A 72,089-nucleotide genomic window follows, 5' to 3' on the forward strand; every position below is an offset into this window, starting at 1 on the left:
CAAAGGTCATGTCCATTCTCAGCTGATGAAGCTTAATGAAATTTAACCAATCACTTTTTCTCAGACCAATCCCATGATGCTGTTGAAAAAAATATGGAGAAGAGAGTAGTGTGCATGTTGCCTTGAGTTCAGGAGGCAAAGCAGTACATGTAAATAAAAGGGGGGGGGATATTTTTCATTTTATATCTATGATCATTGTTTTATTCTGTTTGCTTCACTTTATAAATAACTTTTGATTTTGTACACTTTTTATTATTTTCTTTATGTTGGACAAATGTTGCTTTCAGTTTCTTTCCAAATTAATTTGGGCCAGGTTACAAGAAATAGCATCATGTTGAAGGCACTTTCAATTATTCCCATAGCAGTAGAATTCAGGAATTTGTTTAGATTTAAATTACATTTTGATAGGAGAAAATTCCTTGCCCTCAAAAGGAGAAATAGAACTAGTAAAGTCACAACAAAATCACTATATTACAATACCACATTTGGGCCTTTATCATTTAGACTTGGTGCCTTTTCACTTCCAAATCCAAGTATAGTTCTATTTATAAATTACAGTTTAATGATCTTTTGGACACCCTCAAAACTAAATTAGAAATGTAATACCCAAAATAAGCCATTTCTTTCTTAGAATAGCTAAAATAGGACAAATACAGTAGAAACCATTAGCTCCGTGTAGCTTCAGGGATACTTTTCCTCAGCAACACAGACTTTTCATTTATCTTTATTTTGGTTTGTCTAGCTTTACACTACTAACATGACCACCAGTAAATAATCTCTTCAAAGAACAAGGGGCATTCTGAATTAACACACCCAATGCTTTAGGTCAAACTGTACAGGCCCATGGACAGAGATAAGAACTTAAGAGATAAAACAAATCAGGCTAACGATAAGATTCCTTCTCAACAGAGTCCTTGATTTGGGACTCATTTATCTTCTGGTCAGATTTGTGATCAGTTGGCTGGTCTGTCTGTCACGGCATGTCAATGAAAAACATAACATCCCAAAGATAAATCCAGGGCTACACCAGGCACGGTGTCTCCAGAGCAGTGTGATCAAATACAGTCAGACACCTGATTTAATCTCTCCCCTGATAATGTCTTTAAGGTTAAAAGACTTTTCTTTACTTGTGTTTGTTTACCTGCACTAGTCACATTCAATCTTCTATCTCCTTACCCCCACACGCATGGACACAGCTTGAAGCTCAGGGGCAAACTGTGACTGACAGCTGCATTCTCCATTACAATTACCAATTTTTGAATGTTGCCTCTGGGGGGGTCCATCACTTATGAAAATAAATGGAGCTCCAACAGGATTATGCCAGATCCCCTACTGTGTGGTTAAGCCCCAGGAGCCCACCTCATGTGGACTTTCCTTAATAGAAAGATGGGAATAGATAAGTCTCAGTTTCAAAAGAGAACAACGGCAGAGATGAGATCTCCCTGAACTCTGTGGTAAACAAAGAAAAAAAAAACATCCACCTTGATTGCATTTATTTCTCATCTATTTCAGCGATTATCATCTCACAAAGGGGAGAGTTGAACTGGATAGACATGATAACCTAGAGAGAAGCTGAAAGCAAAAGATGCTGCTTTTATTTGCTAGGCCCTAGAGTTGCTTCTTCGCTATCCTTTCCTTTGTGTGATGAAAACTAGAGAAGTTTCTTTTTTTTTTTCATCTCAGAAAATGACTCCCAGTGGAAACAACAAAAGATACATCAAGTTCAAAGGTGTTTCCATGCATTTGAATTGATGGCAGAGTATAGTAAGGCTGATAACTACACCATGGGTGGCCTGGTCTAGACTTCATTTCCTGTGAATGAATGCCTAATTGCAATATTGACCTTTAGCTTTAGTTACCAGAAGTTTAGTTACAAAGAAGCAGTAAGTAAAGCCACTAATATAGCCACTCTGGGCCTATTTGGAAACTGCACAGAGAGAATCATATGGACTTGTATTTTCTCTATTTGATCCCCATTTCTCATAGAGATTGAATATTGGCAGCCTGCTAGCATATTTTAAGAAAGGCGGGAAAAGCAGACAGCATTAAAATTAAACAATGACTTTAAAGATGTCGTCTGAACAACACATCAGATTCTCCTTGTACTATCTACTGTCCTTATGGGGTGCAACATTTTGATCATGAATCCATAATCTCCTGAAGGATAAATAAACAGCAAATATTACAGTTATGATGAAGAGAGAGCATTTTTCTTCTCTTTCCTTTAAAATGATCTGACTAAGATTTCACCTTATGTCATAGGTATGTTTAGTTGCATGAAAGGGAGATATTGACAACAAGCAAAACATTTTATTTCTGTTTAGCTATGCTTTCATTTGGAAGTTAAAATAGAATTTTTCAGTTGGTAAATTAAATTAAAGAAGTTAAAATGGTTGAAGTTCTGATGGTAAACTTCACCCATTTTACACTGTTTTTAAATCTCAAAATATCGCTGCCTGTAATCCTTATAATCAAGAGCAACTAAAATGATCAAAGGCCTGGGGACTAAAACATATGAAGAACTGGTGCAGGATCTGGGTTTCGCTAGTCTAAAGAAAAGAAGAATTAGGAGTGACATGATACTGGTATTCCAGTTTTTGAGGGGCTGCCACAAAGAAGAAGGAGTCAAATTATTCTCCAAAGCACCAGAAGGCAGGGAAAAAAACAATAGTTAAAAACTAATCAGAGAGAGAAGCAACCTGAAATTGAGGAGAAACTTCCTAACAGTGAGGACAATTAACCACTGGAATAGCTTGCTTTCAGAAATCGTGATCACTAGAGGTTTTTAAGAAGAGACTAGACAACCATATATCTGAAATGTTATAGGTTCTCCTGCTTGAGCAGAGGGCTGGACTAGAAGATTGCCAAGGTCTATTCTATTCTATTCTATTCTATTCTATATTGATATTGATATTGATTGTTTCCTGATTGCTTATTGTATCTTATGACTATCGATAAATGTTGTACCTTATAATTCTTGATGAACGTACCTTTTCTTTTATGTACACTGAAAGCGTATGCACCAAGACAAATTCCTTGTGTATCCAATCACACTTGGCCAATAAAGAATTCTATTCTATTCTATTCTATTCTATTCTATTCTATTCTATTCTATTCTATTCTATTCTATTCTATTCTATTCTTTAGAAAAACAATTCTCTGTGTAATTTCAAGAGTCCAGAGTGGGTATCTCAAGGAATTTCTCAATTGAGAATCATGTCTGTGTCTTTTGCTTTTGAAGAAAGCTTCCTAAAACTTTGGATTTCACTAAAAAAAAAAACACTGACGTGTCACTTTAATATCATAGGGCCCATGACAGTCTAAGTACTTTAAATAGTAATTTAGGATTTCAAGCAACGGGTTTTAATAGGATATGCTATAGAAATGTGTGAGACTGTGCTTAGACTTCCAGATCTCTAAGCCTATGTTTATGCTCTGATTATGGTTTTCAACATGGCATTAGCTGAATAAAGGGAAATTATGGGCTGTAAAAACTCAGATAGAAAATGGTTCTATTTCATACTAATGAGGCAATTTTAAAAAGCCTAGTAATTTCCTTTCAGTCTCTCTTTTACAAATGATCCAGTTGAAATCCTTATAATAAATAGAACGCAAGTGAATAATTAAGGAGGTGTGAAATGTGAAAATCCAGTCAGCTTAATATGTCCCATACAGCAAGTTACAAGGTATTAGCTGCATGAGTGAGACCTAGCTGGGCTGAGATTCCCAGCCTTTCTTCACTTCCTAAAGCAGAGGTATCCAACCTTGGCAATTTAATTTTTGTGGACTTCAACAGACTTCAATGACTGGCTGGGGAATTCTGGGGTTGAAGTCCACAAATTTTAAAAGTTGCCAAGGTTGGACATCTCTGCTTTAGGGGATGAAGTAATGCTGGGAATCTCAGACCAGTTTCTATGAATCTGAAACATAACTTCAACATATAGTTGGTTCCAAGCACAGGTGAATACATCTTGTACAATTTGTGGATCCCTCTGGACCCTTAGTTCTTGCATGAAAAGCAAATGGAAAATGGAAAATAGAGTCAATCTAATCTGATACGGACCAGGTTACAAATCACGAGACTGTGAGTTCTAATCCTATTTTAGGCATGAAAGCCGGCTGACTTTGAGTGAATTACTCTATCTCAGTCCAACTTAATTCACAGAGTTATTATGGGGAAGATAGGAGGATCTGAAAAAGGCCTATGAAGAGAATGTCTGAATGTTTCCTTCATATCGGAATTAACTGACACATATAGGAAGCTGAAGACATTGCAGGTCAATAGAGCCAAGGCTGGACAATAAAAGACAAGACCCTCACATATGATCCTTATTCTCCTCCAAATGAAGTATGAGAGCCTTACACTTTATCCATATATTTTACCAGTGCTTTTTAATTCCTTTAAAAAATGCTATTTCTTTTTCATCAGATTGAGTGAGAATGGCACATGTACACTGGTGCAGACAAACACCGCAGCAAAAGAGAAAGAAAAATAATAATATTATTTATTTTTAATAATATTATTAAAAATAATAATATTTCCAAAAATGCTACTCCATTTTGGTTCAGACAAGACCCCAAACTCTGTTAAAACAAAACAAAAAAATGTTCTTGTTTCTAATTCTATTATGGAGCCAGTTGTATCTGCTGAAGATCACAGCTTTTTAGCGAAGGTTGTAGAGAGTGTGGTTGCATGGCAGCTTCCCCGGCACCTGGAGGAAGCTGTCTATCTAGACCCGTTCCAGTCCGGCTTCCGGCCCGGTTATAGCACGGAGACGGCTTTGGTCATGCAGGATGACCTCTGAGGGCCAGGGACAGGGCTGTTCCTCTGCCTTGGTCCTATTAGATCTTTCAGCGGCTTTTGATACCATCGACTATGGTATCCTGCTGCGCCGGTTGGAGGGATTGGGAGTGGAGGCACCGCTTATCGGTGGTTCTCCTCCTATCTCTCTGACCGGTCGCAGTCGGTGTTGACAGGGGGCAGAGGTCGCCTCGAGGGCCTCACTTGTGGGTACCCCAGGGTCGATTCTCTCGCCTACCCTGTTCAACATCTACATGAAGCCGCTGGGTGAGGTCATCAGTGGGTTCGGGGTGAGTTATCATCTGTACGCTGATGACACTCAGCTGTACTTTTCCACCCCGGACCACCCCAACGAAGCGGTCGAAGTGCTGTCCCCGTGCCTGGAAGCCGACGGGTCTGGATGGGGAGAAACAGACTCAAGCTCAATCCTCCAAGACGGAGTGGCTGTGGATTCCGGCACTGGTACAGTCAGCTCCATCCGCACCTGACTGTTGGGGGCGAGTTAGTGGCCCCAAAGGAGGTGGTTCGCAACTTGGGCGTCCTCCTGGATGGCCGGCTGTCCTTGAGGAACATCTGGCAGCCGCCACCAGGAGGGCTTTTTACCAAGTTCGCTTGGTTCGCCAGTTGCGCCCTTCCTTGACCGGGATGCCTTATGCACGGTCACCACGCCTGGTTACGCCTCGCTGGATTATTGCAATGCTCTCTACATGGGCTGCCCTTGAGGTGCACCCGGAGGCTGCAGTTAGTCCAGAATGCAGCTGCGCGAGTGGTAATGGGAGCCGCCGAGGCTCCCACGTAACACCTCTGCTCCGTAGTTTGCACTGGCTTCCTGTGGTCTTCGGTGCGCTCAAGATCCTGGTTACCACCTTTAAAGCGCCCATGGCTTAGGACCCGGTACTTACGAGACCGCCTGCTGTTACCGTATGCCTCCCATCGACCAGACGCCTCACAGAGAGGGCCTTCTCAGGGTGCCGCCCGCCAAACAATGTCGGCTGGCGGCTCCCAGGGTAGGGCCTTCTGTGGGAGCACCGACGCTCTGGAACGAACTCCCCCCTGGCTTACGTCAAGTTCCTGATCTTCGGACCTTCCGTCGTGAGCTAAAAACATACTTATTTATTCAAGCAGGACTGGCATAAATAGTGATTTTAAATTGGGGTTTTAGAGATTTTAAACATTTGTAAATTTTTTAATTTTTAAATTATCGGCCATTTATTAATAGTTTCTTTTAATTTCTTTTAATTGTATATACTCTGTATTTTATTTCGGCTGTACACCGCCCTGAGTCCTTCGGGAGAAGGGCGGTATAAAAATCTAATAAAACTAAACTAAACTAAACTAAACAACAATACTACCACACTGCCATTCTTACTCCACAACAGTTCATCCTAGCCACAGCTAAGCTGGGAACCGCCCGGCCGCCCTGTTTCGGGTGACCCGCTCCCTCCTTCATCAGGAGGTGCGGGATGACCCTTTGCAGGGACGTGCCGAGGAATTTAGTGGTTATCTATATGATAAAATCGCTCAGCTCCGGGATGGTCTGGACCGAAATTGGGATGATCCAAGCGAGAGAGAGGAGGCACGTGTTGTTGAGTCTGTTTAGGATGAGTTTGACCCTGTGGCTCCCGAGGATGTGGACAGGTTGTTGGGGAGGCTCCACGCCACCACATGTTTACTGGACCCGTGTCCTTCCTGGCTGGTACTGGCCACTCAGGAGGTGACACGAGGCTGGCTCCAGGGGATTATCAACGCTTCTTTGTTGGAAGGGGTTTTCCCTGCCGCCTTGAAAGAGGCGGTGGTGAGACTCCTCCTCAAGAAGCTCTCCCTGGACCCAGCTATTTTGGGTAATTATCGTCCGGTCTCCAACCTTCACTTTGTTGTGAAGGTTGTAGAGAGTGCTGTGGCGTGGCAGCTACCCCAATACCTGGATGAAGCTATCTATCTAGACCCGTTCCAGTCCGGCTTCCGACCCGGATACAGCACGGAGACAGCTTTGGTCGCGTTGGTGGATGATCTCTGGAGGGCCAGGGACAGGGGTTATTCCTCTGCCCTGATCCTATTAGACCTCTCAGCGGCTTTTGATACCATCGACCATGGTATCTTGCTGCGCCGGTTGGGGGGATTGGGAGTGGGAGGCACCGTGTATCGGTGGTTCTCCTCCTATCTCTCTGACTGGTCGCAGACGGTGTTGACAGGGAGGTAGGCCGTGAGGTGCCTCACTTGTGGGGTGCCGCAGGGGTCGATCCTCTCGCCCCTTCTGTTCAACATCTATATGAAGCCGTTGGGTGAGATCATCAGTGGCTTTGGGGTGAGATACCAGCTGTACGCTGATGATACTTTTCCACCCCGGGCCACCCCAATGAAGCTGTTGAAGTGCTGTCCCGGTGTTTGGAAGCCGTACGGGTCTGGATGGGGAGAAACAGGCTCAAGCTTAATCCCTCCAAGACGGAGTGGCTGTGGATGCCGGCATCCCGATTCAGTCAGCTGCAGCCACAGCTGACTGTTGGAGGCGAGTTATTGGCCCCAAAGGATAGGGTGCGCAACTTAGGTGTCCTCCTGGATGAGCGGCTGTCGTTTGAAGATCATTTGACGGCCGTCTCCAGGGGGGCCTTCCACCAGGTCCGCCTGGTTCGCAGTTGCGCCTTCCTTGATCGGGATGCCTTGTGCACAGTCACTCATGCACTCGTTACCTCTCGCTGGATTATTGTAATGCTCTCACATGGGGCTCCTTGAGGTGCACGAGGCTTCAGCTAGTCCAGAATGCAGCTGCGCGGGTGATAGAGGGAGGATCTCGTACCTCCCACGTAACACCCCTCCTGCGCAGACTGCACTGGCTACCTGTGGCCTTTCGGGTCCACTTTAAGGTACCTTTAAAGCGCTCCATGGCTTAGGGCCTGGGTACTTACAGGACCGCCTACTGTTACCTCATGCCTCCCACCGACCCGTACGCTCTCACAGAGAGGGACTTCTCAGGGTGCCGTCCGCCAAGCAATGTATGCTGGTGGCCCCCAGGGGAAGATCCTTCTCTGTGGGGGCTCCCACCCTCTGGAACGAACTTCCCCCGGGTTTACGCCAAATACCTGACCTTTGGACCTTCTGCCGCGAATTGAAAACACATCTATTTATTCACGCGGGGCTGGCTTAAATTTTATTGGTTTTAAATTTCTATTATTAATTTTAAGGTTTTTTTTAGTTTTATATATTTTAAAGTTTTTAGGCCAACTATATAATAAGTTTTTTAATCTGTATTTTAATTGTATATTGTACCGTTGTTTTACCTTGACTGTACACCGCCCTGAGTCCTTCAGGAGAAGGGCGGTATAAAAATCGAATAAATAATAATAATAATAATAACATGAAACTCTCTTTCCCCCTGCATTGGTAGTACAACTCTTGAATGGAAGACAGAAAAAGAAGAAAGGAGTAGATCCATCATTGAAACAGGGAGAAGGATTGGGTGAAACTATTTCTTCCTAGTTCTGGGAAAGGGGGACAAAAAGGTAAAAGGATGGTGGGGAGCATCATATTCAAGAGCATCATGTTCCACTTTCTCCAAGCTGTCTAGTCCTTCATAGATTGCCACATCATGGATGCTTTTAATCATTCTTTCTACTTCTATGTGAGAACTGCATGGGGTTCACCTATGTTCAGCGTACAGGCTTTTGTAGATGTTTTGAAAACATCGGACCTATCTTTATATTTGCTTATGCTTCGGTCAGAAGTTGATTTGCAATGATTATACACACAAGGACATTTACATGTTTTAAATATCTAACTACAATAGATTTTGAATACAACTTTAGCAGATCCCATTTTCTTCTGATGCTTGTAAACACACTTACTTATGAATAAGTCTCATTAAACTTAATGGGATACCCTGTTTTCCCCAAAATAAGACATCCCCTGATAATAAGCCCAATCGGGCTTTTGAGCCCATGGCAATAAGGGAAACATGGTATATTCTGAGTAACTCACCTTTGGAATGCTCACTGAAATGTACAAAACTTTTTTGTACCTCTGGGCCTCTGGTGGCTCAGCAGACTAAGTCTGTCTGTTATTAACACAGCTGCTTGCAATTACTGCAGGTTCAAGTCCCACCAGGCCCAAGGTTTCCATCCTTTATAAGGTAGGTAAAATGAGGACCCAGATTGTTGGGGGCAATAAAGTTGACTTTGTATATAATATACAAATGGATGAAGACGATTGCTTAACACAGTGTAAGCCGCCCTGAGTCTTCGGAGAAGAGCGGGATATAAATTCAAATTAAAAACAAAAAACACCAGTGGGGCTTATTCTACTTTCAGGTTCAGGGGAAATGTAGTTTGCTATGTCCCAAAGATTCTTTTTCAAAAAGTAACTGGACTGTCTTTGTTTTTCCTTGAAGACATTTTGCTTCTCATCTAAGAAGCTTCTTCAGAACTTTGCCTTTTGAAAAAGCACCTTTGGGACAACCATGACCTGGACGACTGAGGATCTCCATAGAGTGGTTTCCCATGGTTTAAGAGTGGGAGAATAATAATAAATTTATTCTGCTCATGGGTTTCCTAAAATATTTGTTGGTGACTGTGGGAAGCAGAATGATGGATACCCAGATCATCCAGCAAGGTTGTTCTTTTATTTTTCCGGGATTCTTTTTTTTTAAAGCAACCAACATGAACTACGGAGTTGAATTCCGAGTTTATATATTAAATCACCACTTCTGCATTGAAATAATGGCAATGATCGTTCCATTGGATTGCCACAGTTGTGAAATTAATTTGTGTCATTTTAGGTTGCATTGGACCAGATCCCTGCTGTAGGTGGCAGCTTTCATCTGAGGGTCTCTGTGTTGAATTAAAACTGCCATTACCAACAGCAGCAACACCAACAAGGCTAACAGCCCTGCTGGGTGAATAATGGAACGTGCAGTGAAACAAGTTTAGAGGTTGCTAACTTGGTCAGTCCCTGAAAATCAGGCAAGATTGAATGGCGGGTACGGGGGGGGGGACTGAAGAAAGGCTGCAGCAGAATCCTATTTGGAGTCATTGCAGTTCAGCAGGAATATGTTATAGTATATGAAACATTTGCAAACCTCTCACCCTCACACCCAAAAAGCACATCTATGACATATTCATGCTTTAGTGCTTCTTTAGTGAAGTTTTATTTCCATTGCCTCCAAAGCGGAATATCTGTCCTGTTTAGGGATCTTTGCTGTACTCTATTAGCTCATTGCTATCCATCATTTCTTAATTTCCAGGTTTAATTTTAATGGGGGGGGCTCTCTCACTTATAACACTTCTTCTAGCACTTCAGTAAGCTAAAAGAATGTCTTCAGATTCACTTCTCACCCATAATTGGAGTGTGGAAAGCAGGGGTAATTGTAAATTGACTGAAATGTTTCCTTGGAAGACTATAATTTGAAAATTATGTCAGCTTAATAAATGAAATACTTTACCTTGACTGCAGGATAATTTCAAAACAATGTTCACATTGACTATCTTTGCTCATGAAAGTGATTTCAATGGTATTGGCCTGAATACCAGAATAAGTTAATGTGATAAATAAAAAACTGCTGGTTCCCAGGCCATCCTCCATTCAGAAAAAGGACTGAAGTTGATACATGCACAGGCTTTCCAAAGAAGGATCTTAAACATTTTTTTTAAAAAAAATTGAATATTTAAATGATAAAACCTGAAAAGGATACTGTTTCCAGTATTTGGGTCTCAGAGAAAGCAGTATCTACCCATAATCTTGGCAGCGGTCGAGAATTTTCAGAAGTTGGGCCACATTTGGGTTGATCTGCCATTACCAAGCTGGAATCAAAACTGTAATCTCCTTCAGCATGATGCCATCACTCAGAGCAGGGGTGTCCAAACTTGGCAACTTTAAGACTTGTGGACTTCAACTCCCAGAATTCCTCAGCCAGCTTTGCTTTGCTGGCTGAGGAATTCTGGGAGTTGAAGTCCACAAGTCTTAAAGTTGCCAAGTTTGGACACCCCTGACTTAGAGAAAAGACGATATGGACTTGGCACAAAGAACACACAGGAATGGGATACTGTCATCAGTGCAAGTTACCAAGTCAAATCCCAAGCCAAATGTTCTTGGCTGTGTTTTTTCTCTATTTAAGAAAAAATGAAGAAAGTATTTGAAAGTGGTAGAAACCTGATGCAGTCCAGACAGCCTCCTGCAGAACGGCTCTGGGGAATTCAAATTCATCTCAAGCAAATGTGAAATTTAATTCCTATTTTAAATTTCATGTTTCTGGCGTGCTGGGGGAGAAGAGACCTGAGGTGTCTTCATCCTGTCAGACCAAGTAGAATGAGCAGATATCCCTCAGGCAGAGGAAGTCCCATAAATATCCTGGCCCTGTACCATTCAAAGATTTAAAGGTAACCAACATCTTGAATTACATGTGGGAGATAGAAGACAGTGTCTTACAACAGTGAAACGGGGCAAATCAGTGGTAGGTTGTTACCTGTTCACCCCAGATCAGGCAAACCTGTAGTAGCAGCAGCGGGAGGCTCCACCCACCAGGATGCCCACAAGCACACATGCACACACGAGCGAATCGGTAGTGAAATCTACTACTGGGGCAAACCATGGGACGTCCAAGATTATATGTTCAGTTGTATTCTGGATTGGCTGGACTTTGAGGACAGCCCTGTGTACAGCATGTTGCATTATCCAATTGGGAAATGACCAGGGCATAGTGATCATGAGTCCAGGAAAGGGAGAAATTGGCACATAACCTGAATTTATGCAAAGGCCCTCCCTAGCCATTGCTATTACAGCTTCCATGTATCCAGGAGGAGGCCAAAATTGCACAGCAGCTCAGCTTGAGGAAGTGAAAATCTGGCAAAAGTCAAAGGTAATATCTCACCTGAACCAAGGAACCAAGTCATTCTGTCTTGCTAGGGGTGAGTTGAAGCTGATTCCTTCCCAACCAAATAAACGGGGGGAAAATCTCATTCACCTTCTCTTCCTGCTTCTATCATTTTCTTCTTAGTATAAGACAAAATAGACTGTATTTTTGTCACTGGGGACTGTTGTATTAAAAGTCCCCATTAACGTATCGAATGCATACATTGATGTGAAATCAATATTTCCCAAAGTTGGGAAGCCTCCAGTGGAAAGTTCCATTCCAAAAACATCAGATGGAAAAGAATAGAAAGGAGTTCATTTATTTTAATTTTTCCAACTGTCAATATGTAATTATCAACCAGGGAAGAGAACAAGATGTGTAAGCATGTAGTTTTGTTCTGAATATCTGTTTGAGATGACTGTGATTCATTCTTTAAATGCCCTTAAAAGATGCTATTGTTTTAATAGCACATTAATAGCAGTACTTCCCAAATCACTACCAGTTCTTTTAGTGCCAAGGCAAGAATAAACAATTATTTAGAAATGTAATGTGTCTGCCTGTATAATTGCATAATAAGCCAGCAATTATAGAATGATCAACTTTTGGTGGTAATGACAGATTGAAAGTTCCAAGATTTGGGACATGTAATAAGTGTGCTACAGGGAACTACCAGTTAATAATAAAAGACAAGCAGGGTTAGCAAATTTACAAATCTTATTAATGTTAAGCAGTGGGAGTTGAGGATCCTCAGAATGTCTCAAGACCAACCCAGGTGCCTTGGAAATCTTCAAACCACAAATGACTTGCAGTTAAAACTCCAAACATTGCAATTTCCCCAACCTATTACTCTCTGATGAGTATGATTATTTGTTTATATAAGCATGATTATTTGTTCAAATGATTTGTTCATTCAATTGCTTAATCAAGAATGCAGGTAGCTGGGCAAACTAACGTTTCTTTTTTTCTTGATCATGCTGTCATAGAAAGCTTCCTTCCTTCCTTCCTTCCTTCCTTCCTTCCTTCCTTCCTTCCTTCCTTCCTTCCTTCCTTCCTTCCTTCCTTCCTTCCTTCCTTCCTTCCTTCCTTCCCAATGGACTCCACTTTCTATCTCCCAAACCCTTGCTAAAATAATGAATTTTCCAGCACAGTAGGGCCTGTCACTGGCCTTAGGATTTTTCTGTTTTTGGCAATGACTGTGTTGGCATTGCTCCATCAGCCTCTGAGACCTGCTGTTGATTGATCCCTGTAATCCAATCCATTTTCAACAAGGCGCTTCAGTTCCAATAAAAACACGGGGCTTTGCTGATTGCTGGTTTCAGTTGCAGCTGCTGAAGCCACAAATCCAAAGAGAAAAAGTTTAACTCGATTTAATAGAGGGAAAACTCTACTCTTTCAAGGAAATACACTTGTGATTTTATTAACTTCATGTCAAATGGAAGCGGTATATGGTCCAGTTCCTAGACATCGTGGGCTATTTAACTCTACAATCAGTGGGGCGGGGTGATAACCAGCAAAATGGTTAGAACCAGTGGTGGGATTCAGCCAGTTCGCACCACTTCGGGAGAACCGGTTGTTAACTTTCTGAGCAGTTTGGCAAACTAGTTGTTGGAAGAAATCACTAGGGAAGAGAACCGGTTGTTAAATTACTTGAATCCCACCATTGGTTAGAACCAAGAATCTACCATTGCATGGCTTCTTTCTCTTTCCACTGATAATACTGTATATCTGAGATCAGTGAAACAGGAAAAATAATATGGGTTATAGAATGGACGGGCAACCTGCTGTCTGCAGGCTATAAGTTCTTTTTTTGAGTTCCTGTTCTGCACCTCCCAGAATTATATTGCTCAATTATGTCGCCAACCACCAAATCTTAGAGGCATAAGAGCAATATTCTCCCTGCCCTCCCCAATCAACACGGTTCTTTAGCGTCAAGGCAAGAATAAACGAAAGTAGTAATTTAATGTGTCTGCCTGTATAATTGTGTAATAAACCAGCAATTAGGAAATTATCAACTTTTGGGGGCAGTGAGATTAAATAAGGATATATAATCCTTCTCACACCTATGGGTGGTATCTGTCTTCCTTAATCTCAGGTCTTCTACCAGACACCTGGCAGTTTGGAGGTTCTATATAGTATCTGAGTTGTTCTTCTGGACAAAGAGCTCTGATGTTATTTCTGGGATCTGTTGGAGCCAATTTCCCAGCTTAGCAGTCACAACCTGAGTGTCCCTACCACCACTTTGGTCTTTATTTTCCACATTCTATCCAGTTCTTCCTTCAAATCCTGGTATTTCTCTTCTTCTTCTTCTTTCTGATGTTGTTATCACTTGGCACTACTACACCTTCCATCTCTATTGTCTTCTTGTCCTTATCCCTTATCACAATGTCATATGGTAGAATTATTGAGTGATGTCACTATGGTTTCTGGCCATAAAAAATAAAAATAATAATCCAATAATATGTTTCTAATAATGTTTTTGTACTTGCTTCACAAGCATGGTCTCTTTTCTTACCCATTATTACTTTGCCAGGTAAGTGAATGTAAATGCAACTTTAAACCAAAATATAGAAATAGAAATAGAATAATAGAATAGAATTTTATTAGCCAAGTATGATTGGACACACAAGTAATTTGTTTTGGTGCATATGCTCTCTGTGTACATAAAAGAAAAAAAAAACCTTCATCAAAGGTACAACATTTACAACACAAATGATGGTCATAGGTTGCAATTTAACCCTTAATGATAGCAACAAAAAGTTACAGTCATACAGTCATAAGTGGAAAGAGATTGGTGATGGAAATAATGAGAAGATTAATAGTAGTGTAGATTTAGTAAATAGTTTGACATTGTTGAGGGAATTATTTGTTTAGCAGAGTGATGGCCTTCGGGAAAAAACTGTTCTTGTGTCTAGTTGTTCTGGTGTTCAATGCTCTATAGCATCATTTTGATGGTAGGAGTAACAGAGTTGGAAGGGACCTTGGAGGTCTTCTAGTCCAACCCGCTGCCCAGGCAGGAAACCTTACACCATTTCAGTCAAATGGTTATCCAACATCTTCTTTAAAACGTCCAGTGTTGGAGCATTCACAGCTTCTGAAGGCAAGTTGTTCCACTGATTAATTGTTCTAGCTGTCAGAAAATTTCTCCTTAGTTCTAAGTTGCTTGTCTCCTTGATTAGTTTCCACCCATTGCTTCTTGTCCTACCCTCAGGTGCTTTGGAGAATAGCTTGACTCCCTCTTCTTTGTGGCAGCCTCTGAGATACTGGAACACTGCTATCATGTCTCCTCTAGTCCTTCTTTTCATTAAACTAGACATACACAGTTCCTGCAACCATTCTTCATGTGTCTCCTAATTATCTTTGTTGCTCTTCTCTGCACTCTTTCTAGAGTCTTCACATCTTTTTTACATCATGGTGACCAAAAAATATAGGATTTGGTCATGTATTATCTGATCCCACAGATATTTTTTTATTTGTGTTTATTTTTTTAACCATGAAGGTGCAAAAGCCTTCCAACTATGTCATATTTTATCTATTTGTTGGTGCCATACTCCAACAAAACACACTCAAGTGTCTGAACCTAGCATGTCAGATGATTTGTCAGACCAGCACTTAGATATAGAATGAAAGCTGAAATATATGAAGGTGTTCAGGATTACCAGAGGAAGCACCACAAACAAGAAAATGGTCAGCTAAAAGAAATTTGAGTCTGAGGCAGAAAGATAATTTGAGAAAGCATCTAAGACTTGACCCTCCCTAATTCTCTTGTAGATAAAAAGAATGGAGGTGCACTCAGACTTGTGAAATTTATTATAATAATATTAATATTCATAATTTTGGTTTTCTAGTCTGATCTACCTTGAAGGACTGACACATTCTCTCTTGTAGGCAGATTCCTAGCTGATATTGTATTGATATATGTACTGATATATAAAGTACTTGGACTTACTGAGACTAGTTGAGTAATTTAAAATTAAGTACATTGGTCTAAAGCAAGGACTGATGCAACTCTATTTAGAGTATTATCTACAGATAAATCAAATCCTTTCTTTTGTCTTGCTTGGATTGAGTTTTGCTTTATTGGCTCTCATGCAGCAAATTAATAAATCCAAACAGCAATACAGAATAGATACTGTCTTGTCTGAATTTAATGAAAAGGAGATTTAGAGAAGACATTCCCCACTCCTCCTCCACTCATCTGAAGAAATATACATTCATTGATGTTCTCCTTTCTTGACAGTAAAAACAAATTTGATTAAAACCTAGGAATCTACATTATCATTTGGGCAGAGCAACTAGATGGTTTAATAAACAGAGCTAGATATGTGTCTAGTACGAGAATAGAATAGAATTTTTTATTGGCCAAGTGTGATTGGACACACAAGGAATTTGTCTTGGTGCATAGGCTCTCAGTGTACATAAAAGAAAAGATACGTTCATCAAGAATCATAAGGTACAACACTTAATGGTAGTCATAGGGTACAAAGAAGCAATCAGGAAACAATATTAATATAAATCGTAAGGATACAAGCAACAAAGTTACAGTCATACAGTCATAAGTGGAAGGAGATGGGTGATAGGAACAATGAGAAGATTAATAGTAGTGCAGATTTAGTAAAATAGTTTGACAGTGTTGAGGGAATTATTTGTTTAGCAGAGTGATGGCGTTTGGGAAAAAACTGTTCTTGTGTCTAGGTGTTCTGGTGTGCAGTGCTCTGTAGCATTGTTTTGAAGATAGGAGTTGAAACAGTTTTTGACTCATGCAGTATACAGGTCCTCAATGGAAAGCAAGTTGGTAGCAATTGTTTTTTCTGCAGTTCTAATTATCCTCTGAAGTCTGTGTCTGTCTTGTTGGATTGCAGAATGATGAGTATAGTTGTAGTCTAGTATGAGTTGTTCTACAATTACTTCAATCAAAAAATAATTATACTTTTTATTGTCTATGAATCACATACTGAAACACAATTTTCTAGTATTATATTGCTTTTCTTGACCTCTATGCAGCTTTCAATATCATCAACCACTGACTCAGGGAGATGGGGAAGGGGGGCACAGTTTTGTACTGGTTCACCTCCATGCTCCAGGGTCAGTCCCAGTTGGGATTGATAGGAAGTGAGAGGTCCACCCTATGATCCCTCTTCTGTGGGGTGCTACAGGGTTCAGGGCTCCCTTCTCTCTCTTTTAACTTCTATATGAAACCATTGGATAGGTAGTGGCAGTGGTGAAATGCACTTACCTTCGCTACTGGTTCGGGAATGTGAGCACGTGCTGTTTATAGCCCTCCAACCTCTCTTTTCCTCCTACTCCCAGAGTTACTCAGTTTAGGAATAAACAAAGAAGATTAGATATTAATGAGGATTAAAGAAGGAAATAGTTATTTAATTAGGGTTAGAGCTAGAAAATTGAGTAAATGTGAAGAGCTATCTTATCTAAGCAGCCTCTCTTCCAGGTGTTAATTGAAAGATGCAAGTAAGTCACAGGATATGGACCTTTTTTGAAACTATTCCAGATTTCTCTGAATCCTTCATTATGTGAAGAATTCTATGCTGGTATCATAGAAGTGTAAATAACTACCATACAGCTGTTGGAGGAGTGTGGTCTTAGATTCCTTTGTGGAAGGGTGATGCCCAGCCATACAAACCAGGACTCTTACACATTTTAATGTGCAATAGCATTACAATTCTTTCATTTGGGAGACAAAGCCTGGGAAGCTGTGGGTTAACGACTTGATACCCTAAGCCATGAGAACTAGCCACTTCCAACACAGGCAAATACTTGTCTCACTGATTATGGGACTTAAGGGAGCTTAACATTTTCTGATTGTGCCCAAAGATGAAAGCTAAAGTTTTATAAGACTTTCTGCCATCTGTAATTGGCTTGTTCCCAAGGCATAACTCAGCCGTAAAGTATGCAAATAATTTATAATTCAAAGAGAACATTACTCATTTCTGCTCTGGTAGTAGGTATCAGGAAAGCCATAACTGGAATCTCCTCACAGCAAAAAGCTTATCCGATTCATCTTCACAAGTCTTTGGCTTCCAATGAAGCTCAAAATGGCTAGCATCTACTTTAAATTCAGAACGGCTTCTTGGATGAACTGTTCTTTTCTTGAGGACCATGAATGTGTCTTCTTCCCCCCCCTGTAAATGTGATATATATCTGCAAGCATGTGTGGAACCTGATCAGTTTCACCTTTTGTATTTCATCTTGGAACAGTTCAGGCAGCTGGAGCTGACCAGCACTGCATTTTTTGCCTTGTAACTCAATTTATGTACTCCTTGCCAACAGTGAGATAATTGAGGAAATTATGCTGTTTATAAACAATTGTATACTTACTCATTTAAAAAATGTTTTATTCTTGGTTGCTTTACTGGAAACTGTTTTTCCCTTTGGGGTTTCTACTTTCACTCAGATGAGGCCCAGAAGCTGTGAGAGTTGAAGGCAATTGCCCCCCCCACACTTTTTTTTAGCAAAAATACAACAACATATGCTAAACTTTTTTGCTTTCCTTTTTTTGAAATCTGTTCATGCTTTGCCAGTAATGTTTTGCACAGTAATGCACTATGTAATAACTTAGTTCAAACATTCTGTCGCAGGCATCTAATGACCACATCTATAATTTGCATTGTGAATGAAGCTGGGATGAAGATGAGCAGGTAAGAGTGTTAGCTGGACATAATCCAACCAATTTGAGCATGGCTCAAGAGCGTGACAATAAAATCCATCAGTGACTTCAATTGAAAGCTCTTATTCCTGGAGATTTTGTTTGAAATTCTCTTTGTAGGTATATGATTGTGCACTTCCTATGGAAGATGAAATAAAGGTGCTGTGTTAACTATTATGTGACGCCATCAAATATTTCTTTTCACATTTTATAAAGCAAAGAGAACATTTGGCACCATTCATATTCAGGTATTTACATCCACATATTTAAGAATTGCTGCTTTTGCAAAGACTAATAGGCCAGTACATTGTGGATTGAAACCTCAGCCTTTAGGGGTGCACAGTTTTTTAAAAATGCGTAGATGCTTGCAGACAGGGAAGGATTTACTTCCTCCATTGGAAAAAAAAGGGAGCTGTTTTCAAATGCTTATCTGACTTCAAAATAAGTTAATATCCTAATACACTAATAGATTATTTCCAATAGACTAAACATAAAGAAAAAAATACAGAAACTGCAGAATTCAGCTAGACCCCGCATTTTTGTATATTTAGTTTAACTCTGTTAGAAATATTACATCGGCCCAAACATTAGGAGGCTGGTATACCGATGAAGACACTATTCTCTTTTGCCACAATCAAACCCAGACAAGAAGGTGCATGTTTAAAATGTCCTGATACTGAAATGGCTTTGCTAGTGCTCTTCATTTTAGAAATGCTTATCTGCCTTTGCTCAATTCTCATTTCAGCTGAGTATGTTTACACTTTAATGCATTTTAGCCCTAAGTGTAATTTAGTATAGAAAGATTTGGTTAAATAGAGAATGGATAGCAAGATAACTAGCTAATGATATATGATATATGAGAGAAAGAAAAAAAAAGAGAAAAACTCATGAAGTGAATGCAATGGGTTCTTTTTGATCTGCTGTGCCAAATCTTCTGAGTCAGCTTTTCCTTTCCTTGACTGACAGCATGTATACTCTGTAAGACTGATTCAGTGATCCAGCGGGAAAGGCCTCAGTATGAGAAATGAAATTATGGCTCCAGATTTCCAGCTGAGAAAACAGTTTAGTCAACGCTACCACAGAGACGTTTCTGCTATGCTTGCTATTCTCAGATGCCTCAGAAGAAGGAGGCACAATTCATTTCATGTCCACTGGAAACGAGAGGCAAAACAACTGGATTTCCAAGGTCAATGAAGCACAAAGGACCCACCTACAATGAAGAGCAATGTTTCGTTTAGAATGAAGAGAAAGATAATAAAGTTAATGGGTGGGACATAAACAGTTATTCCTGATGCAATGAGCAACCTAACTAAAACAGTACTATATTTTATGAACATGGGGATTCCATTTGCAACCTTTCAAAAATAAGAAAACTAGAGAATCAGTTAGGTTTAAAAGTCATCTGGGTCAGGGGTTTCCAACCTTGGCAACTTTAAGCCTGGAAGACTTCAACTCCCATAATTCCCCAGCCAGCTTTGTTTAAGTCCTCCAGGCTTAAAGTTGCCAAGGTTGGAGACCTCTGACCTGGGTGACTGTGAGTCAATTGCTCTCTCTCAGCCAACCCACTTCACAAGGTCGTCATTGTTGGAAAAATGGAAGGAAGGCATATTAGGAATGTTTATTGCCTTATTTATTTAAAAATAATAGAGGCATGATATAAGGAAGCAAATAAATAAATGCCAAAAAGTATGCAAAATTTTGAAGCATGACTGAATTTGGTTTTACAATAAACTACTCCAACTATTCAATTTAAAACTAACAAGACTAATATGCAAGGAGAATAATTCCTTCATTTTGTGGCTGTAATCCTGATATGGCCTCCTTAGTTTATTGTAGTGACCACAAATCATACCAACATGGTAGAACATAAAAAAGGACATAGCAAGTTTGACAGTGTACCAACTAGCATCTATGACAACCAGACACAGTTACTTTCAACACAGAGTATCCTTATACATGTTTGATATTTTATTGACATTTGCAGGAAAATGACTTTTCCAACAGGTGTTTAAAATGACTTTCCCTACCTTTGAAATTTCTTGCTAAGATCGTATGAAAAAAATACACATTGTTCAATCTGTGACTACTAATGGAAAACTTAAGGAGTTACCATGTATGCTGACACAGGATATAAAATTAAACAAGTTGTCCAGAGACTGGATAGAGGAGCCAAATTTTCTTTTTATTGAACCAACTCAAAATGTTTCCATGAATGAAGATGCCAGTAGGTGGTCTGGATGACAAGCTGATTTACTGAATAATTAGAGCTACAGAAAATGAATGCCAGTCAAAATAAATACTGGCATCAATTATGAAGTCCACTTCTTAGGACCAGACTTGGGGGAAAAAATGCAAGACTAGCAAGCATTTGTCCCAAGGAAAATTAATTTAAGAATAAATCAGGGTTTGATTTATTACTCAAATTCCTGTGAGTTCAGCTGTGTTCATAGGATATTCTCACTAAATGTCTTTGGAGATTCTCAGTCATTCAGGTCATGGTTGTCCCAAAGGTGCTTTTTCAAGAGGCAACTGGACTTTCTGATTTTTCTTTGAAGTCATTTCGCTTCTCATCCAAGAAGCTTCTTCAACTTTGCCTGGATGGTGGGGAATGAAAGAATTTATACTTGAAAAGTATGCAAATGACCAGCTGTTGGCAAGGAATATAAATCCTTCCATTCCCTACCATCCAGCCAGAGCTGAAAAAGCTTCTTGGATGTGAAGTGAAACGTCTTTAAAGAAAAACCAGAAAGTCCAATTGCCTCTTGAAAAAGCACCTTTGGGACGATATTCTCACTACTGAAAGAGGAAGTCATTTTTTTCCCATTCCCAATCTATCTTGTCATTTGGGCCTGAAAAGATCCATTTTTTTGTTTTCATTTTCATTGCTATTTATTTTGAAAGCTAGGAAAGTCTACCATGGAGTCTGGCAGTCAGCAGTTGCTACTTTGTTTAATTCAGGTTGTTGTGCTATCCAGGTTGCACCATGAGGAGGTGAACTAGCTTCACACACCAAAGAGGTTGCTAAACACCCAGTTATAGGAAGACATATAAATGACTCCACAAAAAAGATTCCAGGCTTTGAACTACCATGTCAGCAAAATAAGATTTTTATTTCACAGGGTGTCTGCTGGGACTCACTATATAAATGGGGCATAGTATCATCCCCTCAGTTTGACATGGGGTTCCACGTCAAACTGTAGATCACATCATGATTGGCTATGAGCTCAGGGTATATACAAGTCCATATCTGATTTTTAAAATATAAATAATGTTGCAACCGGCCTGTGGACCGCAAGTTCGACACCCATGGCCCTAGACATTAATATCTGAACATGGATCATTTTGACATTTATATCTTATTGAGTTGTACTAATCTAGTTGAAATGTTAATTTATATTGCTAGTCCATGTTTATATAATATGTCATACATGAAATAAATAATACATTTTGTGTTCTGTCCTCCTTCGCCTTGTCCAAGTGATGGCTTAATTAGCCAGCATCATCAGCTCTGGCAGCAGAATAGCGAGGGTCTGCCAAATGTCTCTGTTATCTCCCTCGACGCCGATGAGTCACCCAGGAACAAACTTCAGCTCTTAGTTAATCAGTTGATTTGCCTGCTACGAAGAGGCACAGCAGCTCTGGCTGCCTTTATATCCTGTGTGGTGTGGCTCCATGACTCAGCACTTCCTAGGCCTGCCCCACCCCTGCTTCTGTTGTTCCCTCCTCTCCTGCCTACGAAACCTAGGGTCCAACCAAGCCTGATTGCCATCAGATGGGTCTGAAGGCATGGCCTGGGGGGGGGAAGAGTCAGGGAATGGAGGCCTCATTATCTCTTCCACCTGGCCTGCCTCTGGCTCCTGGAGCTGAGCCAGGGAAGCAAGTGCTTCTGAGATAAGTCCTGACGGCCCTTCTCCCTCACTTTCCAAGTCACTTCTGGCAGGAGGCCCAGCTCCAAGTCACTTTCTGGCAGGAGGCCTGGCTCGGGGGGTGCAGACACAACATTTTGTCCATTTTTCATTCTTCTGCTGAACTGCTATGAAAATGCTCTTGAAGAACCAACTCCATTTTGGGTACTCTCTAGATTTCCTGGCCAGTGCAAACTAATGATTGGGAAAGGCTGGCGTAGGGGACTCAGGAAACAAAAAACAAGGGAGCATAAGAAGCTGAAAACAGAATGATCTCCCTGCCTCATTCATTTTGTAGATGGCTCTGCAGGATTTCCATTTCATCTGAAAACAGAAACTGCCTTTCCTCTCATTGGACATGCATTTCGAGTGCAGGCCACTGTTGGGTTTCAAAATTTTTTACTACTGGTTCTGTGGGTGTGGCTTGGTGGATGTGGCATGGCTTGGTGAGTGTAGCTTGGTGTGCGTGGCAGGGGAAAGATACTGCAAAATCCCCATTTCATCCCGATCAGCTGGGACTTGGGAGGCAGAGAATAGATGGGGGCGGGACCAGTCAGAATTTTTACTACCGGTTCTCCGAACTACTCAAAATTTCCGCTACCGGTTCTCCAGAACTGGTCAGAACCTGCTGAATACTACCTCTGGTGTAGGCTCTCATTTGTAAGCAATCATGGGGTTTAGAGAACTAATCGTTATTTAAGGGGACAGTGTGCACATTGAAATAGAAAAAGAAAGTCATTAATAGACAAGATTTTGAAAATAGACTGTTATTTCTTTGGGTTATGTTTCCATCTGAAATGGAAATTTATTCTCCGTTAGTTTTGAAGTTGGAGTCTTCTTGGGGCAGTATTGAACCTACACTTGGCAACTGGTACCTGTTCATGACAAGTAGTTCAAAATGTCTCTGTCGGTACTATAACTTTTCAGAAGAGATGAAGAATACGAGAGAAAAATAACGTTCGTTTTTGTTCCTGAGCTTTCAGGTTTGGAAAGCTGAGAAATACATGTTACATCCAAAGAAAGCTCATTTTACTACTGTAATCCTAATGACTGCGCTGGAAAGGCTCTACACTGAAAATATTTTAGTGATGTCTCCAAGATTGTAAGCCATAGAAATCTTCCCAGGATCTCATTTTTTGGATTTTGTATTCTTGGCCACTTCCTGCCAAGCATGAGAAAAAAAGTGAGTGAAAAATACAATAGCAATTTTGAATTTGGTCCCAAATAAAATCATAAGATGAAGTTTGTTTCAAATGTATCTTTATATCACATTTTCTTAAAAGGAATACAAACGTAAATTTTAGATGACATATCTACCTCCCAGAGATTAGTCCTAAGAAGGTTAAAATCTCACTTGCTTTATAATTACTTTATCCTTGGTCAATCTAAGATGGCCCATTCATCATCTACAGTGCGTTTTAAAAGTACATTATTGGTGGAGGGGAACTTGGTCTTCCCTGCATTAAATACAGTTATGTACTGTAGCTGAAGGGGGTTCTTTGAAATAACCGGCTTAGGTTTGAGTATATGTAATGAGAAGTTCAGTATGCAGGAAATCAAATTATGTACTGTTAAGTTCAGGTTTTTGTTTTTGTGCCGTTCGATACAACCTATTAATAAATCTTGGTGTTTATAATCCTACATGTCATTCTTATTTTGAGAAAGCAAGATTCTAGGTTTTTTTGTGGCCGAGGATATTTATTTCAAAAATATGCAGTGTGTCTTAACCATTTTAGTTAGTTGATAACCTTCAATCAGTTTAGAAAATAGCTAATTTGCCTTAAGCTAATTTGGACTTACTCAGTTTATCCCAGAAATTGATGTAAAACAAGTTTGGAAACCCTTGGCCTTATGCGTCTATTTACTTTTGTTGAATACTGTAAAGGAAAACTAATTTTCTAACAGTATTGAAAAAATTGAAGGCAAACTAGTCTATTAGATGTAAGTTCCCACTTGAAAACATTGGATGGTTGCTTTAGGGGCTTGGGTAATAGGGCATATGATAACTTTGCCTCTAGTAATTTCTATTCCTCTAGCGATACCACTGATGGCCAAATTGGCCATAGATTCTTTTTCAGGACTCTTCTCCCCAATAAGTAAGAGTCAGAAGTTCTTTTTATTCAATTTATTAGAATAATCTAGTAAAGAGAGACTTTTCTGTTAAAAAAGAGGCAACCTGGGTCAAAGCCTAGGAATCCCTTTTATACTTAGTATAGCGGAAAGAAACACAAAAGAAAAGTTGATTGGATGGAAGAAATCATTCTGCCTGGTTACATCTAAAAAAAGGATGCTTTGCTAAACATCCCACAATATTAAGCATGACCATTTGAATCAGCATTGTATTAAAAGTAGGGGGGGGGGGGAAAGTTAGCCTGGGAAAAGACGTCACAGTCCCATTGAGTCCGTTGTAAAAAGGTACAATTGTAAGTCATTCAAACAGTTAGTACATACAGCTGAATAATCCTTTGTTACTTCAGCCTGAGAAAGTTCTTATCTTGCATTAAAAAGTTACAGAGATTTGGTTGCTAAGGCAGAAAACCTTTGCATTCCATTCTATATTACATTTACTTTAAAAAGCAAAATAAAGTACAGTAATGCCTATGTTGCTTGGCCCTTACTACCCACATACAAAATATTTTCAATTGGATAAATAATTACAGGAGGAACTCAATATCTGCAGTTCTGCATAACTGATGTTGATTAATAGAGAACAATTTAGTCCATGTGCAACTTATTTTATGCAGGTGCTTGGTTCCAATCTATTTGTGTTTTGTACATGCTCAGAAGTGTGTATTCAACCTCTTCCATTCCCCTAGCGATCTTAGTGTTCTACAGCATTTCTGACCTTACATAACCATTCTCATTCCAAATGTTACTTTCCACACAATGAAAATAAGGAACAAAATTGAGAGGAAGAGGAGAAAATCTGAAATTGCCAAGATATAATATTCTTATTTCTGCTTTTTCCTTGTATTTTCATTTTCGGTTAAAAAAAGAAGAAGAAAGAAAGAATACAGAACTTCAATATTAAGGGTTGGGAAATAAACTTGGAAAAAAGAAAAAAGGACTTTAGAAAAATGACTAGTTGGTAAAAATAAGATACAGAAGCAACACAGAAGATTCTCTCTTTTTCTCAGTGACTCCATCAAAGCTTTTCAAAGGTTCCCACACAGATGAGATAGAAGTAACAGCAAAGAACAAAGTACAGCAAAGCTTAACATAACTCTGCATTTCTTCCCAAAGCACTATGAATGATAAAGCCTATCCTTTGATTAAAAGTAGATCTATAAGTCATATTCCCTTTTCTCCACCCTAGTGTCTTCCATATATGGGAAAGTATAAGCAAAGCAGTGGTTTCTGTTTTCTTTTTTGTAGACACACTGTCTGCCTTTCTACAACAATGCTATGGAATAAATGTATGCAGTTATTTACAGAACTATATAGAAAAATCCAGATGTTCTGATCACTTCAGTGGAAATCTCATTTGGCCCTAGAAAGGCACTGGATGTTTCCAAAACTGTCTGCCGGAGACTGAAGATTCAGCTGGACCTCATGCATATTCTTAGTAGGATATGCCCAATGGAAGGACAGAATTTATAAGTCCTGAGATTCATCTACCTCTCTCACATCCCAGATGAAATGCTGACATGTTGTCGAATCAAAAATACAAAACGATAAACAGGAGTTGATAATATCCTTTATTTCCTGAACTGATCTGATCTGTATTATGATCACAGAAAGGCCACTGGTTGTACTGTAATGTGAGGGGCACAGTGACCAGGAGGTCCTATTTCTCAGTTATGGCCTCAATTTCATATAATAGCCTCCATTAACACCTAGAACTGGCTTCAACTCTAATGTTTCCCGAGTTCTTCTAGCAAGCAATTAGTGATTGTCATAATTATTACTACTATTCTGTTTATTACAATTGTCATGGATCTGAATGGTTTATCCTTTATCAATTGTGTTGTAAATGTTGTACCTTGATGAACGTATCTTTTCTTTTATGTACACTGAGAGCATATGCACCAAGACAAATTCCTTGTGTGTCCAATCACACTTGGCCAATAAAAATTCTATTCTATTCTGTTATGTATTAACAGTTGTACCTTTAAATATTTGAGCGGGAAATCAGCACGTTGCTGATTGGTCGAAGCCTCCAGCAGTACTGTATAAAAGGAGAGGTTTTTCCCCCAGCCTGTTGCTGGGTTCACCCTATATTAAAGAGCTGTTGTCACTACCCTGGTCTCCAGCCTCGTTACTTCCAGAACTTAACATTGGCGACGAGGATGGGATCTCGAGGCTAAGGAGAACCAGAACCGAGCTGAAGCACGCTAGTCCCGAACCCAGCAAACTCAGGGCAGAAACGCGGAAATGGCAAACACGCCACCCGCACTGCATAACCCGGCAAGGAGAAATGGGGAACATATATGACCCGTTTGAAAGCTTTCTAGAAGCCAACGAACTACAGGATCCTGATAACCGCAAGCGGCTTACTTCCTAAGCCATTGCGGCCGGAGGTAATCGAGATTGCGGAAGCCCTGGCAGAGCCAACGCCGATACAATCGGTATCGTGGCCGACTCTGCAGACTTTGCTGAAGAACCATTTCGCACCAACGCCCGCCCAAATACGTGCAGCGGTTTGAATTCGGAGAACGAGACAGATGGAGGGCGAGTCCATCGGTGACTACATGGCCGCTTTAAGAAGAGCGCCCAAGGACTGCGGATACCGAGACTTAGACGAGGTGCTACTCGAGCAACTCATCCGAGGGGTCAAGGACATCCGCACGGCGACGACTGCTAGCCAGGAGCAACCTGACACTAGCCACCGCTCTGGACGAGGCCAGAGCACATGAAATGTCTACTAAAGCAGCAGAGACTCTGCAAAGCCTCTTCAATCCAAGGCGAGCGCAAAGCCAACGCCAGTACACCAGGAGGAGATTCAGTCCGAATCAAGGTGAGGCGAGGATGAGGAAGGGTCTGCCGGACCGAGAAACGCGACACTGAGGACCGTGACGAGTGCGGAAGCTGCGGAGGGCAGCATCAGCGCCAACGCTGCAGGTTTAAAGACGCAACATGCCGGCGGTGTGGGAAGAAAGGACACTTAGCTCAGGTTTGCAGAGCGGCCCAACCTTCCCGCCGAAAATTCAAATCGGCCAAACGCTGAACCGGAAAGGCGGCCCGCGATTGGTTCAAACAAGAAAGGCGCAAGTCTAACCAAACGACTGTCATTATAGGCCGCTACCAACCAAAGTGGAAAAGAAGATTTTCACAAAGCCCAAGATCGAGGGAGTACGGTGCAGGCTTGAAGTAGACACGGGATCAGCGATCACCATCATGTCCTGGGACACCCTGGCGAAGTCGCTGCCGTCCGTCGCGAAGCGCCATCTGCAAGCACAGCGGCTACGAGTGCACGACTACCAGGGGAATCGCATCCCTGTTCGAGGGACCCCCCCCGTCAGAGTCGAGTACGGCCCTCACAAGAAGACCCTGCCCATCACGATCGCCGAAGGAACTCTGCCCAGTCTGTTGGGACTAGACTGGTTTCGTGCCCTGGGCATGGGAGTGACTGGCATCTACAGAAGTGACTGCAATTTGAAAGACATTCTCTTTAACGAGTTCGAAGATGTCTTCAAGGACTGCCTGGGCAAGTACAAGGGGACCCCTATTTCCTTCAACTTAGATCCCCAGGTAGCCCCCATTAGGCTTAAGGGGAGGAGAGTCCCCTTTGCCCTAAAACCAAAAATCGATAAGGAGCTGGACAAGCTCATAAATCAGGGGATTTTGGTGCCAGTCGATCACGCAAAGTGGGAGACGCCAATCGTCACCCCCATCAAACCGGACGGGTCAATTAGAATTTGCGCTGACTACAAGGCGACGCTTAACAAAGCCTTACAGAAAAGCGCGTACCCGGTTCCCGTAGTGCAACATTTATTGCACTCCTTGGGGCAAGGGCAAGTCTTTGCAAAGTTAGACTTGGCCCAAGCCTACCAACAACTGCCAGTAGACGCCCGCACAGCTGAAGCCCAAACGATTGTGACGCACAGGGGGGCATTCAAGTGCACCCGATTGCAATTTGGGGTTAGTGTGGCACCAGGGCTGTTCCAAAACCTGATGGAACGACTACTGCAAGGGCTCCCAGGGGTAGTTCCCTACTTCGATGATGTCCTAATTTCAGGGGAAAACATGGAGGAATTGGGGGAGCGGTTAAGAAAGGTCTTGAGCATTTTCCGGACAGCCGGATTAAAAGTCAAGACAAATAAATGTCAGATAGGGGTCGAATCGGTCGATTTCTTGGGCTACCGGATAGACAAGAAAGGAATTCACCCTACTGAGAGCAAGGTTAAGGCAATTAGGAAGGCTCCAGCGCCCAAAAACAAAGCAGAGCTGCAGGCATTCCTGGGATTGGTTAATTTTACGCGGTCTTTTGAAGAACAAAGCAACTGCTATGGAACCGCTGCATAGGCTCTTAGGAAAAATACTGTTTGGTCTTGGGGAAAGTCAGAAAATAGGGCTTTTGAAGCAGTAAAGAACCTGCTCTCAAGTGATAGCCTGCTCATCCAATATCACGACTCACTACCCCTAGTGCTGGTTTGCGATCGTCCCCTTATGGGGTGGGGCTGTACTCAGCCATAGACTTCCAAACGGCACAGAAGCCCCTATAGCGTTCTACTCTAGAACGATGTCCTCCCAGAGAGGAACTACAGCCAATTAGACAAAGAAGCATTAGCCATTGTATCAGGGGTCAAAAATTCCATGAGTATGTCTTTGGGCGGAATTTTGAAATCGTGACTGACCACAGACCGTTACTGGGATTACTGGCTGGCGATCGCCAACGCCTGTGGCACTTTCGCCACGCTTGACTCGATGGACTATATTTTAGCCGCTTACTCATACAAGCTGCAGCATCGACCGGGAAAGAAGTGGGGCATGCAGACGCATTGAGCCGATGCCCACTGCCAGGGGCGATCAAGACCCCACTCCGGGACACCCATCCTCCTTATTGACTCGTTGGACTCTGGCCCAGTCACATCAAAGGAAGTGGCTCGGCATCATACCGACATTGTGTTAAGGACTGTACTCGGTTGGGTACAGAGAGGGTGGCCGCGCCGGGCTAACGGTTCAAAGAATTTGTTAAGAAACGTGATGAGCTCTCGGCTCAAGGGGTGCCTGTTATGGGGTGATCGTGTAAAACAAGTTTGGAAACCCTTGGCCTTATGCCTATTTACTTTTGTTGAATACTGTAAAGGAAAACTAATTTTCTAACAGTATTGAAAAATTGAAGGCAAACTAGTCTATTAGATGTAAGTTCCCACTTGAAAACATTGGATGGTTGCTTTAGGGGCTTGGGTAATAGGGCATATGATAACTTTGCCTCTAGTAATTTCTATTCCTCTAGCGATACCACTGATGGCCAAATTGGCCATAGATTCTTTTTCAGGACTCTTCTCCCAATAAGTAAGAGTCAGAAGTTCTTTATTCAATTTATTAGAATAATCTAGTAAAGAGAGACTTTTCTGTTAAAAAAGAGGCAACCTGGGTCAAAGCCTAGGAATCCCTTTTATACTTAGTATAGCGGAAAGAAACACAAAAGAAAAGTTGATTGGATGGAAGAAATCATTCTGCCTGGTTACATCTAAAAAGGATGCTTTGCTAAACATCCCACAATATTAAGCATGACCATTTGAATCAGCATTGTATTAAAAGTAGGGGGGGGGGAAAGTTAGCCTGGGAAAAGACGTCACAGTCCCATTGAGTCCGTTGTAAAAAGGTACAATTGTAAGTCATTCAAACAGTTAGTACATACAGCTGAATAATCCTTTGTTACTTCAGCCTGAGAAAGTTCTTATCTTGCATTAAAAAGTTACAGAGATTTGGTTGCTAAGGCAGAAAACCTTTGCATTCCATTCTATATTACATTTACTTTAAAAAGCAAAATAAAGTACAGTAATGCCTATGTTGCTTGGCCCTTACTACCCACATACAAAATATTTTCAATTGGATAAATAATTACAGGAGGAACTCAATATCTGCAGTTCTGCATAACTGATGTTGATTAATAGAGAACAATTTAGTCCATGTGCAACTTATTTTATGCAGGTGCTTGGTTCCAATCTATTTGTGTTTTGTACATGCTCAGAAGTGTGTATTCAACCTCTTCCATTCCCCTAGCGATCTTAGTGTTCTACAGCATTTCTGACCTTACATAACCATTCTCATTCCAAATGTTACTTTCCACACAATGAAAATAAGGAACAAAATTGAGAGGAAGAGGAGAAAATCTGAAATTGCCAAGATATAATATTCTTATTTCTGCTTTTTCCTTGTATTTTCATTTTCGGTTAAAAAAAGAAGAAGAAAGAAAGAATACAGAACTTCAATATTAAGGGTTGGGAAATAAACTTGGAAAAAAGAAAAAAGGACTTTAGAAAAATGACTAGTTGGTAAAAATAAGATACAGAAGCAACACAGAAGATTCTCTCTTTTTCTCAGTGACTCCATCAAAGCTTTTCAAAGGTTCCCACACAGATGAGATAGAAGTAACAGCAAAGAACAAAGTACAGCAAAGCTTAACATAACTCTGCATTTCTTCCCAAAGCACTATGAATGATAAAGCCTATCCTTTGATTAAAAGTAGATCTATAAGTCATATTCCCTTTTCTCCACCCTAGTGTCTTCCATATATGGGAAAGTATAAGCAAAGCAGTGGTTTCTGTTTTCTTTTTTGTAGACACACTGTCTGCCTTTCTACAACAATGCTATGGAATAAATGTATGCAGTTATTTACAGAACTATATAGAAAAATCCAGATGTTCTGATCACTTCAGTGGAAATCTCATTTGGCCCTAGAAAGGCACTGGATGTTTCCAAAACTGTCTGCCGGAGACTGAAGATTCAGCTGGACCTCATGCATATTCTTAGTAGGATATGCCCAATGGAAGGACAGAATTTATAAGTCCTGAGATTCATCTACCTCTCTCACATCCCAGATGAAATGCTGACATGTTGTCGAATCAAAAATACAAAACGATAAACAGGAGTTGATAATATCCTTTATTTCCTGAACTGATCTGATCTGTATTATGATCACAGAAAGGCCACTGGTTGTACTGTAATGTGAGGGGCACAGTGACCAGGAGGTCCTATTTCTCAGTTATGGCCTCAATTTCATATAATAGCCTCCATTAACACCTAGAACTGGCTTCAACTCTAATGTTTCCCGAGTTCTTCTAGCAAGCAATTAGTGATTGTCATAATTATTACTACTATTCTGTTTATTACAATTGTCATGGATCTGAATGGTTTATCCTTTATCAATTGTGTTGTAAATGTTGTACCTTGATGAACGTATCTTTTCTTTTATGTACACTGAGAGCATATGCACCAAGACAAATTCCTTGTGTGTCCAATCACACTTGGCCAATAAAAATTCTATTCTATTCTATTCTAAATTATGGGATATTTTTCTTCTGTTCAATTGTGTCTGATTCTTAGACAGCTCCTGGACAATCCCTGCACTTTTCTTTGCAAGGTTTTCCAGAAGTGGTTTGCCATTGGCTTCTTCATAGGGCTGAGAGAAAGTGACTGGTCTAAGATTACCTTGCTGGTTTCATGTCTAAAGTGGACTAGAATTCCTGGTCTGTTTTATGCTAGCAACACACATAATCTCTCTCTGTGTATCTCTCTCTGTCTCTCTGTCTCTCTGTCTCTGTCTATCTCTGTCTGTCTCTGTCTCTATCTCCCTCTCCCTCCCTCTCTCTCTATATATAAAAATTCATTTATTGTTGTTGTTGTTGTTGTTTGATGAGAGTTTGATCAAAGCAAAGTTATATCTGCCATCCTTGAATAAGCTGCAGATATTTTCTTTGTCAGTAGAGAAATAATAACTTTCTTTTTCAGTATTATATTCCCTTCCATTGATGAATCAGTAAACATTGCAGTATCTTTTTTAAAAAAGATGGAAGTATAAATGGAACAGAGAAGTTGCCAGAATAGTTGTGACCATATTTCATATTTTGCAGGAGAAGCATTTAACAACAATATGCTTCCTTAAATTAAAATGTTTTTTAAAGTTATGTATCTTTTTTCAGAAATGTTGAAAGACTCTTTGTTGAGGTACAGTAAATAAAATGGTAGTGAGAAGGACAAAGTGAGAATAGCATATTTTAGAATGCAAGATGTCTCCAAGGATAAAATCTTTCTCAGTGGATAATTCCTCTTTTCATCAGTAAATTCCAGCAAAAGAAGTGGTTTAGAGTTTGATCTGAAGTTTACCCATCAAGTAAACTTCCTGGAGTTAAAAGTATTAGTGAATCAGGACTATTAATGATAGGCTTGTGCTTTCCTCATTGTTTTTGTATTCTTTTTTCTTTCATCTCAGACCACCTCTTATTACTGGGCAACTGAAACCACATGTATCAAGTGTGCAATTGAAAAAACTCTGAAAATTTTCAGCTTCCGAGTCATATTTTAGTTTCCAGTGCCTATTCTTCTCAAGGAGCTAGCTTAAATTTAGAAAAATCTGAGTAAGTTACTTTGAATTCCTCCAATATTTTTTTCCTCCATAAAAGATTCAGGGTGGAAGAGCAGCCAATATTAAACTATGGTTTTAATAAGAATCATAAAGAAAAAATGTATCAATATTTTAGACAGATTACTATTAAACTGAGTGACTATGGACAGTCTTTATTTCAGTGCTTGAATGTAGACTGAAGTAAGTAGAACAAGGAGGCTGACTCATATATCCTATGATTATCACTTAGTATTGTATATATGATTTATGATGATTGTATTTTATGATTATGATTATCACTTGTTGCTTTTATCCACACTGAGAGCTTATGCACCGAAGACAAATTCCTTGTGTGTGTCCAATCACACTTGGCCAATAAAGAATTCTAGACTAGTCTAGTCTAGTCTAGTCTAGTCTAGTCTGCCCTGCTCTGCTCTGCTCTGCTCTGCCCTGCCCTGCTCTGCTCTGCTCTATTCTCAGTTGGCTATAGGAATGGATGTAACACTAGATACATTAAAACAATTTAGGCTGCATTCCTATGGTTCTGGGAAAGTAGCTGGCTGACTGATATGTTTTGTTTATTTAAGTTTAGAGTTTGGCCTATCCCTGAGGCTCAAAATGGATAACAATATAATTTGAACCCAAAAACACATTTCCCTTGAAAGGTATCTTTTGTTCATGGAAAAGCACACATCCAAAACAAAACAAAAACAATACAAAAAAGTGAAACAAGATCTATAGTCTTGACCAAAAAAGACTAGATGAAGATTACCCCATGAGTTTGTACTAATTCTTACAACACTGTGTTTTGTGAAAGCAGCTCTGGAATTTTTGTTCATAATTCTTTGGATCCATATAAGGACATTGATTTTTTAAAATTTGCTAAATGTTGTTGTGTCCTATAGCATGATCTACTTAGCATCTAACATCTAATAGTAAAACTGTACCAAAAACATAATTAACATACTTTAACAGAGAAATTCTGAAAATAATTTGTCCAAATTTGAGACATTTTTTTACTGTTTTTTTGTTAATACATAATACATTTAACATTTTGTTAAAATGTTGTAAGAGGAAGATCAATGAATGAATGAAAAGTGATTGGTTACTACAATTCTAGGTGCAAAATAAAGGAAATATGCCTTTATCATGCTAAATTCTATTATGCTAAGGACTATAGTTTTTATCAATTGTGAACAAATTGCAAATCTAATATCTGAAGATGAAAAATATTATCAATGATACTTGCAGCCTTCAATTCCATTGTTTACATGTTTTCTCATCTTTGCAGTATATCTCTTCATTTTTTAACTCAAATATTATTCTATTACAGCAGAAAAGTCTACATCACACCTTCTTCTATCGGATTAGGTGAGGTAGTCTCCATTCCAAAGAAATTTCAACAGAGCATCACAGCTGTGCTAGACATCTACAAAAGTAGACCTTAAGGATTCTCCATTAAATTTTAACAGGTCTTTTGGCTGAGCCTGCCTTCATTGAACCAACTATGCACGTACTTGATTGGACTCTGAGGCTTAACTCATCCGGTTACCTAAACGTATATTTTATATGGTATTCACAAATCTAGTTTTTCTGAAAAGTTCTATTCTATAATTACACAACACAATCAACTGTATTCCTTTGGGATTCTTCCCAAGTTTATTTAAAAAAAGAAAAAAAGTTACTATGGAAATTACAACCTGCTTTTCTTCTTTCATTTCTTTTTTTTTTTAAGGAAAGAAAAAGGAATTGGTCAATCTTGCATTTGTTCATAAAACCACAAAAATGTATGTCAGCTTAATAGTTTCCTGTCAAGAAAGTCATTTCAAACTGAGCTGTTAGTTAGCAAGATGGCTGAGGTTAAAAAGCTATCTAAATCATGACCCCTTGAAGTGACTGAATGGTTGTGTGGCTGTGAAATGGCTCATTTCTTCCTGGCCCAAATACACCCATACTGTGTGTGTGAGTGTAGATGTACTCATATGTATATGTATTCATACATATGTTGTATATACTGGATGTATAAATGTATACACATATATTCATATATATTTATATTTACTTTTACAAAAGTAAAAGAAACCATGAAATATAGAAAAAAATAAAAATAAAGATATATAAAGAAGCAATTTCCAATCTTCTTTACAGCAGTTCAAACTTATTCTGCCTCCTTCCTCAATAAAATTACCTCATAATTCCTTTCTCCCATATTCAGCCCTTTTTAATCAGAAAACCCATAAATCAACAACTCATTGTTTTCCATTTCCAGCAAAAAATATCCATATGAGGTTTCCAGCCTTAATGAAAGCATTTGTCTTATCCCTGATTAAGCAGGTCAATCCAGCTATTTCCAAAAATTTCAGTGTTGGCACAATTCATTCCTCCAATATGGGTATGTCAGTATTTTTTTTACTTTCCTGCTGACCCAAACTGGCTTAGAATTTTTCTGCTCCTAACAGATGCAGAGAAAAGTTTCTGGTCTTCATCATTTATAAATGTGTGAGAAATTAATGAATGGAGATGAAAATATCCTTTGGGATTGTTTACTCTGCCTGGAAACAATGCTGGCAACCTTTTACCTCCAGGTGGATGGACTGACAGATCAACACCTTAGAATTTCCCCAGCTGCCTTTCATTTAAACATTAGTTTTGGGTGGGGTTGTGTGGGTGGTTAGAATTGTTTCGCATTTAGTATGTGGATTGTAGTCTTTGAGTGTTACTTTAGGTTTATAACACCAGTGTACTTGAAAATCAAATTCATACGATCGTCTAAGTTACGTGCAGCCATATTTGTTTCATTTAAAATGTTGCATTCCATTCTGTACAATTAGTGCAAAAATTAATACATAGATGTCAAGGGGTAGCCCACCACATCACAACAAATAGAGAAGAGTGATTTTGTTTGATTGGGTCCACAGCTGTGCCTTTTCTTGCCAGCTTTGTCTGCAACTTGAGTTTTAATTATAAGAGATGTTCTTCTTGCTCTTCCTCTGCGTTTTCATTATATGCTAGATTTTTCTAAAGCTTTGAAGAGGGCATTTCACCAAAGATTCTTAAGACTTAAAAGGATAGAACTACTTACCAATTGGCAGCTGGTTAAATATAGGAAATAAAGGCTAGAAGTAAACAGTTTCACTGTGGAGACAAGCAAGGATTGGAATGTCCCAAAAGCATTTAATGTTCTTTCTTAATCAGACTTATGTTTCATCTTTCCTACAGAAACAAAAGACAATGTATATGGCACTGTTTTTTCCAGATTTTCCTATGGCAATGCAATAGGACAGTTTTAAGGTGAGAGAGTATGATTGGCCCAAAATCAACTTTCATGGCTAGTAGTGGATTTGGACTGGGACCAGGGAGCTTCAGATCAGTTCTGGATTTATTCCTTGTTTAATCAACAACCTGGGTGGCAATTGTTTCTCTTGGACTGATGATGTCCTCTCTGTTAACTCTTTATTCACTCTTATGCAAACTGTGCGTTTACTGCAGGCATCCTCAAACTACAGCCTGCGGGCCATTAATCTGGCCTGCGCGGGACCATGAGGCTGCCCCGCCCATATTGCCCCACCCACCCACTGGCCCCCACCCTTCGCCAAGCACAGGACATACCTTCATGAGCTGGAAGTGGAAGGTAAGCCAGAGAGCTACTGAAGGCAGCTCTCAGTTTTTGACTGGTAGAAAGCTTCTGGGAGGCGGGAAGGCCAAAAATGGGATGTGCGAATGCCCCAGGAGGCCAAAAATGCACCCGTTTTTGGCAGGCACCTTTGCGCATCCCATTTTTGGGTGGTAGAAGGCTTCTAAAAGGACAGGAAGGCCAAAAACGGGACACACGGACACTCTGGGCACCTCTGCACATTCTATTTTTGGCTGGCAGAAAGCTTCTGGGGGCCGGGAAGGCCAAAAACAGGATGCACAGATGCCCTTGAAGGCCAAAAATGCACCCATTTTTGGCTGACAGAAGGCTTCTGGGGGTCAGGAAGGCAAAAAATGGCATGTCCTGTTTTTGGCTGGCAGAGTGCTACTGGGGGCTGGGGAGGCAGGCTCCCCCACCACTGCCGCTGCTGCTTGGCTGCCCTTCCTTCTCCCATTCAACACTGGGCAGTTGGAGGAGGAGAGGGAGGGAGAAGGGGCTGGCTGGCTGGCAGATCAGTCTGCTGAGCCACAGCCTTGGGGCTTCCTCACCAGATACACTCCAAGCGATGCCTGCCCAATTCGATCCTGCCTGCCAGGTGCATGAAGCCTTTGCCAGAACCTGTTGCGCACATTCAGCATGTGTGGAGGAAGCTCCGGGATGGCCAGCAAGATTCCAAAAGTGGATTGAGACTGCCGAGATGCAAATAGAATGGAGTGGAATGGAAATAGGAGAGACTGGAATGGGAATAGGAATAGGAATAGGAATAGGAATGGAAGAGATGGGATGGGATGGAATAGCAATAGCAATAGGATGGAGTAGGAGTGGGAATGGGAATGGGAATGGGAATAGGAAGGAATGGAATGGAATGGAATGGAATTTAATGAGGTATTCCAGGGCACTGCCAGGATTGAAGGAGATCCTGCAGAAGATGCCCCAGGAGCAAGCCTCTACTCTGTACCCATCAAACATTCCATGTCCTTGGTTTCTGTTCCCCACCCCCATTTGCTCTTCAACTTTGTTGTACTTGAAATCTTAATTTCTCCAGAGATGCTCCAATAGTGGAAAGGAGAGAGGGGGAGGGAGGGAGGGAGGGACGGAGGGAGAGAGAGAGAGAGAGAGAGAGAGAGAGAGTGAGTAAGAGAGAGAGAGAGAGAGAGAGAGTTGTTGATTGTAAGCTTCTTGGGGTTGAGAAGAATTGCTGCAAAACTGAGTTTCCTGAAGTGGACCACTAGACTCCTTAACAACTTAAAAATGATCTAGTAAAAAGAAGTCAGCATCATGGAAACAAAAGCAAATAAAATATCCCCAGGAGCAAAACAAATTAAAGTTTAATTTGTGTGTTTTGTTTAATGGACTGCTAAATTGGCAAAATGGACTGCTAAATTGGCCATGCCCACCAGTCACATGACCACCTAGTCACACTCACCCAGCCAGTTTCCCCTCCCCCCCAACAGTCTGGGGGACTGTGAATTGGCCCCCTGTTTAAAAAGTTTGAGGACTCCTGGTTTACTGTTTCATTTCCAAACTATACTTTTCCAGCCAATATCAATTCAATCGATCAAGTTTTAGAAGAATTGGCCTATTAGTGTTTGTTTCTACCTATGAAATGGAGAAATATAGTTTTACAAGTTTCAGGAAACATTTCAGAAGTATGAGAGAAGAACAAGGAAGACAAAATGAAAACAGTCTGAGAGGTCTAAAACTCTTCTATAATAAATTACAACCTACTCTGAAGTCAATGTCAAGAACCCACTAGGAAAGAAGAGAACACAAAGAAGATTACACTGGGCTAGTCCCTAGGTGAGGAAAGGCAAATTAGGGCTTACGGCTGTGAGTTATCACAATTATATATTTGCCAGATTTCCTGGAGGTATCTGGATGACAATTTGGTTGTCAGCACGGGTCTAGAAAACAAGACCCAAGTTGTTTTTGGCATATCAGATGTTAAACTGATAAATTAAACACAACAAACTTTTGTTTTGGCACAACTATGTTAAATTGATGAATTAACTAAATTTTGTTTGGCAAACTGATGTTAAATTGATGAATTAAACATAACAAACTTTTATTTTTTTAAATATTTTTTTCCTTTTGTGCTGAAACACCCAAATTTGAGAGAAAATTCTGCAGAAGTGATTTTATAAACACGCCTATATTACCTTAATCAAAATAAATATTCATTTTGTCCCTTTCCTTTATTAAAAATAAACTTTTCCTGTTGTTACTAAAAAGCAGTGTTAAGTGTCAAGCATAATGCAAAATTTTACATGGAAAGATCTAGCAGATAAAGCCATAGAGCTATAAATCAACTACTATTTTCCATCCTATCCTACTACTGATAGTGAATTCAGAATTCAATGCACACAAAATACTAAAGAGGCCAGGGGAATTTGTTTGTTTATAGATTAACCACAACTGCAAAATAATGCAGGGAAAAGTGAACCTATTCAATGGACAAAGAAAGCTAAGAGAAAGGAGATGGACGATGAAATGGAAAATTCCAGTTTACAACCTCTGGAGATAATCCAGACCAACTGATCAGTTCAGTAAGAAGCTTACAGTCACTCTGCTTAACTGATCTGGAAGTTTTCATCCTGCATCCCAGAGGCCTTCTGGACTTGCTAATGTATATGAAAAAGAATATAGGACTACTGATCTGGAAGAGAGGGAATCAGCTGAACTTTTCCTAACAACCCATTTCATTTATAATGACATTTTAAGGAACTTGTTTCCCTTTATCATCATACAATATTTCCCTTATATCTTTTTAAGTTGCAAGCCTGATGTCAGGGTCCAGTTTTAATTACAAGTCGCTTTTAGAATAATTTTTTTTAATTGGCCAAGTTAATTGGACACAAAAGGAATTTTGTCTTAGTTCAGGGGTCTCCAACCTTGGCAATTTTAAGACTTGTGGATTTCAATTCCCAGAGTTCCTCAGCCAGCTGGCTGAGGAACTCTGGGAGTTGAAGTCCACAAGTCTTAAAGTTGCCAAGGTTGGAGACCCTGTCTTAGTGCATATGCTCTCAGTGTACATATTTAGTGGTATGGTTATGCATTAATAAATAAATGTGTCCATTTTTAATGATCAAATCACATCTGAGTCAAACGCTAGAGCAATGTTTCTCAACCTCAACCACTTTAAGAAGTGTAGACTTCAATACCCATCAGACTGCATGCTACCTCAGACCTCTTAGCACCAGGAGGTAAGTAATGTGGTTAAAAACTAGACTTTATAATATATAGAATATAGAATTCAAATGTGATTGGACACACAATAATTTGTCTTTGGTGCATATGCTCTCAGTGTACTCACTCGGTGTACACTGGCTGGATTGAAATATTAAACCTCATTCCTTGAAATAATGTCCATTCCTTGGGCTGGATCAGTTTCTATGATAATCTAGATTGTATGGACATTGAAACTACAGTCTTAATATTACTTACTGTTAGGTAGACGTAGCAAGTACATTCTGATTAATTTTCAAGGGAATAAATATAAGATTTCAATATTTATAATGTTGAAGAACCATTACAAAGCAGAAGATTTGGAGACACTATGTTAATATTTTAAGATCCAGTTCTTTGGAGCATTCTCTCATACGGTTAACAATGATATAATAATTAGAATGATAACAAATATATTTTTTCATTTTATATTAAATTAATTATTCTATCCTGAAATGATTTGATTTCTTTTCCCACTTTAGTTGTGGGAATTAAAACTAAAGTTGTAATTTAATGTTAGCTGGGCAATTTTCTCATTTTCATGGTCTATTAAAAGAAACAATGATTTTAAAATCAAATCTAACGGAGCAACTTTTAAACTTGTATGAGTTTGGAATACATCTACTTGTGAAGTAGTTTAGCTCAGCTTACCCCATCTGGGGTGAATTTAGAAACTGATGCCAACATCTTTTCCTGCCTAGCTACACTCTACTGTAGCCTCCACCATTTATTGGCAAGTTCAGACATAAAGCATCCATCATAGCACCACCTGTCTTTATATATGAACAGAAGATGCTTTGAATGCAGGGTAAATTTATATCCATTCCACATCTGTAGAGAAATATATACACTTTATATGAGAAATCACAGTTTCATTATTTTTATTTCTCTCTTTGAATCAATCAGAAGATATAAGATTGATTTTTATGGGCATCTTTTTTTTTTTTTTGCATGTTGCTGAAGAAATAGTCAATGAAAATATACAAATAGCTTCATTCAGTTCTTTCATTGGCAAAGAGAAACAGTGCTGGAACATTACCGCTAAGCAACAGATGGGAATATACTTAAACCACAAAAATTTGGAATTCTTGCCCAGATGCCCCAAATGCTTTCTGGTTTCATGGGGATGGAGTGGAGGAGTGAGAGGATGGTTTGATCTTCCAGACAAGAAAGATTGATTGTGCTGGCTTACTTTAAAAGTACCTCTGATATCAAGAAAGCATGAAGAATATCTTTCCTGCTAGAATCTCCAACTCCAAATTCCATTCAGTGCACACAAATAAGTTCATATTTTTGTCATCTGGTTAGATTAAGCAGCCTGGAAAAATTAGAAGCTTCTTCAGTTTTACAATATGTTCAAATGTTTTAAGGACTTGATTCTGAGACATGCTCACATGGTGGAAAGATTCATGCATTATATAAACTGTAATGTCAGTGGGTTTGAGCTTAGCACACAACATGAATCCATCCATAATTGTTTTAAATCACTTACATTGGTTTAGTGTTATATGTTAAAATATACCATGAATTAACATGATCTGATAAGCTCCAGTGGGCTTTTGTTTGTTTATTTATTAAATGTGTTTGCTGGCCATCTCACTGCAAGGTGACTCTGGGCAGCTTCACAGCATCAAAATGAAATCATAAATATATGTATAAAATCATAACAAAATTGTAATAAAAATAGAGGTTATAACTCAAAGATGTAGAGGAAGAGAACAGAATGTATTGGGGATGGGAGGTGGGAGCTACTATTAGTCGGTCAACCATCTCCAATGTGGTACTCCCTCAAGTTGATGCCCCAAGCCAACTGGCAGAGTCAGTTCTTCAGGCTCTTGTGGATGGTGACGAGGGAGGGATCCAATCTTACCTCAAGAGCGCAAGATGTTCCAAAGGGCCAGGGCTGTTAGTGAGACGATATAAATAAAACACAAAAGATCACAACACCCTAGCTATTGAAAATATATATTTGCCATTTAACAGATAGCAGCACCTGAGGAATTAAAATAATATACCATTGTTCTAGGGAATAACAAAATAACAAACTACTTTCACCTTATAGCCAAGAAAGCTACATGGACATATTGAAGAAATCACCAGGGTTGATCTCAACTAAAAGAAACTTTTAACAAAAGACTGGATAGCAGTAAATATTAAGCAATGTCTTCTAAATCCATATAAGGTTAGCATTAGTCTTAGTAGAAAGCATTCAAGAGAAATGGAGATGGAGGAATAAATCATGGAGAAAATATTCATTCTGAACCTCAGTGGGTTTTCTTTTCTTTTAGCTTAATAGAACGTGGCAATTATTTATTTATTAAGGAATAACTTAACCTCCCCTTTATTTTCCTCATATTCATAAAAGTTTTATGTTCCATTCAGTCGTATTCTTGCTCTTAAGTGCCCAGTCACCTTATTTTATTTCATTTAAGAGTATTAATGGCCTTATTCTTACCCACCCCTAAAATATAGAGAAAGGAAGAAGACATAATACCTTTCTCCTTATGCTGCAGATCCTATCACCCTCATAATTTCCCACTTCTCTTTGTTTTGATATCATTTTTTTTAACTATTCAACTAGTGACTAGAAATCCACACTACTTTCAGCTAATCTGTGATCTGATTTATACTTTATGATAACATAAGATTAACTCAATTATTTATTTGTTGAATAAAGTTACATCCATTTACATCCATCCATTACATCCAAAATTACATCCATTTTGCATTCCTCTCCAGTCCAACGACCTCCAGATATGTTTGATTCTCATGGTCTATCTGGCATGGCCAACCACCAGTGAAAATTAAATAAATTGGTTCCTATCAGTGCTACTCAGGAAGTCTGTTTACCTAATGCTACATTTGTGAATAAAAACATATGTTACGATTGGCACAATTGTTGAAAAAACTTTCAAGAAAAATAGGAAAATAATTGGGATATGGAAATGATCTCCACGTGGAAAGTGGTCATGGTTTCAATGGTTATATGTTTTAGGAATTTTATGCCGGCCATATGCTGAGACTACAAAATAACCATCTCTCTTACCCTGAAAATGACCCAAAGCAAAACAAGAGATAAAGTCACTCTTTGGGTTCAGCCAACATAAATATAGGAAAGTCAAATATAGGAAATATAAGCTCTCAATTTGAATTTCAGCAAATACTGCTTTTCTGCTCTGTTATACATTCTCTTCCTCTTTTCCAAAAGAAAGTTGTAGTGAAATCTTAATAGCTGTTAAACCGTGTAGAGAAGCTGTTTGAGACAAGTCACCAAGGATCATGGGATTATATTAATGACACTAGAATAGAACTCTTGATTGCAGAAAATATGACTTCAATAACAGAGTTATTAATGCTTGGAATACACTACCTGACTCTGTGGTCTCCTCTCCAACTCCTAAATGCTTTAACCAAAAACTGTCTACCATTGACCTCACCCCATTCCTAAGAGGACTATAAGGGCGTGCATAAGTGCACAAAAGTGCCTACCGTTCCTGTCCTATTGTTTCCTTTCAATATATGTTCCTGTATATAATGTTATGACAAAATTAAAAAATGGCAAATTCTAAAACAAGCATCACAATCCTACAAATGTACTTTGTTCTAGTAAACACCATGCCACTAAACATGTTCAATCTTTTCCCCCCTAGTGGAATTCTTTAAAAGGAAATCAAAATTTGGCATCCTGGCAATGAATGAAATACAATAATTACACTTGCAAAGAAGCTGAAAAAGGTTTTTATCTCATTTTATCCCCACCACTATCTTACACCATCTTATACCCAAAAAGTCCTCTGCCTATTTGTCTCCAGAAATCTGGTCACTCCCAATGAGCAAAATGTTTCTTTATATTTGATCCAAAAGATCCCTGAGCATTAACCTTCAAGGTAAATAAAGGAGATCCCCAACGTGTTGCATGGTTTATATTTTAAAGATATTTTAGGAACAACAACAAAATAGTAGACCATGAAGGTTAGTAGAAACCTTCTTGTGCCAAGCTATTCAGTTTAATTTTTTTAAACTATTATGGCTATGTTAACCATTGCTACCTACTTGACTGGTTTTTAGACAATAAAGCTTTAATAACTGTGTATCCAAAGACAGATATTACAGCCGTCATTATCATTCCAAAACATTACTAATACTAGAATTATGTCAATTTAAATTTTTGCAATCTTGTTTGAAGCAACCTTATAATTGCACCCAAGATGTGGAATCAAAGTCAGTCTATCTTCCAAATACAAGTGTCTTTTGTATTATCATAAAGAAACGCAAAAGAGGGAACAATCCTTTTTTACTGTATCTATTTATTCTCTTCACCTGGAAATCTTTCATGTATTTTAAGTTTCCAAGCACTAAATCTTTTAGTGAAATGGAGGACAATAGAACATTTTAAAGCAAGAGAAATTAAAACTTTTCAGAACCAAATTATTTCCAAATAACCTTCTTAAAACCTGTAAAAATATCTAACCTAGAGTTATTTATCCAATTTTTCCCTTCTTCTACTTTGTCTCTAAAGATTTGCTCCTCTTTTACATTTCAAAACAATTTCAGCTCTGCAAAAACACTCTTTCTCAGCACAACACCTTTGCTCTAATTAGTTTCATCATAAACCTACTACACTTGTGTATGCTTAAGAATTTATAGATCTCATTAATTTCAACGGGTGGGAGACAAAAGGAAAAACAAAATCTGATCGCCTTCAGATTTCTCTCCTCCTAACTGCAGCTTACATTTAAGGGGCAAAATTGTTTTGGCAATAAAGCATTCTGAATAACATATGTTTCTAAATAAGGCACCCATATTACACATTTTTTTCATGATGTTAATTTGATGAAAATAATTCACAATATTGGAAATAATGATGTGGTGGAAAGGAATTCTTTGAAAATGCTGAAACAAATGGGCTGACTTTCGTTACCAGGTGGGATACTGGGATAAGAATGGATTTCTACTGAGAAACAGCCGCTCCTAAAATTGTTCCTTATATGGAATGATTTAGCTTTAAAGTAGTCTCCACTGTTTTCACTTAACACAATGGATTTTTTTTAATGGAATAAACCTCAGGCCCAAGATTCCACTGGCTAGAAAGGAAGTAAACTGATAGAAATAAAGCTTACATCAAAATGGACAGAATTAAGAAAAACATTTTCTGGATGTCATGTTCAGATCAGTTTCCTGGAAAGTTACTATTTTTTTTTAAAAGAGAGAAAAAGTTTCTGTTCATCTCTTGGTTGAAGAGTGGTTTCTACTAATGTAATTTCCCATATTTTAGCCCTAGCGTTCCCACCACCACCCCAAACTTGGCAACCTTAAGATGTGTGAATTTCACCTCCCACAATTGCTAGCTGGGTAATTCTGGGAATGGAATGAAGTTCATGCATCTTAAAGCTGTCAAGTTTGGGAAAAAACAACATTCTCCTGGCTCCTTCCTGAAGTGTTGGGACTACAACTCTGAGAACTCCTAGAATTCTTGAAAGCATAGTCACAACTAAGTTGGGAAAGACTGTGCTAGGCATAATGATAGTAAGGTAATCCTCAGTTTATGACCAGTCACCTTTCCCCACCAATCTCTTCTCCCGTTCTGCAACCCTGGATCCCCCATGATTGCATTGGGAAAGAAGAGTAGAGCACTATTTCCCTTGGCCTCCCTGCAGGCATGTAATTCCATTCCAGAAGCAGGCACTAGTTTAGAGCACCAACAATTCATTCCAGTCATTCCCAAATCACTTCCAGGATGGAGCCACACAGCTTCTACTGTGTAGGAAGGCAGCGTGGCTCAGTGGCTGCTTCCAGAAGGAGATCTCTATAAAAAAGGTAACTGATCGATTGGAGGATACAACAGAGGGTGTGGGACCCCATAGGGTGGGAAAGCAGACCTGAGACCTGCAAAGACCCCAAGGAATGGAAAGCAGTAGGAGGAGGCTTGGGAAACCTGGAGCAGACCACGTGTGAGCTATGGAGGTAATGCAGTACAGGCCTGTCCCTGTGCTAGGCCTCTAAGGGCTTCCCACACTCCTGAGGCACTCTGTGTTCTGCTCAATGGCTTGTGTGGTTGCTTAACAACACCACACAAGCCTTGGAGAGATCAAGGATGGGCAGTGGTGGGTTTCAAATTTTTTTACTACCGGTTCTGTGGGTGTGGCGTGGCATGGCTTAGTGGGCGTGGCATGGCTTGGTGGGTGTGGCTTGGTGGGCATGGCAGGGGAAAGATACTGTAAAATCTCCATTCCCACCCCAATCCAGGGGAAGGTTACTACAAAATCCCCATTTCTTTCCAATCAGCTGGGACTTGGGAGGCAGAGAATAGATGGGGGCAGGGCCAGTCAGAATTTTTACTACCAGTTCTCCGAACTATTCAAAATTTTCCCTACCAGTTCTCCAGAACTGATCAGAACCTGCTGAAAGCCACCTCTGAGGATGGGAGTTGTTAAGTGAGGCGATCACATGGATGCCTTGCTTATCAATCATCACAAATTGCAATTGTAATGGGGAGGCTCAGATCATAAATTGGGGATTAGCTGTAGCAGGGAATTATACCTCTTATAGTGAAGAAGACTGAACAAGCAGTGTTCTTAAAATTCTGAGATCTCATTTTCAAAGAGAGACTGATACTGAGTACTGAAATATAATACTTTGGTAGTAATAATATAAATATCACTCAGGGAGGGAGAATCTAATAATACTTTAACTATGTTTACGGCTGCTTGGACAACAGACTGCTTTTCTAGATCAGTCCTAGGTGTTCTTTTGGTAAGAGTGTTTATCCTTCTTCTAAAAGCTTGGAATATTTTTCTCTTATTTAGCAAGAGAACTGGGTTATATCTAATTTGTAGATCTTTCGAGTTCAAAAGTTTTATAATCAAGGCTATTTCAAAATCCAAATAGAAAAACTACTTTGACTGATTCTCTGATACTAGGCCAAGTTTTAGCCATCAAAAAAATACTGTAGAATTATTTGTCAGAATGAGCAACAGTGAATAATATAAGATTTGATGTTCTGGCTTGACCACAGAATGAATCAACTTCATAAAATAGCTGTAACCAAATAATTCACAATCTATTGCCCAATGGGCAATGGGCTGATTGGAGTGGGAAGAAGACTCCAGTTCTGGGAAAAGTGTTGAATAAGAAACAACTCAAACAAACAAGAAAATATGGGGAACTCCCAGAAGGAACCTTCTGGGAGATTAACCTCAAATCTAGGATATTTCCCCTTTCTAACTGTGAAAGGCTTTGAAGTAAGGGCAGAAGTTAGCAAGTTGCAGTGTGAAATGGGAAATGGGAAATTCTTTTGCCAACTACTGAAACCATAATTACTGAAACCATGAATTACTTTCACTGTGAGTTGGACAGTCATAACAATATAAATGGTTAGCCATTTTATGGGCAGCATTTTTCAAGCAACTCATCTGTACAGTTACATGACAAATAATATCATTATAAATAGCAAAAATAAAGTAAATTAATAAGCAAATAATAAGCAAAAAACAAACAAACCCCACAACAGTATTTTGAATTTCCTTGACCAATTTGACATATAGGGCCTTTGTTTAACCAGATAGGAAAAGTATATTATACTTTTTAAAAAATCTGCTATATAGAAAGTGACAAGAAAGAAGGTCTTTTAGAGCAGGGGGTCTCCAACATTGGCCATTGCTGGCTGGGGAATTCTGGGAGTTGCAGTCCTCTAGGCTTAATATGGCCAAGATTGGAGACACCTGTTTTAGAGGGTTGAGTATAGGGAAATAGTGGGAAAAGTGCCAGGTTGCATAGAAACAAACATATAAAGGTATGAAAATACATACACTTACTAGAAAATTTTCTAAAACAAAATTAATTTGGACCTTTGATTATCTTTTCTTACAACAGTCCAGAAACATTATTCACTACTGCTGTGTCTTGTTTTATAATTTAGCATGATGTGTGAATCTTATCTTGTGGCTTGTTCAAAGCATTGTTAAACAATCTATGTGTGAAGCCAAGCAAAGGATGACATAGACAACTGGAAAAGAGGACAAAAGGGGAAAAAATGTGGACTAGAGGCGTTAGGGGGCAAAAGGTTTCAACATATAACTGATTAACCTCTTGTCAATTTCAGGCAGCAGGGAAGCAGGTGGGAGGGTATTAACCAATTAAGGTCATTGTCTTGTTAATTTATGTTGGTACTTATTAGGGAACTATTGATAAAAGCCGCTAGGAAGAGAAAGCTTGTCGATACTCAAAATCACAAGGATTTCCTTTTTCATTAGGAACACACCATTTTTTGGAGATTGAAAGACACATAGGGCCTTTGTTTAACCAGATAGGAAAAGTATATTATACTTTTAAAAATCTGCTATATAGAAAGTGACAAGAAAGAATTCAGCCAGCAAAGCTGGCTGGGGAATTCTGGGAGTTGCAGTCCTCTAGGCTTAATATGGCCAAGATTGGAGACACCTGTTTTAGAGGGTTGAGTATAGGGAAATAGTGGAAAAAGCGCCAGGTTGCATAGAAACAAACATATAAAGGTATGAAAATACATACACTTACTAGAAAATTTTCTAAAACAAAATTAATTTGGACCTTTGATTATCTTTTCTTACAACAGTCCAGAAACATTATTCACTACTGCTGTGTCTTGTTTTATAATTTAGCATGATGTGTGAATCTTATCTTGTGGCTTGTTCAAAGCATTGTTAAACAATCTATGTGTGAAGCCAAGCAAAGGATGACATAGACAACTGGAAAAGAGGACAAAAGGGGAAAAAATGTGGACTAGAGGCGTTAGGGGGCAAAAGGTTTCAACATATAACTGATTAACCTCTTGTCAATTTCAGGCAGCAGGGAAGCAGGTGGGAGGGTATTAACCAATTAAGGTCATTGTCTTGTTAATTTATGTTGGTACTTATTAGGGAACTATTGATAAAAGCCGCTAGGAAGAGAAAGCTTGTCGATACTCAAAATCACAAGCATTTCCTTTTTCATTAGGAACACACCATTTTTTGGAGATTGAAAGACACATAGGGCCTTTGAGTAGCAGATTAGAGACCTGACTATAAAAAATGGCTGGGTTCAGGCAAAATAAATTTAATTTATTCCTAACAAACAGGAAGCAGCAGGTGAAGCTAAGCAAGATCACATCAAATACCTGTACTATTAGCACAGGGGCCCCCAAGGCTGTGTGCTCTCCCCACTTCTCTCTGTATACCAATGACTGCATCTCCAATGATCTATCTGTCAAGCTACTGAAGTTCGCAGATGACACAACAGTGATTGGTCTCATTCGAGACAATGATGAATCCGCATATAGGTGAGAGGTCGAACGACTAGCCTTGTGGTGCAACCAAAACAATCTGGAACTGAACACGCTCAAAACCGTAGAAATGGTGGTAAACTTTAGGAGAAACCCTTCCATACTTCCACCTCTCACAATACTAGACAACACAGTATCAACAGTAAAAACCTTTAAATTTCTAGGTTCTATCATATCGCAAGATCTCAAATGGACAGCTAACATCAAAAATATCATCAAAAAAGGACAACAAAGAATGTTCTTTCTGCGCCAACTCAGTAAGCTCAAACTGCCCAAGGAGCTGCTGATTCAGTTCTACAGAGGAATTATTGAGTCTGTCATTTGCACCTCTATAACTGTCTGGTTTGGTTCTGCAACCCAACAAGAAAGACACAGACTTCAGAGGATAATTAGAACTGCAGAAAAAATAATTGCTACCAACCTGCCTTCCATTGAGGACCTGTATACTGCACGAATCAAGAAGAGGGCCATGAAAATATTTACAGATCCCTCACATTCGGGACATAAACTGTTTCAACTCCTACCCTCAAAACGATGCTATAGAGCACTGCACACCAGAACAACTAGACACAAGAACAGTTTTTTCCCGAAGGCCATCACTCTGCTAAACAATTAATTCCCTCAACACTGTCAAACTATTTACTAAATCTGCACTACTATTAATCTTCTCATCGTTCCCATCACCAATCTCTTTCCACTTATGACTGTATGACTGTACCTTTGTTGCTGGCAATCCTTATGATTTGTATTGATATATTGACCATCATTTGTGTTGTAAATGTTGCACCTTGATGAAGGTATCTTTTCTTTTATGTACACTGAGAGCATATGCACCAAGACAAATTCCTTGTGTGTCCAATCATACTTGGCCAATAAAATTCTATTCTATTCTATTCTAAAAGTCACAACTTGGCAGCAACATTTGGTGGAGCTCTGCATCGTACCAAAGGCCACATGGGGTTCTGAGCCTCTTCCTGAACGTGTCAGCTATAGGGTACATATTGGTTTGCCTTTGAAGCTACATCTATCAGTGCTTTCTCTCGATTGCTGGACAACTGTAAAAATCTCAGGGAAGAGATTGGATATTATGCTTTAATATTATTATAATATTTAACTATTAACTATTATTTAACTATTAATAATATTTAACTATTTCTTAATGAGAAGGTCCATGCCAACAGAGAAAACAGCTATTAAGCTTCCCAGATATAAAATCAGAGTTCTGGTTTGACAATTCCATCTGCATGAAGTATCTCTCTGGGATGAAGACCAGGTTACGATCTCCTCTAGGCCTAAGGTTTAGATTTCTTGAATTCTGTTGAATCTGGGAGGAGTGTTCTAAATCAGGGGTCCCCAAGCTTTCGGACCTCAGGGACCACTAAATTCATAATTTTAAATCCCACGGACCACTAATATGATCTGCCTAATGACCAGCTGGGTGGGCGTGGCTAGGTGGTCATGTGACTGGGTGGGCGTGGCCAACCCAATGTCACTCACATTGAGGGGTGCCTCTACTCACCCCTCTCCTACCAGTCACTCCTCACCTGCCCGCCCAGGCTCCTTAGGGCCCCAACAAGAAGCAGTTGTTGGAGCTAAGCAGCCACCATGAGAAAGGGTTGGCAAAACAGCTGGCTCAGTTCAAATTGGCCTGCTGTGACGTTCGTTGTAGCAACTAAGTTTTCCCCATCTCCTAGATCAGGGATCACCAACCTTTCGGATCTCAGGGACCACTAAATTTATAATTTTAAATCCCGTGGACCACTAATATGATCTGCCTAATGACTGTCTGGGTGGGCATGACAAGGTGGTCATGTGACTGGGTGGGTGTGGCCAACTCAATGTCACTCATTTCAAGGGGCACCTTGCCAGCCTCTACTCGTTACTACTCGTGTGCCCGCCCGGGCTCTTTAGGGTCCCAACGGGAAGCGGTTGTTGGAGCTAAGCAGCCACAATGAGAAAGAGTTGGCAAAACAGCTCAGTTCAAATTGGATTGAGCGAGAAGAATGCTCAGCAGAAGCACTTCACTGAGGACTAGGAGCATAAGCATAAGCAGAGGGAAGACCTGCGGGAGTGCAAGGCCAGGTACTGGCACCTGGAGACTCAGCGGCTGAGATGGTTAGCCAGTTCCAGGCCATGATGCAGTCCCACTGGAAGGAGGCCCTCCGGCTCTTTGCCACCAATGGCGCTTCCCTCCAGCCTTTGCCCAAAGCCCCGCACCAGGAAGCTGAAGCAGACCCCAAGTCGGAATTTCTGCCCCCCTCTGATGCTCACAAAAAGACTCTGCAGCAACACAAACATTCATTACACATATCCGTCCCCGGGGCCATAGTTTGAGGACCCCTGATTTAGTGCACTATAAAAAATGCAAATAATTTTTCTGCGGACCAGTAAAATTTTCTCGCGGACCACCAGTGGTCCACGGACCACCAGTTGGTGACCACTGTTCTAAATCACATAAGGACTTTCTCCATGTACATATACATGTAACAATGTATATTTTCATAATACGTAAATGATTTATGAAAGCTGGGAAACCTTAGAGATCTTGCTTGGCAGATAGATAAGGTTGGCACAGCACAGTGTCTTTGTTACTTCCCTCATTGCTATGATCTAACTATGCAACAAATAGTGACTAATGTATAAGGTATGCTTCACAGATTGACATGCAAATCTTAGAAGAAATTTTCCTTTGCCCCAGGATAATTGCACCTTCTTGGGGCACCCCATTCAGTACAAGTGGAAGCAACTACTTAATGTTCTTCTTACAATAATATTTTTGCTGGACTTCTTCCATCTGAGTAATAATCTTGACTGTTTACAGTTGTTTCCATTGTTTTATTTCCATCGAGCTAATCCTAAATGCAATGAGCTAGAAGTAACCTGACTATAACGTTAACACAGTATTTCCAAATAAGCCTGTTGAAGACCAAAGCCTAAACTTTTTTTTTCACCCAAATACCGCAATTTCCTAATCTACCATGTCAAGAATGGAGCAGAAGTGGAAATGAATATTTTTCTTTAATCATGGAACATAATTTATGGCCAGTTCATTTTTTAAAATCTATACATTTTTGTATAGTCCTCCCAAGTACATATCTCCATATATATGGTTAATTCTTTCATTGCAACTTCTGTGATCTCAGAATCAGAGAATTTTCACAGGGCTATCCAGTTATTCTCTTAAAGGGGCTTAGAGATTGTTATGCAGTCTTCTGTCCAGGTACTAATGAGATCGAGATCTGCTTAGCTTCAGAGGTGCCAAGTTCTAGGAACTAGCTTTTAGAAATGGAATGTATATTCCACAACAAAGGTTTGGTTGTTGAAGTACATAACAAGAGTTATCTAAGACCCTGAGTGATCCAGAAAAGGTCTGGCTTTACAAATACATGGGATTACTTTTGGTTCAGAAGGGTGGTGATTACTTACTAGCAGCTAGCAAAAACGTCTTCTGAAAATCATGCCAGATGACCCACCTTACTTCTGCTAAGGTCAGTAGCTGTGGAACAATCCAGGGAAAGTTCAGTTTGTTATTTGCTTGCACACAATAGACAGAACCTTGCCAGACTAAACACTACTCTCACCCCAATGGTTATGCCCTGGGAGATTGTAGGGAGTGGCTATCCTAACTCTCTCCCTCTGCCTCCAATCCAGATCCAGGCTGTGTTGTCTCTTGTCTCATCCCCCTGCCTGGAATGTGCTCCCTCCTTCCTGAGAAGTTGCTTCACTATAATCCATCACAGTAGCCCTTGAGAAACCTTAGTTTCCCAAAGGTAACTGCAGCATAGCTTCGAGCATATGGCTTCTTCTGCCAGGTGTAAGAGAATAAAATAATCCTTTGCTTCCTTTTCCTGTCTCTGCATTTGGCATCTTCTGCTTATTCTTTTCCTAGCCTAAAAGAAATCACTCTTAGTTTGCTCGTGTTTAAAGGTGAATATAGGGACTTTGCTCTTCATTCAAGTTTTGAAAATGGTAGCAATTTCTTTTAAACTCAAACTCTTTAGTTTATTGAACTAAACTTTATTTACTTTGTGAAATTTCAGACTGCTCATTTTCAGACTCTCAACTATTAATTAGTACTTCTCTTAAACAAATACTATTCTGATTTTCGCAATTCAGCAGTCCTATGCTTCTCTGAAACCTGGTTAAATGAATCCATTGAAAATAGCAGCCTGAACATTCCAGGATTTCAAATTGAACGATCAGACAGGGTTCCAGAAACATCTGGTAAAAAGAAAGGAGGAGGCTTATGCCTATATATTAATTCAACCTGGTGTCAAGATTTTAACATAATTTACAAATTCTGTGACAACAATTTAGAGACTCTAATTATCAATTGCAAACCTTACTATTCGCCTCGTGAATTTTCCTCATTTCTTCTAATTGCTGTTTATGTCCCACCACAAGCCTGTGTAAACGAGGCATTACGAACTCTAGCTGACCAAATCATGGAGGCTGAAGCCAAACACCCTGATTCACTGGCCATTGTTTTGGGAGATCTAAACAAGGCAAACTTAAGGAAAGAACTACCAAAATACTTTCAGCATGTCAATTGTCCCACCAGAGGCAAGAATACTCTAGACCACTGCTACACAACACTAAAAGATGCCTATCGGTCTTTACCACGTGCAGCTGTAGAACACTCTGATCATTGCATGATTCACCTTGTACCTGCTTACAGGCAAAGACTTAAAGCCATAAAACCAATAATTAAATCAGTGAAAACCTGGACGGAGGAATCAGAATTAAAGCTACAGGCATGTTTTGACTGCACTGATTGGAATATTTTTAAAGATACCTCTGCAGACCTGGATGAACTCACAGATACTGTAACATCATATGTCAGCTTCTGTGAAGACCTATGCGTACCTACAAGGAACTTGCGAATACACAGTAATAACAAACCTTGGTTTACACCTAAACTTAAGCAGCTACGACATTCCAAAGAGGAAGCCTACAGAAAAGGTGATAAAATGCTGTACAATCAGGCCAGAAATGCACTAACAAGGAGATAAGAGCAGCAAAAGAAGCTACTCTGAAAAGCTAAAGAATCAATTTTCAGCAAATGAACCAGCAAACATGTGGAAAACTCTTAAAATATCACCGCTATGGCAAACCTCCTTCCCAGGCTGAAGGTAATCAACAACTGGCAGATGACCTGAATGAGTTTTACTGCAGGTTTGAAAGGAAACTACAGCCACCTATCTCCACAACCCCATCTCAGACACACCAACAACAGCCAAGCCTCCTACAACTGACCCCATTTCATTGGGTTCACAACCCCTAGTGATCACAGAAAAGGAAGTGCAGGACCTATTTCACAGACAAAAGCCAGGAAAAGCTCCAGGCCCAGACAAGATAACTCCTTCTTGCTTAAAAGTCTGTGCTGACCAATTGGCCCCATCTTCACCCATATTTTCAATAAATCACTAGAGATGTGCTATGTTCCTTCTTGCTTCAAACGCCTACCATCATCCCAGTGCCAAGAAGCCCACCATCAAGGAACTGAATGACTACAGACCAGTTGCTCTAACATCTGTAGTCATGAAAACCTTTGAAAGGCTAGTGCTTTCCTACCTGAAAACCATCACGAATCCGCTTTTAGACCCCTTGCAATTTGCATACCGAGCAAATAGATCAACAGATGATGCTGTTAATATGGCTCTGCACTACATCCTACAACATCTTGAGTCTCCAAAGACCTATGCAAGGGTCCTTTTGTAGACTTTAGTTCAGCATTCAATACCATCATTCCAGACATTCTTCTAACTAAGCTAAACCAGCTACAGGTACCGGAACAGACTTGTAAGTGGATCACAAGCTTCCTAACAAACAGGAAGCAGCAGGTGAAGCTAAGCAAGATCACATCAAATACCTGTACAATTAGCACAGGGCCCCCCCAAGGCTGTGTGCTCTCCCCACTTCTCTTCTCTCTGTATACCAATGACTGCATCTCCAATGATCCATTTGTTAAGCTACTGAAGTTCGCAGATGACACAACAGTGATTGGTCTCATTCGAGACAATGACGAATCCGCATATAGACGAGAGGTCGAACGACTAGCCTTGTGGTGCAACCAAAACAATCTGGAACTGAACACACTCAAAACCGTAGAAATGGTGGTAGATTTTAGGAAAACCCTTCCATACTTCCACCTCTCACAATACTTGACAACACAGTATCAACAGTAGAAACCTTCAAATTTCTGGGTTCTATCATATCGCAAGATCTCAAATGGACAGCTAACATCAAAACATCATTAAAAAGGACAACAAAGAATGTTCTTTCTGCCAACTCAGTAAGCTCAAACTGCCCAAGGAGCTGCTGATCCAATTCTACAGAGGAATTATTGAGTCTGTCATTTGCACCTCTATAACTGTCTGGTTCGGTTCTGCAACCCAACAAGAAAACACAGACTTCAGAGGATAATTAGAACTGCAGAAAAATAATTGCTACCAACTTGCCTTCCATTGAGGACCTGTATACTGCACGAATCAAGAAGAGGGCCGTGAAAATATTTGCAGATCCCTCGCATCCTGGACATAAACTGTTTCAACTCCTACCTCAAAACGACGCTATAGAGCACTGCACACCAGAACAAGTTGAGTGCGGTTGGTCAGCCAATTACGAATCCATCTGGTGGTGGTGCTGTCTAACCCACATTTTTCTACTTTATCTAGTAGTAGGTTATGGTCTACTTTATCAAATGCTTTACTGAAGTCCAAGTAAATTATATCGACAGCATTCCTCTGGTCTACTAATTTTGTCATTTTGTCAAAGAATGCGATAAGATTAGTCTGGCATGATCTGTTTTGACAAACCCATGTTGGCTTTTGGTTATTACTTTGTTTGCTTCTAGGTGTTCGTGATTCGTTGCTTGATTATCTTTTCCAGAATCTTCCCGGTATTGAGGTCAGACTGATAGGTCTGTAGTTTCCTGGATCTGTTTTTTTCCTTTTTGAAGATGGGAACTACATCAGCTCTTTTCCAGTCCTCTGGCAGCTCCTGTGCTCCAGGATCTTTGAAAGATATAGTTCAGTGGTTCTGAGATCACGTCTGCCAGTTCCTTCAGAACCTTGGGGTGTAATCCATCCGTCCTGGTGATTTGAACTCGTCTAGGGTAGACAGGTGTTCACTTACCATTTTCTTCCCTATTTTAACTTGTGTTTCTAATCTGTTTTTGTAGTGCTGTTTTGATAGGTTGGATTGTTTTTCCTTTTGTGTAAAGACAGATGCAAAAAATGAGTTAAGTAGATCTGCTTTCTCCCTGTTGCTTGTCATCTTCTTGCCACTTTCTCCCAGCAATGGGCCAATTGTTTCCTTGACTTTTTTCTTGTTTTTAACATGTTGGAAGAAGCTTTTTTTGTTATTTTTTACTTTTGTCGCTAGCCTTTGTTCATTGTGAGCCTTAGCTTTCCTCACTTCATCTTTACAGGCTCGGGCTATTTGCTGATATTCTGCCTTAGTTATTTGCCTCTTTCCACTTTTTATATTTGTCCTTTTTGTCTTTCAATTTGTCAGATAGTTCTTTATGCATCCATGCTGGTTTCTTTTGAGATCTACTATTTTTCTTCTTCATTGGTATTGTGTTAGACTGTGCTTTTATAATCTCACTTTTCATTTCATTTTCATTTCATTTTCATTTTATCATTTTAGTCTCTCTGTATTTTACTCCTTTTTGAATCATTATATGCAGTTTCGGTCACCAACTGTTGGTCCGTGGACCACTGGTGGTCTGCGAGAAAATTTTGGTGGTCCACAGAAAAATTATTTGCATTTTTATATTGCACTAAAGGATCTCTTATATTGCACTAGGATCTCTTATACCAATTAGATGGTCTTTGATTTAGCATAGAACTAAAGATCAGATGCCTGTCCTCAACCCATCTATAAATTTAACAAAAAAGAATAGTAGTATTTGTCCTAGGCATCTGAATATCTAGAACGTGGTACATTTTATATTTCTCTTTCTCTTTGCTGCTTAGCTGCTTCATTAACTCCCATGGAACTCCTGCTACATTCAATTTATGTGGAACACTGAAAAAAGAGTTGCAGTCTTAGATAGCTGCCAAGATCCTAGAGCACTAAATGGCCTTAATGGGCTCCATGCAGAAGACCCCAGAACCAACCTTGACCTTCTTGAAAAAAATTATTCCTTGCTAGGCTGTCTCTCTCTTAGTGTTATACCACTCCAGCAAACAGCAGCATTCAGTTCCTTATCTGTGTAGGTAACTGTCATAGGTGTTTGGAAGTGGGGGGGGGGAGTGTCGAATGACAAGTACCAAAACATCCACCATAATCTTAATGCAAACTTTGCTCTTTAAATTCAACATTGTGACAGACACACTTCATCATTTTGGTAACTTCAAGGTTGGAAAGCATGCCACAGTTCACATAGCCAGGCAAGCAAAATCTCAGGTAGAATTGATTGCTAAACCTGCAGCTACTTCAGTCAACGAGGATTAATATAGACACAGACACCTTAGCAGCAGATTTTAACTTGCCCTCACTCTGATTCTCACTCACTTTTTGGAAAGGTACATGGATAACTTTTGGAAACCTGCTGAAGCAGCAGTTGTTGGTTGCATATCTACACCCTCATTCTGCAATTTCAAACAAGCATAACTCTTACCAGAAATTGGACTGGTAAACAATTGTTTGTTTCTGGCAAAGGACAACAGTAGTTGTTGCCACTGACAATTCTCTTAAAAATGCTGTGTGAACCTAACTATGCACACAGACTAAACCAAACCTAACACAGGATGACCAATAATGGTAATTTAGAGGGGCTTGTTTACCATTCCTGGTTTTGTGAATGAGTTCTGTCTGACAATATTTCATGGCTGGAAGATATTTTAAAAACTACAATTGTGGTGAAGCACAGTTTTATGAAGCCATCTTGTTATCCTTGAAGTGGCTGGGAAATCTCTTGAGCTCTTTCCCAGATAGAGCAGTTAGATGTGAAACCATCTTGTGGAACATCAATTCCAGGAAAGGAAGAATAAGACACTAAGTTACTGACGATGTTCAAAGGTTTTCTATGATAACTCTTCTGGCTTGAAAACTAACATTTTCTTCTTATTTTAAATATAACCCAGATGCACTGTTTAAACTGTATTCCTGTTCCTTTTAATCACGTTAGTTTTGTTTTTATGTTACAATCTTTTTCCATACTACATAGAGAGAGAGAGAGAGAGAGAGAGAGAGAGAGAGAGAGAAATGGAGGGAGGGAGGGACGGAGGGAGGGAGAGGGAGCAGGAGAGAGACAGAGAGAGAATCATGAAAGCGCTGAGAAACTATGAAATGTCTACTTTGTTTGCAACTGGGGAAATAGAACAATTTTGCTAGAAGGATTGCAGAACCACAACATGGTGTATATTATTCATATTATTGGCCTAATATTTCAAGCCGATTTTCAGCTTACAGTTCATGTCAGCACCTAAACTCTTATATTCAGCCTCTTGAAAATGTCTTCTAGAGATAAAACACTCATCCATGTGCATGTGGGTGCACACATAATATAACCTGTCTAAAATCAACTCTCGTTTGGTGTTGTGGTGATATTTACAGGGCACTGATCATTTTCAGCTGTGTTCTTTAGTTGTACTGAGTTGTTAGCAAGGCATTAGCAGAAGAGATGGCTAGGAGGACTTTGTATATCTCTGGAGAATTCATTCACAAATGCATCAGGTGATTGGCCATGTAAATCCATGGAACTGTTTATGTCTGATGTACATTAAGGGGCAGAATGGTGACTACTCGTTTCTGAATCCTTTGGCAACCATTCAAACTGAGCAGATGTTATACTATCCTCGAATTTTCACTAATATATTTTCTTAACACATGAAGGGATATTTTTTTTCCAGCAATGTCAAGTCTGCCAACATCAGATTTTTGAACTGGCATAACCTGTCAATTTTCACTTCAGAAATAAATCTTGTTACTCATGTTCTGGGGAGTCTATAACATAATACACATGTTAAGATCACATTCATAGTTACTGTTGCTATTTAGTGGCAAATGGTTATGTTGTTCCAGATGTCACATTTAAACGCAAAGAAACTGAATTCAAATTCTTGGCATGTAGTAGTTTCACTGCTTTATCTTATGCAAATCAAACTTTCTCTGATTCAGTTGACAGTGTATAAAATGTAATGATAGCATCCTATCTTACAAAGGATAGTAAGAACAAATGGAACATATTTGTACTCCCTGGATACACAAAAAAATGAACATAAGAAATAAAACAGCAATGTCTTTTTTAGGCTTCTACGTGGCAGCTTGGGAGAAAAAAAAAGATGAACCTGCTTTGATAAGTTATCTCATTAAACTGTTTAAAGCATTTGCAACATTTTTTTAGGCTTTTGAGGGAAGGTCTCCCCACAAAACTCAGTTACTTTAATGAAAATTAGAAATGTGCTGTGCATATATACTGTAAATATATCCAGTATATATCCAGCACTGTTTTGCTTGATTTAAGACAATGTCTTATCTAATCCAGCATTATATGCTACCCATGCTACCTTCTAAACAGGGACAGATAAGTGATAGCCTTCTTCCACTGTAGGTTCATGGTTGTCATGATGGCCATGAACTCTTCAATCACCTCTGACCTTAGGTTCAAAGCAGATTCCAGGACCCAAATAATTTAACCACAACTTGATCACAAAGTCAAGAAGCTTGGACAGAGATGTTGCTAAACTCAGAGAAGAAAATAAGCAAGCAGAAAGAATCTTATCTTTGACTATGTTCTGGGGAGCACCTCTAAACACTACAGATAACAATAGCCACTCCCCCATCCCTACCATCCCTACCAAAAGTCATGGCTGGTGATGTACCCAAAACTAGGGTGGTCAATTTCTGAAAGAGGATCATCCCATCACTTAACCAGGTTTGGGTGTTACAAGCCAGGTTGGCCCTGAAGTGAGCTATATTGCAATTTGACCTAGTATTAATAGCACTTAGCAGCAATAGCACTTAGATTTATATACCGCTTCACAGTGCTTTACAGTCCTCTCTAAACAGTTTAGCAGAGTCAGCATATTGTCCCAAACAATCTGGGTCCTCATTTTACTAACCCTGGAAGGATGGTAGGCTAAGTTAAACTTGGGCCAGTGAGAATCGAACTGCCAAATTTCAGGCAGCTGGCAGTCAGCAAAAATAGCCTGCAGTACTGCATTCTAACCGCTGCGCCACCATGGCTCATTAAATAGTAACAGTGAGACTCCAGACCAGAAGCTCTAGAGACCAGGTTTTAGGACTAAACACGGAGGGATAGAACACAGTATTGGTCTTAAAAACCAAAGTTCCTATTTATTTCATATTCTATTTATTCTGTGTTAACCTATTAGAACTGATGATAAATCTGAAAACTTCATTATTTCATTCATTTGTTATCTGAAAAACAACAGTCTCATAGTTGAGCTCGTCTATAATTCCACTACAATTGCTTAAAGGGCAATTGCTTAAAGGCTGATTAATGGAATATAATCTTTTATTTGGGGTGGGGGTAGGTCTATTTATTTATTTATTTATTTATTTTATTTATTTTATTTTATTCAATTTTTATACCGCCCTTCTCCCGAAGGACTCAGGGCGGTGTACAGCCAAGTAAAAAATCACAGTATCAATATTAAAAGAAATTAAAACAAACATATTATAAAGTGGCCAGATTTAAAACGAATTAAAATATTAAAATATAAATAACCCAATAAAATTTTAACCCAATAAAATTTTAGGCCAGTCCCGCTTGAATAAATAAGTGCGTTTTCAGCTCATGGCGAAAGGTCCGAAGATCAGGCACTTGACGTAAACAAGGGGGAAGCTCATTCCAGACCGTGGGAGCTCCCACAGAGAAGGCCCTGCCCCTGGGGGCTGCCAGCTGACATTGTTTGGCGGACGGCACCCTGAGAAGGTCCTCTCTGTGAGAGCGTACGGGTCGGTGGGAGGCAAACGGTAACAGCAGGCGGTCCCGTAAGTACCCGGGTCCTAAGCCATGGAGCGCTTTAAAGGTGGTAACCAAAATCTTAAAGCGCACCCGGAAGACCACAGGAAGCCAGTGCAGACTGCGCAGGAGTGGTGTTACATGGGAGCAACGAGTTGCTCCCACTATTACCTGCGCAGCTGCATTCTGGACTAACTGCAGCCTCCGGGTGCACTTCAAGGGCAGCCCCATGCAGAGAGCATTGCAATAATCCAGGCGGGAAGTTACGAGGGCATGAGTGACCGTGCATAAGGCATCCCGGTCAAGGAAGGGGCGCAACTGGCACACCAAGCGTACTTGGTTGAAGGCCCTCTTGGAGACGGCCGCCAAATGGATGTCAAACGACAGCCGCCCATCCAAGAGGACACCCAAGTTGCGCACCCTCTCCGTTGGGGCCAATAACTCGCCTCCAACAGTCAGCCGCGGCTGCAGCTGACTGAATCAGGGTGCCGGCATCCACAGCCACTCCGTCTTGGAGGGATTAAGCTTGAGCCTGTTTCTCCCCATCCAGACCCGTACGGCTTCCACGCATCGGGACAGCACTTCAACAGCTTCATTGGGGTGGCCTGGGGTGGAAAAGTACAGCTGCGTATCGTCAGTGTACAGATGATAACTCACCCCAAAACCACTGATGACCTCACCCAGAGGCTTCATGTAGATGTTGAACAGGAGGGGCGATAGAATCGACCCCTGAGGCACCCCACAAGTGAGGCGCCTCGCGGTCAACCTCTGCCCCCCTGTCAACACCGTCTGCGACCGGTCGGAGAGATAGGAGGAGAACCACCGATAAACGGTGCTTCCCACTCCCAATCCCTCCAACCGGTGCAGCAGGATACCATGATCGATGGTATCGAAAGCCGCTGAGAGATCTAATAGGACCAGGGCAGAGGAACACCCCCTGTCCCTGGCCCTCCAGAGGTCATCCACCAACGCGACCAAAGCTGTCTCCGTGCTATGACCGGACCAGAAGCCGGACTGGAACGGGTCTAGATAGACGGCTTCATCCAGGTACTGGGGAAGCTGCCATGCAACCACACTCTCTACAACCTTCGCCACAAAGCGAAGGTTGGAGACTGGACGATAGTTACCCAAAATAGCTGGGTCCAGGGAAGGCTTCTTGAGGAGGGGTCTCACCACCGCCTCTTTCAAGGCGGCGGGGAAAACCCCTTCCAACAATGAAGCATTTATAATTCCCTGGAGCCAGCCTCGTGTCACTTCCTGAGTAGCCAGCACCAGCTATTATTGCTCTTCTTCACATCTGTTCCTTTTCTACAATTATCCTGTGAAAATCAACAGAAAACAGAAAAAGAAAAGATTATTTGAAAGAGGAAGATGGCTTATGCTGTCACCATTTTATTTCTTTCAGAAGTTTTATATCTTCAAAGTAAGTGTATTTGCTGGCCAATATTTTTATGAACTGCATTGTAGGATCAGAGGCAGGGGTGAAATGTAAAATTTGTTACTACCGGTTCTGTGGGCGTGGCTTGGTGGAGGGGGAAATGTGACTGGGTGGGCGTGGCCTTCTTTTTTTTAACTTTTAAAAGCATTTTTTTACAACCTCTTCAGCCGAAGAGGCTGTGAAAAAAATGTTTTTAAAGGGTTCTGATGATCACATTTTTTTTATAACCCCTTCAGCCAAAAAGGTTGTAAAAAAATGCTTTTAACGGGTTCTGACGATCCGAGCTGAGCCGCGTGATCATCAGAGGCTTTTTTTTTCTTGTAGAAGCATTTTTTTTGGCCGAAGAAAAATGCTTTTAAAAGTAAAAAAAAAAAAAAAAGGCTCTGAGGATCGCGTGGCTCAGCTGGGCATGGGGGTGGGCAGGGATTTTTGCTACCAGTTCTCTGAACCACACGCCGCCATTGCTACCAGATTGGCAGATCCGGTCCGAACCGGGAGCATTTCACCCCTGATCAGAGGTGGTATTCAGCCGGTTTGTAGCCGTTCTGGAGAAGCAGTAGCAGTGACTGCGGGTGGGCCTGTTCACCTGCCCGGATGTAATACTGTCCTATTTTGCCATGTTTTCGAGGCTAGGTGCATGCGTGGAAATTGCGTGCACCAGCAAAGCACATTCGTGGAAGTTGCACGTGCAAAGTGGGTGTGCGACTTGCGGCGAATCAGTGGTAAAATATGTGGAACCCACCACTGTGTAGGAGGCAATATGAATCCCATCGAAATCATTTTCCTGGGGGCTCAATAGGAGAGTACATCAATGGAGGTAATTGCTGCACTAACTAGCTAACCCCATCTTTCCCATGTGCTTCCTGCTCTCCCTCTGCCCATCTTTTTAATTTCATATTATTGTACTTCCACTGTTTATTTTCATTGTTTTATTCCTTTGCTATTGTTATGTTTATATTTTTATCATTGCTTTTCTATTTTATTGTTGTAAGCCACCCAAAATAGCCCCACACCAAGATGAGCGGCAAATAAATTTAACAAACAAATAAATAAATCTCTTCTCCCCTCTGGATGGATTTTATATAATAATAGAAAAGGCATTAATGCAAGAGTCGGTATTCTCCAGACTCTGGATGGAAACCAGAGCTTTAAAAAGCAATCACGGTTCTAGAGATGAATGATTAAAAACATCATTTTTAATTGATGTTTTCACACTGGAACTTAAGGATTGATGAGAAAGCCAAAATAGCCACACATTGTGGTGAGACGGACAGCAAACAAATTTAATAATAATGAAAAATAAAATAAAACATAACAAATGAATGGACTAAAGAAATAATGTGAAGCATTAGGGGAAGCCATATAGGGGAAGAATTGGCTATACAGGAAAATAAAATCATAATTGATGGAGAGTTTTAGAATACACCACAATAAATAGGTTACCTTTTAGATAATGATAATGATGTTATTGTTGTTGATTAATATTAATAATAATAATAGTAGTAGTAGTAGTAGTAATAGTAGTAGTAGTAGTAGTACCAGGAGACGCCAGAGTCGAAGATCACAAAATATCTCAACCTGGCCATCGAAACTACGTGATTAGGGATGAAACATGAAACAGTGATACTCATTGTCATCAGGGCACTTGGTACCATGTCCAAGAATTTTATAAAATACATCAAGAAATTGCAGCTTCCTGCAATAACACCAGCAGAACTGCAAAGAACTGCACTACTCGGAACATTGTATATTTTAAGAAGATACTTTGCTGATACCTAGGACACTGGCAGCAACCCGTATCAACCATTAGCACCAGTCCATTGTATTTGTGCTGCATTTTTGAATGTTCAGTTGACTTGAGTTTCATGTTTAATGAATAAAGTAAATAATAAATACGATCACTTCATTCCTTTTGAGATATCCAATATTATTCAAAGAGAAAGAATAAGAAATAGTAAGTCAAATAAATTAAAAACATGAGGTAAGAGAAAAGAAAATATAATTAAATTGAGTTTACACCTACAATGTTCACAATTTCTCTCCATACCTTTCTATCTTTGAAAAGTATCTTACTTTCACATCTATACAACACTTCATACACAAGCCTACCCTTCTGTTTAGAATTACTTTGTTTTTCAAAAAAAGAAGAAGAAGAGTTTAATGGAAAGACATAATGGCTGGAATTCTCCTGGTTAAGTGCAAATGAAACTTGGCAGCATAAAGGAACTAATAAGAGTGCCAAGTTTAAATATCCATTTACTTTGAATTCTCATGCTTTTTCTTTCTAAACGGGCTTTCCTTCAGTTAGTAGTTTTAAGGGGATATTGTAAAAATAATAATTATGCATAGCACTTTCAAAGGGCTCCAAAGTACCTAAGCATTTAAATTTTTTAGTAGAATACAAAACCTGTTTGTTTACTTAAATTTCTTTGCAGAAGATGTTAAGCAAGGCCAGTGAAAGAATGAGGCTACCATTCTCTGTTTCAGTGAAAGAGCACTCTAGTAAAAAGGCGAAAGATTTATACATCTGAAGAGAAACTAGAGTATCCAATTTGTATAGTTATTTCATGCTTATGCTTATATATAATATAATTATTCCATGCTCATGCTTATATACACTGTTGTGACAAATAAAAAAAAAAAGTACTCTATACTTGGAAAACCGGTGTTTATTATTCAGCCTATTTCTCGTCAATGTTGTTTACCTGTTGTTCAAATATGAAAAAAATACAATGTTAAAATGTTAGAAACATATGATTTTGACTTTTAACAATTCAAGTTGCAGAGCAAAAATATAGGAGTGGTTCCCGATGGTTAGGTGGATGATTTGTTTATTTATAAATGTATTTAATTTATATGGCTGCATATCTTGCTATAGCAAATCTAGGCAATTTACACAGAATAAAAATGCAAAACATGAAATAAACAACAATATAAAAATACATTAACGTTGCTATAGTAATAGGGTTCATAAACTATGTTTTGGTCATACATGCTTTATTGACTAAACCGTAATTGAGTCTGCAACACGTGCAAAGTTATAAACTATGGATTATAAAGCACGATGGCCTGGTTAGTTTGTTGTGTGAATCAGGCCAGATATAGGGACTGGTTTCTTTTTCAGTTAATAACAGCACTATGCCAGTATAGATAGTCCTCACTTATTGACTTCCATGCTATGGTCCATGGGATTGTGAAGAGTTGGACATGAAATATACATATTCTAATAAATTAACTGATCATCTTATTTGCAATATTGATAAATATATACCCAAATTTCATACATTTGAGTTGTAGCAATTTTTTGAAAATTGAGCACTTTTCTACAATCTATAGATATATCAAGTAACAATGTTCATAATCCCTGAGGGCCATGCTAGTTTATGATTATGGCAGCTGTAGACTGTACTACAGTGTATCTGGAGAACACCAAGTTGATGAAGAACTTCAGAGAAGAAAAATGTCCTATCTTTTGGTCACTGTTCTCCAAATGGAATATCCGATCTCAAAAGCACTGGTCTTCTGAGATCTTGGATGGATCCCCAAATACCTAAATTCTGTAATTGCGGTAATGGATTGTAGGAATTTAGTACCCACCCCCCTCCTAGAAGAATGAAATATTTTAGAAAATATTTAAAAGGCAGAATATATTTCCCTGGATGAGAAATGGAGAAACATGTTTTAAAGACAAAGCAGCTTCCTGATTCCCCCCCACCTTTGTCAATAAGTCAGAGGTAGAAAGTCATTCTCCCCACCTTTGTTAATGGGCCATCATCATCTGCATCATAATAGAACCCATCTAGCAACTGAAACTCACCACATGGCAAGGCTCAGGCAAGCTTGAGGGACAATCTACATTGCTAGCTAAGACCCCCACCCCCTGGGAGTCTGACAGCCAATCAGGGTACTCTTCCTGTGCCCCAGAAAGTTCAAAGCTCAGAAAAAGCATAAAGCCAGGGAGCACACAGGATCTCAGCCCTTTTCTGTTCAGGAACTCAAGCCATGTGATCCTGACCACCATTAAACCATCTTTCCAAGCAGCCTCCATGTTTCCAGTGTCTTTGTCCCCACTTGGAACTGAACCCAGATGGATATTTCTTCCAACAGGGGATACCCATGATATCTTCTTTGCCATACACATTTTTGCGCTTTGAAATGTATAAATTAATAAATAAATTGGAGTGTATAGAATTGGAAAGGGGAATTTAAACTATGCTAGCCAATAATTCAAATTAAAGCATCCTTAAAAATAGCGGTGCATTTTCTGCTTGAATATGTCCAAAAAGGGGAGTCATCATTACTTGTAATAATGGCTTCTATTGTTCTCTTAGATGTGTTTAAAATTTCAGTTGAAATTTACCTCCTTGTAACCCTACTGTATATCAATTCAAGGATTATAGAGAATAGTGTTTGACTTTCTTTGGAGTTATTTCTTTCTAGTTATTCAATCAGTACTGCAGTATCTGATCCCATGTTTAATTTTATCTTCTAAAGATTTTTTTTAATCTGTCCTCAGCTTAGTTTCTGATCATCCTCACTGCCCTCCTATTCTAAATTCTGAAATACTTTTAAAATGTGCTGAGCAGAACTGAATACATTATTTGGAGAGGATTTGCCCCAGGGGTGAAATCTAAAAATTGTCCCGGTTCTGTGGGTGTGGCTTAATTGGTGGGTGTGGCTTGGTGGTCAGGTGACTGAATGGGCATGGTCAATAATAATAAATAATAAAAATAATAAAGTATACAAAACTTGGGAGGCCCCGGTCTACCTTCTTTAAAAATAGAGGCCCCAGACTACCAATTGCCTTTTACTGAGAGGCCCAGGTCTATCTTCTTTAAAAATGGAGGCCCCAGACTACCAATTGCCTTTTACTGAGGGGCCCAGGTCTACCTTCTTTAAAAATAGAGGCCCCGGTCTACCTTTTACTGAGAGGCCCCGTTCTACCAAGTGTCTTTTTTTGGCAGGCCCTGGTCTACAATTGCCTTTTTTTGGGGCAGGCACCGGTCTACCTTCTTTAAAAATAGAGGCACTGGTCTACCAGCTGCCTACAGCGCTGATCAACTGTAGTGCGGCTCTTTGAAGTGCCATGGCAGTCATTTAAGGCCGTTTGCAGCTATATCACCACCGAGAGCTTCAGGGACAGAGAAGAGGAACAGCGAGGCGTGGACCGTGGGGGGGGGCAGGGATTTTTGCTACCAGTTCTCCGAACTACCTGCCCCCATCGCTACCGGATCGCGTGATCCGGTCCAAACTGGGAGCATTTCATCCCTGATTTGCCCCATCCATCATAAAGTAAAACCATTGAGTCCTAGAATTTTGAAACAATATTTCTGTTGATAGAGCCTCAAACTGCATTTGCCTTTTTGGCAGCCAGATCCCACTGTTGATTCATCTGTTTCAACTGCAACTATTAGTGCAACACCTTTTTCACAAGAGAAATAAAGTAAATATTCTATATTGGTGCATTTTATTTTTTATTTTTTGAATTGGTGAGCCTTGATTTCATATTCAGAGAACTTAAGTGCCAAGCTGAATCCCTAAATGTGTTTGCAGGACCAAGAAAGAAGTGTAAGTTTCCATTAGCACAAAAGATAAAATAATGTCTTATTATTTAAAGAAGCTAATTGCCAAGAAAGGCCAAAGCAACGTAAGCCTTATCACCCTCAAAGAACTCTTATAGTCATATACTTCAATACAGTGTGGAAACTATTTGTTTACTATTCATGTCTGTGTCAGACTTCCCACCATTCCAATCATCTCTTCCAGCATTTGCCGTGTATGGAAATTCTATTGCAACATCCTATATTGTGCATAATAATTCTAGGAGCACAGAAGAGTTGCTAAATTTTCATGGTGTTTTGTAGTTGCTTGATTCAATTCACTTCATTAAAGATAGTTTTCACTTTAAATGGAGAAACTGCTTTGATGATTCAATCAAAGTTTATTCAAATCAAAGTTCTCCTTTGAAATTTTGCACATTAATCAATAAATGTATCTACTGTACATTAGTTTTTAAAATCACCTCAGTGTTAAATTTTCTTCTTCTCTTGGAACAATAAAATATTAATATATCATATTTAATAGTATAATAATTGGCTTATTTTATATCCTCTTCTAATTATCCCATAGTGCAGATTTGATCAATTTGTCCAATATGGGAAGATTTTTTTTTAAAAAAAATGGGTGTCATTGCATGCATATAATCCGTCTCCCGTACAGACACTTAACACCCACACAGTTTTTCTTCAGGAGTTTTACATGGAGATCTTCCTTCACTTTATCTCCATAAGAACAATGCTGGCTCATAGAAATCATGGATTTCTGTAGCTAAGTTGAAGTGAAACCTGGATTTTCCTAAAGGTTCTTTTTCGAAAGGCAACTTATTTTTCCTTGAAGAAGTTTCGCTTCTTTTTTTTCTCCAGATCTGAAGAAGCCTCTTGGATGAGAAGCGAAACATCTTCAAAACAAAGTCCACTTACCCAGATAACCATGACCTGGATGACTGAGAATCTCCATAGACATTTGGGTCTCCCTAGTTTTAGTCCAGCATCTTATCAACTTTCAGAGCAGTGTTTCATTCAGGTATGTGTTTCATTCAGGTACACTGTCTCTTTGAAGGTTCATTCAAGAAAGAAGAAAACATTCCTAGAAATCAGAATTCATTTTGGGTACACAGGCCCTAAAAATTCTCCAATTTCCGGAGTCCTTGGTGCTCTCTGAACTCAAGTATTTGCTTGTAGGACATTAATGATGTTACCTAGTCAGCTAATTAAATGTCTGCAAGCAAGCAACCAAGCTCAGAGAACAGTAAGGATTCCACAGTTCAACTCTGAGCAACATATATTTTCTTCTATTAGATTTTCAATTTAAAAGTTCCTTGGCAGGACTTTCTAGTCTCACATACGAAGGAAACTGGATAATAACTTATGGATTCACTTTTAATAATTTTATGGACCCACTCAAATGAACCCATATTTATGTAACTGAAATGATTCCACTTTATTTAAACACTCAAAATACTCCCTGGTGGGTGGGATACAGATTTCACTAAAAGTACTGCTTTGAAAATGATTTGAAATACTTATCTTTAAAAATAAAATACTGTCATAACTCAGCCTATGAAACTACTTTACTTAATGCGTGATGAGTATAGGCATGTGAACCAATTCCAATTTTGATTTTGCTAAATAGTTTATCATTTAAAAATAAATCAAGGAATCACTTCCTCTGGTCTGTTTTATGGTATGAGGTCATTAAAAAAAGAACTATTAGGAAATCTCACTTGCCAAGTCAAGCAATGAAAACAAAAAGAATAATGAACTACAAAGTATCATGAGCAGCCTTAGAAAGAGTTGTAAGATCTTTTAGTTTCTTCTATTGGGCAAAAATAAATTATATGATTATGTACTGAGTAATAGATTTGTTTTGTGTGTGCTAGAACCGTGGTGGCACTAATGCCACCATGGTGGCGCAGTGGTTAGAATGCAGCATTAGTGCAGGATAATTCTGCTGACTGCTAGCAGTTCAATTCTCGCGAGTTCAAGGTTGACTCAGCCTTCCATCCTTCCGAGGTAGGTAAAATGAGGACCCAGATTGTTGGGGGAAATATGCTGACTCTGCAAACCGCTTATAGCTGTATAGCTCTACAAAGTAGCATATAAGTCTAAGTGCTATTGCTATAATTTTAGGACAAAGTAAACAATGGAGAGAACAAGCACCCTTGAACATACTGATGTTTATATCTAAAAAGTCTCTGTAAAGTTGGAACTAATAACCACCATTTGTGATAGCAGTGGCTCTGCCTAAACCTATACAAACATAAAGGCAATCTATATGCAGGGGTGGTATTCAGCCGGTTTGGAACAGTTTGGGCAAACCGGTAGTTATGGCCAGTGGCTGGGCCCGGGCCCGCCCACCCGTCCCAGTGCTATCCCATCTTATACAATCTCCATGTTTTTGATGCAGCGCACATGTGCACAAGGAATGTGTGCGAGCAAAGCTGTCCTGTCCTATACAATCGCTGTGATTTTGACACAGTACGCATGTGTGTTCACATATTCGATTCTGGGTGAATCGGTTGTTAGGTTATCATGTTTTCCCAAAAATAAGACCCTGTCTTATATTTTTTGAACCCCAAAATAAGCACTTGGCCTTATTTTGGGAATGTCTTATTATTTTGGGGCACGTGAAGCAAGACGGGGCTCCTCTTGCCATCTTACCTGATTTTCAGCTCTGTATCTCTAACCCTAATCAGAGGAAATGGTGGGGACTGGGTCCGCATGCGGTTAAATATTTTTGGGGAGGGCTTATTTTCGGGGGGGGAAGTTATTTTAGCACGTGCTCAAAAGCCCTATTGGTCTTATTATCAGAGGATGTCTTATTTTAGGGGAAACAGGGTATGTGAAGTTCACCTCTATCTATATGTAATATTGACTGTATCATTGAACCTTATACAGTGGCACTGAAAAAAGTGTTATGACCATTATTCATGCTTACAACCTTTGTAGCATCCCCAAAGCCTCTGGTGGCTCAACAGACTAATGCAGTCTGTTATTAAACACAGCTGCTTGCAATTACTGCAAGTTCAAGTCCCACCAGGCCCAAGGTTGACTCAGCCTTCCATCCTTTATAAGGTAGGTAAAATGAGGACCCAGATTGTTGGGGGCAATAAAAGTTGACTTTGTATATAATATACAAATGGATGAGACTATTGCTTAACACAATGTAAGCTGCCCTGAGTCTTTGGAGAAGGGCGGGATATAAATTCAAATTAAAAAAAAAATTCAGATGCTTGGCAACTGGCTTTGTTGTGGGCTCAATTGTGGTTATAGGTCGAGGACTACCTGCAATTACAATTATCCTGACCTGCTGAAGTGGTTAATTGTGCTTAAATATTTTTGCTTCAAGGATGATCTGAGCTTGGCAATGGAATAGTCTGCAGGAGCTATGTACCCAAAAACAATGATGTGCCACATTAAATAAATTATTAGGGTCTGGATAAAATCTACATTTGATTTAATTTATTTTAACATCAGATTGATTTATCCAATCCAGTCCAGGTAGCATGAGTGCTAGGTATGTTATCTATAGCAGCAAATTCCTTTTAAATGACAATTGAACTGGGGAAGGACATTTAGGAGCTGCTGTCCTGCTTCGTAAGTTCATCTACAGTCTTGAGACTTCAGTTTATGCACCTCCATTTTATTTAAAACAATTGCTACCAACGTGCCTTCCACTGAGGACCTGTATACTGCACGAGTCAAAAAGAGGGCTGTGAAAATATTTGCAGACTCCTCACATCCTGGACATAAACTGTTTCAACTCCTACCCTCAAAACGACGCTATAGAGCACTGCACACCAGAACAACTAGACACAAGAACAGTTTTTTCCCAAACACCATCACTCTGATAAACAAATAATGCCCTCAACACTGTCAAACTATTTACTAAATCTATACTACTATTAATCTTCTCATCATTCCCATCACCCAACTCCTTCCACTTATGACTGTAACTTTGTTGCTTGTATCCTGACGATTTATATTGATATTGTTTCCTGATTGCTTATTTGTATCCTATGACTACCATTAAGTGTTGTACCTTATGATTCTTGATGAACGTATCTTTTCTTTTATGTACACTGAGAGCCTAGCACCAAGACAAATTCCTTGTGTATCCAGTCACACTTGGCCAATAAAAATTCAATTCAATTCAATTCAATTCAATTCAATTCTATTCTATTCTATTCTATTCTATTCTATTCTATTCTATTCTATTTGCTACATTTTAGTTGGAAAATGTCAACAACGCTAATAAAAAAACTTAAATTCATTGCAGG

At 39.7% G+C, this 72,089-nt stretch overlaps 1 long non-coding RNA gene across 1 annotated transcript; it reads right to left on the minus strand.

Moving 5' to 3' along the window:
- Nucleotides 1-14,294: 14,294 nt before the first annotated feature.
- LOC131196090 (uncharacterized) lies at nt 14,295-52,420 on the minus strand. The gene is made up of 3 exons (XR_009154626.1): nt 52,299-52,420; nt 16,873-19,510; nt 14,295-16,543 (listed from the first exon to the last, which is right to left on the minus strand). It is a non-coding gene; the product is annotated as an uncharacterized LOC131196090 (long non-coding RNA).
- Between the last annotated feature and the right edge of the window lie 19,669 nt (nt 52,421-72,089).

Source organism: Ahaetulla prasina, chromosome 3 (genome assembly GCF_028640845.1).
Source record: "Ahaetulla prasina isolate Xishuangbanna chromosome 3, ASM2864084v1, whole genome shotgun sequence".
In the NCBI taxonomy this organism is placed as follows: domain Eukaryota; kingdom Metazoa; phylum Chordata; class Lepidosauria; order Squamata; family Colubridae; genus Ahaetulla; species Ahaetulla prasina.